This window comes from Danio rerio, chromosome 11 (genome assembly GCF_049306965.1).
Source record: "Danio rerio strain Tuebingen ecotype United States chromosome 11, GRCz12tu, whole genome shotgun sequence".
Taxonomy (NCBI): domain Eukaryota; kingdom Metazoa; phylum Chordata; class Actinopteri; order Cypriniformes; family Danionidae; genus Danio; species Danio rerio.
The window spans coordinates 11720391-11792081 of NC_133186.1; the positions used below are offsets into that span (position 1 = coordinate 11720391).

The 71691-nt window shown below is 36.1% G+C and overlaps 5 protein-coding genes across 10 annotated transcripts; all 5 read left to right on the top strand.

The window, feature by feature from the left end:
• Nucleotides 1-7373: 7373 nt before the first annotated feature.
• Nucleotides 7374-11770, top strand: LOC137496641 (E3 ubiquitin-protein ligase RBBP6-like). 2 transcript variants are annotated; one of them, XM_073916461.1, is made up of 7 exons: nt 7374-7948; nt 8150-8249; nt 8353-8428; nt 8666-8754; nt 8838-8934; nt 9038-9177; nt 9273-11762. In XM_073916461.1, exons 1-7 carry the CDS (start codon nt 7789-7791, stop codon nt 9406-9408), a joined length of 798 nt encoding a protein of 265 aa, XP_073772562.1. In that variant the 5' UTR covers nt 7374-7788; the 3' UTR covers nt 9409-11762. The 2 variants fall into 2 exon arrangements, with proteins under 2 accessions (XP_073772562.1, XP_073772563.1); XM_073916462.1 differs by lacking the exon at nt 8838-8934 and having other exon boundaries at nt 9273-11770.
• Nucleotides 11771-20027: 8257 nt separating this feature from the next.
• Nucleotides 20028-25383, top strand: LOC137496640 (E3 ubiquitin-protein ligase RBBP6-like). 2 transcript variants are annotated; one of them, XM_073916463.1, is made up of 7 exons: nt 20028-21561; nt 21763-21862; nt 21966-22041; nt 22279-22367; nt 22451-22547; nt 22651-22790; nt 22886-25375. In XM_073916463.1, the coding sequence occupies exons 1-7, from the start codon at nt 21402-21404 to the stop codon at nt 23019-23021; spliced, it is 798 nt and encodes a 265-aa protein (XP_073772564.1). In that variant the 5' UTR covers nt 20028-21401; the 3' UTR covers nt 23022-25375. The 2 variants fall into 2 exon arrangements, with proteins under 2 accessions (XP_073772564.1, XP_073772565.1); XM_073916464.1 differs by lacking the exon at nt 22451-22547 and having other exon boundaries at nt 22886-25383.
• An 8261-nt stretch (nt 25384-33644) lies between these two features.
• On the top strand, nt 33645-39004 carry LOC141376690 (E3 ubiquitin-protein ligase RBBP6-like). 2 transcript variants are annotated; one of them, XM_073917213.1, is made up of 7 exons: nt 33645-35182; nt 35384-35483; nt 35587-35662; nt 35900-35988; nt 36072-36168; nt 36272-36411; nt 36507-38996. In XM_073917213.1, the coding sequence occupies exons 1-7, from the start codon at nt 35023-35025 to the stop codon at nt 36640-36642; spliced, it is 798 nt and encodes a 265-aa protein (XP_073773314.1). In that variant the 5' UTR covers nt 33645-35022; the 3' UTR covers nt 36643-38996. The 2 variants fall into 2 exon arrangements, with proteins under 2 accessions (XP_073773314.1, XP_073773315.1); XM_073917214.1 differs by lacking the exon at nt 36072-36168 and having other exon boundaries at nt 36507-39004.
• Nucleotides 39005-47205: 8201 nt separating this feature from the next.
• Nucleotides 47206-50264, top strand: si:dkey-23f9.8. 2 transcript variants are annotated; one of them, XM_068224231.2, is made up of 7 exons: nt 47206-48673; nt 48875-48974; nt 49078-49153; nt 49391-49479; nt 49557-49653; nt 49757-49896; nt 49992-50264. In XM_068224231.2, exons 1-7 carry the CDS (start codon nt 48514-48516, stop codon nt 50164-50166), a joined length of 837 nt encoding a protein of 278 aa, XP_068080332.1. In that variant the 5' UTR covers nt 47206-48513; the 3' UTR covers nt 50167-50264. The 2 variants fall into 2 exon arrangements, with proteins under 2 accessions (XP_068080332.1, XP_073773317.1); XM_073917216.1 differs by lacking the exon at nt 49557-49653.
• Nucleotides 50265-60679: 10415 nt separating this feature from the next.
• si:dkey-23f9.9 lies at nt 60680-63780 on the top strand. 2 transcript variants are annotated; one of them, XM_073917217.1, is made up of 7 exons: nt 61583-62159; nt 62361-62460; nt 62564-62639; nt 62907-62995; nt 63073-63169; nt 63273-63412; nt 63508-63780. In XM_073917217.1, the coding sequence occupies exons 1-7, from the start codon at nt 62000-62002 to the stop codon at nt 63680-63682; spliced, it is 837 nt and encodes a 278-aa protein (XP_073773318.1). In that variant the 5' UTR covers nt 61583-61999; the 3' UTR covers nt 63683-63780. The 2 variants fall into 2 exon arrangements, with proteins under 2 accessions (XP_073773319.1, XP_073773318.1); XM_073917218.1 differs by lacking the exon at nt 63073-63169 and having other exon boundaries at nt 60680-62159.
• The last annotated feature ends 7911 nt before the right edge of the window (nt 63781-71691 follow it).

Here is a 71691-nt window from a genome sequence, read left to right on the forward strand (position 1 = left end):
GTTTGTAACTTTAATAACAAGGTAATTTATTTAATTATTAATAAAATGAAGACTATAGCGGTATTATTTTACATTCTATTCAATTACTCTACCTGTGTTAGACTCATTGGAAAACAATAAAGCTCTGTTCATTTCATTTCTATAAGTTTTATTGTATTTATCTCTGCTTGTAGATTGTTTATTGTATTTTATGCAGATGCACCTAATATAAACAAATCGCCCGTACTGTAATCCATTTTGCTGTCTATTTTATGATTCAATACACCACTGTCACTTTAGTCAAAAGTATACAAAACCGTGGCCAATTTAGTGTTGGAGGTTTCATGGCTAAATTTGCCCAATCTTTATTGATTGCCACCAGTGAGAGCAGTGTGAAGGTTTAATTATTAGAGTAATAGCAGTTTCACTTAAATTATTACAATGCACACAATATTATGGGTGACATATTAGAATTCAAAAGCAGCACATCTTTGTGATATGATAAGAGCCATGGTATCCTGCGTAGTGACAAAATATCACTAAGAAGGACAATCCACATCCACTGTGGATGCAGGAGGAAGCTGTAAGAAAGAGATGTCCAGGCGCTATAGACATGGGATGATAACCGTTTTCAAGGTATACGGTTTGGAAAATTCAAGGTTTTAAAACTGCCAAAATGTTCTGTAAGGTATGTGTACAATTTTTTATTTACATTTTTAGGACAATAGTATCTTCAGCAGAAAAAAAATCCAAAGACACTGTGTAAATTGAAATGTTTTTGAAACTAATGAAGACAGCAGAAGACAATGATTTATTTTATTATTTAGTCTTGACATTTTTACTGCTCCAGAATATTTTAAATCTTTCAAAAATAAAATATATTGTTTTTAAAGGGGAAAAAGTTTTTGTTCTCTACCCAGACATTTAAAAAGAGTATATTTTTGAGCAGTCATCACAATACCATGATATTTTTGTCCAAGGTTATCATACAATTAAAATCTGACATCGGCCCATGCCTAGAGCTAACCCAGATTCTATTGAAAAATAAAGATCAATAAATAAAAGCACAGCTGCTCAACTTGCTGAATTTTAAATGTGTATCTTCTCAACATTTGGGTTTCCACCAAAACTGTTCTCCAAAGGGTCAATATAGGTCAATATATATGGCCAGGCTGCTATAGCCAAACCTTTGATCACTCTTGTCAATGCCAAACCTGTTTCAATGATGACAGCAGTGTAAATCTTGGGCTGTAGGCAATGTGAAACATGTATTGTTGTCTGATGAGTCCACCTTCACTGTATTTTTCACATCTGAGGAGCTATGGTGTGGAGAAGCCCCAAAGAAGCGCACCCAGATTGTTGCATGCCCAGAGTGAAGCATGACTTCCTCCAACTTTTAAAAAAATGTTTTTTTTTTTCTATCTGTGCACATAATTGTGTAGATGAACACGTTCAATAATTTTGTGTGGATGCTCTCAGCGAAAGTTCTGATCAGCAGGCAGGGGCGCCCCCAAGGGGTGGCCAGGGGTGGCCACGGCCACCCCTCGTAAACTCTGGCCACCCCTGTGGCCACCCCAATATAATTTTGCTGTTGACATTACTGATTTAAATGAACTTATAAATTCCCAATATTTAAATAAATAAATAAATAAAATGCAGTCACTAAATTATTGTTGGTGCTACTGATGTAGCTCTCCCCCTCTGGTTCAATGCTGGTGAAAGCAAACTGACGCATGCACGCAGAAAACCATTCCCGCGCACCTCACGCACTCCTGTGTGAATCCCGGTTGGTTGTTTGCATGCACGCCGACAAAATAGGCACCGCTCATGCGCCGTGAAACCGGAGTAACAGCCTTTTGTGCAGAGGTGTTGGCACGCAGCGAGTTTTGAAAGTCGACTAAAGTTTATATAATAATAATAATATGATGATGATGATGATGATGTTACTTTCACTATAAGCATGCCTTTAAAGCAGAAAGGAGGGATAATGAGTCAGGGAGGTAATACTTCATAACATGATTTCTCAGCCATGATCTGGTCTAAGACCACAGATATTCTATAATACATTTTTTGTATTCTTTAGAATTGTCATAATTAATTTTCATGCAAAAGGTTTCTTAAGTGATCTTGGCATATCACTCCAGTTGTTGTTTTCCGGTAATATTTAGGACTGATTTCTGTTATTTATTTAGAATAACAATTGTATATTAATATTAATTGTATTTATTTAGAATAAATATAAATAAATTGTTATATTTATTGAATAACAAATCTAACCATTCAAAAGTGGTGGGGGGTGTATAGTGTGGTTCGCTCAGGGTTTCATTTAAACTAGAAACGCCACTACCCTCCCTGATCGTCGTTGACAGCACGCACACACCTTCAATAGACAGCAATGGCTATTTAATATTTACCTTAAGGTACAGTTTATCAATAGAAGAAACTGCATTAAATGGCTCAAAAAGCAATATGGATAAATAATATTATTAGGTATAGTGAGTGTGTATATAGTAATGCCTTTTGTTCAGTTTGTTCATTTGTTTGGGTAATTAATAAACTCATTATTCTTTCATTCATTTTCTTTTCGGCTTAGTCCCTTTATTAATCCAGGGTCACCACAGCAGAATGAACCGCCAACTTATCCAGTACATTTTTACACAGCGGATGCCCTTCCAGCTGCAACCCATCACTGGGAATAATAAACTCATTAATCTTCATTAATTTTAGACATGGCATATACCGTATGATGTACAATAAAGGCACGTAAAAAAAGATGTTATTTATACAGTATATGAAAAGTGTTTTTAAACTAAACATAGATTTTTATTTGATTTGCACATGTACTAGCTGAATTATTTCAAGGAATAAATTGCAATATTTCAAGTAGAATTAATTAAATGAATAAAACTACATTATTTCATTTACCAGAAACAAAAATATAACATTACACTGAATTCATTATTTTTTTTGTGTGCCACCCCAAGATTTTGTGCGGCCTCTTCTGGCCACCCCTAAGAAAATTTTCTGGGGGCGCCACTGTCAGCAGGTATTGCAGTTGAAACAACTATTACAGACAGCAATGAAACAGCAAGCTGCAACGTGGATTAAAAAATGAATCATATATTGAATAGGAAGTGGGTTTTAAATAGAAAACATTTTCCACAATTTTGTCCTCCCAACTCCTCAAACCAAAGTTACACCCTTATAAAAAAAAAAAAAAAAAAAAAAAAACTTATTAAAAAAAAAAATATATATATATATATATATATATATATATATACATCTGTATATATATATATATATATATATACAGATGTAGATTTACAGATTTATCAATTCCATTTGTAACATTGTTAATACTTTATCTTTTCAATAGTGGTAATTATGGCTTTGCACTTGATTGTTAACTTAAAGGAAACAAAGTAATGAATGTCAAATGATTACTATCAAGTGAGCAGTAAATTGTAAATATATCGTCCCTTAAAAAAAGGCTAAAATGAGATTTTTTTCAATTTCTGTGGTCAATGTATACTTTACATGCAAAGTAAATAACGTTTTTCACTTCAAATATTTTTCCTCTCTACTTAGCAAGCATAATAATTTGGCACACAGAATCATATATTGTTTACAGACATAGACTGCCATTGAGGATTCACTAGGGATGTTTAGTCAAGTAAAATGGTCAGACTCAGGATTACTAAGTATGCTATTTTATTTTATTTGTATATTACATGAACAAATCACCAAAAACACTGGGCAAAAGCAAGCATCTTATTCTGTGTTGCTTACATTGTTTAATTTCTCATAGACTACTAATAATGAATTAAACAATTTAGTCAATGATGGTTTACCATGATAATTTTAAATATTTCGTTTTAATACACGAAGAACAAGTAAAAAGTCTGCGTCTCTCTGTGTCGCTCAGGCTGCACTGCAGTGTCTATTCACAGGCGCGATCCCACTACTGATCAGCACGGGGGCTTTGACCTGCTCCGTCTCCGGCCTGGGTCGGTTCACCCCTCCTTAAACGACCTGGTGGTCCCAAGCTCCCCCAGCAACACCATATCGATACCGAACTTAGCGTGGACACCCGATCAACATAGTCCACTGCAGTCCAGAAGCCCTGAACTCAAGCGATCCGCAGCCTCAGCCTCCCAGTAACTTGGATTACAGGCGCGCGCCACTGAACCCGGCGAGAGCTGAGAGAATCAGAGCTGTGGAGAATCTGATCATCACAGCGACCTCTAGTGGAGGAAAACTGAATGATGAATAAAAACTGACTTCATAGCCTTATGACATTGAATAAAAATAAACAGCAGTATAGTATGGTCACAAATTAAACAATTTGTATGTTATCTTGTCGTAAAATACTATAATGTTTTTGAACCAAAGATCATTATGCTTTTTTGTGAATGCCACAACATTCTGTATTAACTATTAACTGATAAAATGTAATAAATACTGTGGTATATATTTTTTTTTTTACTAAAGTAAAAGTGGTTTATTGTATCATAATACATATAGCTGTAGAAAAAATACAAAATGGGTGATTTGTTTATGATAGATGTGCATCTGCATAAATTATAATAGTCTATGAGCAGAGATAAATTCAATGAAAAACTTGTAGAAATGAAATGAACAGGGCTTTATTGTTTTCTGAGGAGTCTAACAGTCTTTAGCTATAGCATTTTGAAAATCAAATGTAAAATAATACTGTTATAGTCTTCATTTTATAAATATAAAAATAAATTATTTTGTTATTAAAGTTACAAATGTGCAATTTATTAGTCCTGAATGCTTTTAAGTTCCTTTTTTAGTCACAGGCCTCATAACATATGCAAAGGCTAAACTATAATCTAGACTCATTCATTCATTCATTTTCATTTTGGATTAGTCCCTTCATTAATCTGGTGAATTATAACAGAAGGAATCACCAATTTATTCAGCATACGCAGCAGATGCCCTTCCAGCTGCAACCCAATGGGAAACACCCACACACTCTTGTATTCATACCCATACACTACGGGCAGTTTAGCTTATTTAATTCACCTATACTGCATGTCTTGCAAACACGGGGAGAACATGCAAACTTCACACAAAAATGACAACTGACCCAGTTTTGTGAATGATCGCATTGAGATATCGATGCTGAAATATTGTGCAGCTAAGAGATATTTCAGTCAAAAATTTAAATTTAGGATTTTCACAATCATAATTATGCGGTGAACTATCCATTTAAGATTAAGTGTGCAAACAGTGAACCTCTGAAAAAGTACAACTTTAATGGTTTAATCTTCCACTTTAATACCTGCTCCTTATCGTGAATAACTAGAATCATTAACTGAGATAAACAATGATCATTTAACCTTGCTGAGATACTAACTGTGGTGTCAGATGCGGTTGTGACCATCAGTGCTTTCAATATAAGACTTGAGAGAATCTCACACAGTCTGTGGCATGAATTGATAGACTGTTTCATCTTTAGCTGCACATTATTCTGAATTGCACACTAACACTGAGGTGATGAAATAAAGCAGCAACAACACAGATTAAAAACCACAAACTCTTTGGTCTAAAGACTAAACAGTTGCAATATATATTAGAGGGTAAACTAAAATCACTTTGTACTCTCTGACACTAAATAAGTTTTTAGCTTTTATGAATAGAAAATTATGTTTGTGATTATTAATCTGCAACCAACAGATCAGGGTCATTGTACAATATGAGATGTAGATTACATTACACTGATAGAGGCCACATCTGCATCTGACACCATATTTAGTGACTGAAAAGGTATTGACTTAATTAGTGAATGAATGAATAAATGAGATATCACTGAATGAGTGAATGTTAGTCGCTGAACTGCTTTTCTGTTGTCATTTAAAAGCTTTTCATTTCCTGATGTATACTGTGGCCTATTTGACAAGATGTTTTACTGTTAAATGACACATTATAAATAATTTAGTTATGAAAATATTAATTCTATATGTATTATTCATTACATATTTTATAAATTATACATTTGCGTAAAATTGTGTTTATGACTCTTTGTTAATGCAAAAAAACAGCAATTGAACACCTTTTCTCAGTGTACTTTACTGCTTACTCTTGTCTTCTAGATGTGTGTTTTTATTAGTTTTTTTATCCATTGCCATGCAGCTATACAACAGTAAACCTGACTTGACCTTTAAATAAAGCACAAATGTTTGTTTTTTATATTATACAGTGTAATGAACTTTACTGTGTGGTCCCAAAACACTATAGTCTTTACTATAAATAACTATATTATTTTTTTATTTGGGACAAATATTTTTATTCAGTGCCATAAGACCAATAAAAGTCAAATTTACTTCAGCATTAATTTTTCCTCTACTAGAGGTCGCTGTGATGATCAGATTCTCCACAGCTCTGATTCTCTCAGCTCTCGCCGGGTTCAGTGGCGCGCGCCTGTAATCCAAGCTGCTGGGAGGCTGAGGCTGCGGATCGCTTGAGCTCAGGGCTTCTGGGCTGTAGTGGACTATGTCGATCGGGTGTCCGCGCTAAGTTCGGTATCGATATGGTTCTCCTGGGGGAGCTCGGGACCACCAGGTCGTTTAAGAAGGGTGAACCGGCCCAGGTCGGAGACGGAGCAGGTCAAAGCCCCCGTGCCGATCAGTAGTGGGATCGCGCCTGTGAATAGACACTGCAGTTCAGCCTGAGCGACACAGAGAGACGCAGACTTTTCCTCAAGGAGCACTTACACATACAAAAAAGAGGAGAAATACTAAATAATCTCTTCCCTCATTTTTATTGTTCTGACAATTCTAGATTTATAGGGTCATCATAACTGCATTATAACAGGCTTCATCAGGCAGTAAATCTTTTGGACTCTTAAAATGTGTTTTGAAATATCAGAGACAATAAATATCACACACTTCTGATCACTTCTACATTTACTGTAATCCACTGCCACACACACACACACACACACACACACACACACACACACACACACACACACACACACACACACACACACGCACACGCACACACACACACACACACACACACTGAAAATCTTCTGACTCAAATAGACAGTATCTTTATAGAAATGTATAGAAATATTGCTGTATAATAAAGCTTTGAACTAAAATTTGGATTTGGATGATGCAACTTTAATATTGTATTGATTTTAACACATAATGAAGATCAAACACAAACATGAATGGATTTATATTAACATTATAAACGCATCAAGAAATGATGAGCTTAGAGAGTTTTAAATCATTTTTAACGGATATGAACTTTAGTAGAAAATATATTTGAAGGTGCCTTAAAAAAAGTGTTAAAATACTTTAAAAACGGAAAAACAAATCGCCAATAGGTGGCAGCAAGAGACCGCTTTATTCGAGTGAAGCTTTGAGTGATTCATTCAGCCACGAATCACTGATTCATTGACTCGCCCGACTCTTTACAATGGCCAGAATCATTCGTGTACGGAAACGCTGCTGTGTTTTATTCAGAGATGTCCAACTGTTCTGCTGTTTATTTTATTATTATCATAGTAATGATTTCAATATTATTAATGAGAAAATAACGCGGAAGTTTTTTAGCGCCTGCCTCGTCACGTGATCGTCAGCATCCTTGGCAACGGTTCTTATTGTGTTGTTTTGAACTTCGCTCTGTCATTGGCATCTGATCTCGGCGTTCTTCGTGGCAACTTATTCGCAGACTATTGATATTATTGATCGTTGGATACATCGATTGATCGCCTGCTGCTCCCTTCATTCAGGTTTGACCCTTGCTATCACACTGTGGTTTGTATTCAGTATGTCTTGTGTTCATTACAGGTTTCAGAGTCGACTCACCCACGACTCGCTCCAGTTTGAGGGCCTCAACATCACTGTGGGAGAGCTGAAGCGGCAGATCATGAGGCGCGAGAGGCTGAAGTTCTGCCAGCTGAAGATCAGCAAAGCCCAAACTGATGAAGGTGAGATGAGGAAAAGCCACTTAAACTATATTACACTAACATTAGATGTGTTATCAGACAGACTTGTAGAAGCTGTGATGTGTTATCATGACTCTGATGGTGACATATAGTGATGTTTTCAGTGTTTTAAAATGCTAATGGCACTCAAAGTATACCATGGTAAATGATTATTACTATATTTAAACTTTATTTTGGTGTCAGAATACACAGATGATGATGCTCTCATCCCCAAAAACACGTCGGTCATCATCAGACGGGTCCCTGCGGCTGGACTGAAGTCCTCCAACAGAAGATTTGTTGGGTAAGTCATGTGAAATGAGCGCAATCGTCCACTGATAGATGTTATATCAAGAGTTTGAGTCTGTCTGTGGTGTTTTAGTCACACAAGCTCCTTTGTTTTGCAGACATCAAGCTGGACCATCAGCCAAATCCTCTCAAACAGGTGATTCTTCACTCCTCTCACTGGAGCAGCTGTTGAAGGTATTGAACAAATGATTAATTCACCCCCCAGTGCTGCTCTGTATGGAACTGCAGTGTTTGCATTTGAGGCGTCATAATGACATGTAGTGCAGAATATCAATACGCAGTGTTTAGCAAACAACAATACACACAAACACACACACACAAACACACGCAGTTTCTTAGGGAGATTTGAGGGTGTTTATTTAGAGCAAATCAGTAAAATAAAATTCTAATGTGCAAATGCCTGTGAAACAGACTGAGAATCTGGCTGAGGCAAAGGCATCAGAGGAGGACAAGCTAAAAGCGGTGATGTACCAGTCCAGTCTGTGCTACTACTCCAGCAGGTGAGCGTTCAGACACTGACAGGTTTGGTTACGGTTACGGTTTAAATGTTAGAGCTGATTCTCATGGTTCTGATGTTCATCAGTGAGGCCATGACACTGCTTGGGCTTCTTCCACCCAACTATGTCTGCTTCCACTGTGGGATCCCAGGACACCACATTAGGCACTGCCCCTCTAAAGGGGTAACTGGGTTTTCTAAGCTTATGGTTGCTGTGAACATGAGCTCTTGTCTCCATTAGTCAGATTGTTTGCTCTGTCGTTTGACTGTCACTCATGAATTCACAGAGCACCAGCTCTGCTTCGCACAAGCGCATCAGGAGGAGCACAGGGATTCCCCGCAGCTTCCTGTTGGAGGTGGACGACCCAAACCGAAAGGGAGTCATGATGGACGGCAGCGGCAAATACGTCATCCCCATCATAGACGCGTGAGTAAACTGTACTTGGCATTGCAGCATGTTCTAGTGTTTGTGAAAATCTCACATTATGTCTGCTTGTGTGTGTTTGCGCTCGATCTGTTCAGTGAGGCCTATGCTGCTGAGAAGAAAAAGAGGCCGTCAGCTGGTGCAGCATCTTCAGTCCAGGACGCCAGAGGGAAACGTTCCCGCTCCCCATCTTCACCAGAGACGCACGGCGACCAGAAGAGACCACGTCACTGAGAGACCTTCACCCAAGATACCTGGAGCCGACGTGAGCACAGTGTATATATTGTATATAGTTTATGAATAAAACTGAATAAAGATTATAGCAGCATAAACTGTGGACTGGTTGACCTTCACACAATACAGAAACACAAAAGAAAATGATCAACACATTAAGATAGAAATGATGAACTAACATGCTGCGGGAGAACCAGCAGGGCTCGACAATAAGGACTGCCCGATGGCCCGGGGCCAGCGTGCGAGACACTCGGGCCAGTGTACAGGATGTTACTGGCCCGATCGGGCCAGTGCTGCCTTTTTGCCTGCCAGATCGAGCCAGAGCTGCGTGCTGCGACTGTCTGTCAATTGTGTGCAAATACAATCTTACGGTGCTTTGACACATAGACGTTTGTTTCGGAATCTGTCTCGTTTCCCCGTTAGCGCGTTTTTTTTTTTGGCATATGTCCAGCAGTTGCGCTGGCATCCGCGGCCACGCCAAATCAATCAGTCCGAGATCGCCTGAATGAGACTGTCTCTGCCCTATTGAGCGGATCGATTGTAGCGAGAAAACAAAACAATGCAACGAACTAACGACCCAGGCTATATCACAGTGTATTATGATTGTGTTATAGCCATATATACGGCTATATGAAAAGAGAATGATGAGCAGGGCCAGATGTCATTCTTACCGGTAAATGCGAAAGTGAAAGCATGCTGAAATATTACCGAGAGCTGTTTATCCAGCCTGATCTCAGTTCATCCGTTAGGAAAATTGACCAAAGTTATTATAATCATTTTTTTCCATGTTTTAATCTTACAATATGTTGTGTTAGGCCAGTTGTTTTGTTCATTTCTGCACTGACGGCTCGAAAGAAAATCAACTTTGATCTGCTTCGCGATCTGATGCAGTCTCGGTTCATCTGCTATGTCTCTCTATAATTTAAGCCTAAAATACAGAATTATAGTCAACGTTTCTTTAATAGATTGATTAATTCAATAGATAGATATCTATACAAAACCTGACAATTGAAATGAGGTTCTGTATGAAAAAGTCTGACCTCGATTTGTATTTGGTGACGATGTCTGTGGGTTGTTAAAATTAAAGTGCACATTTTCACTTATAAAATATTCTATACACAACTGGTCAAAAGTTTGGGGTCAGTGTGATTTAAATATGTTAAAATAAGCTTCTTCTGCTCACCAAGGCTGAAATTATTTCATCATAAATACAAATTGTGAAATGTTGCACTATAAAATAACTGTTCAAAAGTAGTTTATCATTTAATTTATTCATTTATTCCAGTGATTTTAAAGATGAAAGTTCAGCTTCATCACTCCAGTCACATGATCCTTCAGAAATCACTAACATTAATTATTATTATATTTATTAATGGTAATAGTAATAAAATCAATTATGTCTGGAGTAATGATTTTATTTGAAACTACATACAATAACAAAGCAGTTATTTAAAATTTTGATAAATTTTTAACAATTAAACATTTTTTACATTTATAAATATAGCCTTGATGAACTGAATAATTTTCCCTAAAAAAAGTTTAAAAATTACTGTAAATATATATACATAGTTATTAGCCCACTTTTGTTGTATTTTCTTTTTAAAATATTTCCTAAATGATGTTTAACAGAGCAAAGAAATGTTGATATTTTGTCTGATAATATTTTTTCCTCTGAACAAAATCTTATTTGTTTTATTTTGGCTAGAATAAAAGCATTTTTTATGAAACATTTTAAGGTCAAATTTATTAGCCTTTTAAGCTACTTGTTTTTTAGACTGTCTACAGAACAAAACATCATTATACAATAACTTGCGTAATTATCCTAACCTGCTTAGTTAACCTAATTACCCTAGTTAAGCCTTTAAATGTCACTTTAAGCTGTATAGAAGTGTCTGTAGTGAAGTGAAGTGAAGAATATGTAGTCAAATATTATTTACTGTCATCATGGCAAAGATAAAATGAATCAGTTATCAGAGATGAGTTATTAAAACTATTATGATTAGAAATGTGCTGAGAAAATCTGTTCTCTGTTAAATAGAAATTGGGGAAAAAATAAACAGGTGCTAATAATTTAGGGGGACTAATAATTCTGAAATCAACTGTGTGTGTGTGTGTGTGTGTATACACACACCCACACACACCCACACACACACACACCCAAACACACGCACGCACGATCAAATAGCTATTAACTTCTTCTTTTTTTGGTGGGGCCAGTGAAAATTTTGGCCGGGCAAGTAAAAATCAGAACCACTGGCCCGATCGGGCCAGTAGAAAAAATCCTTAGCGTTGAACCCTGACCAGTGTGCTGTCCTGCTCAGAATCTAAAACTTTTAGTTAAAGTCTATTAAATGTTAATCAGAAAAAAAAAAAAAAACGCTGAACAGCTTTTATAGTATTCAATAGTTTTCCTCATAAAGGGGAAAAGTTCAAGAAACATGGAAGAAAAGGCGGCATGTACATATTTTTAAAAATCCATTGGAATGACAAAGATGTGCATGCTCTAATAAGTCATTTTGGCTGTGTTCATATGGTGTCCTTTGGTGGTTTCTATTGCTGTTGTTGTTTACTGTTCAGCTGACTTAAGCGAATAGATTTCTTTATATATAAGGCCTCACTGTAGGAAGGTCGCTGGTGGGAGTCCCGGCTGGGTCAGATGGCATTTCTGTGTGGAGTTTGCATGCTCTATCCGTGTTCATGTGGGTTTCCTCTGGGTGCTCTAAAGACATGTGCTGTATAGGTGAATGAATAAGCTAAATTAGTCATAGTGTATGTGTGTGAATGAGGGTGTATGGATATTTCCCAGTACTGGGTTGCAGCAGGAAGGGTATCCGCTGTGTAAAACATATGCTGGATAAGTTGGCAGTTCATTCCGCTGTGGCGACCCCAGATTAATAAAGGGACTAAGCTAAAGGAAAATGAATGAATAAATTGATTGATTGATTTTATTTAACAATTTTAACAAAAATATACAAACAAGTCCAGTTTGACATTCATATCTTAAAAACTGTCGAGGATAAAATACACAAAAAGCCACAGGCTGATTTCCATCGTGGTCATCGATATTCTTAAAAAATGAACGAGCAAATCATAAAGTGCAAACATCATCAGCTCAGAAACTCAGCACAACAAAAATCCTCAACTTCAACCGTAAAACAGCCATTTTTTTATTTCCTCTGTAAAAACTTTCAAATTGAATCTCTTTAAAACTCCTCGGCAGTATATTCCAAGCAGCAGTACACAGAAAGACTTTCTACCTGTTTCACTCTTAAATCTACAAGGACAAATACCCCTGCTACTCGCTCTTGTAGAATGACAGTGTACCTCACTAACTAAAACTTAATAAGTAAATATTTTGGGACCATTTTCTTTAAAATCTTAAACACCATCACCAATTTCAGAAAAGTGACTCTTTTTCCAACTTTTAATAAATTAATTTGACTATAATATTCATTATTTAAATGTGTCAGTAGAAGTACTTTGATAACAATTCTGCAACTTATTTTGGGCCGTCTGCAATTTATTTTTTATTTTTGTGGAACTACTGCTGTACCAAAAGACTGCAGCATAGTCAAAGTATGACTGCACTAATGCACTGGCCAATATTTGTAAAGTTTGGAAATCTAAGAGCTCTGTCTATCTTGCTAAAAACTTAATTTTAGAACCTTTGATTGGACTATAACAGCCATCTTCTCACCTGTCAAATTACTATCTGAAATAAAACCTAAATATTTCCCTTCATGTTTGGGTTCATTAATTTGATGCTCTACTTTTACCTCTGATCTGACACATTTTCTCAGTTTCGCAGCTGAACCAAATAAAATAAATTCTGGTTTACACAAGTGTAAGGACAATTTATTAAGGTTAATCCATTAAGAGACTTCCTCAGTTTGTTTACTTTTTTTATTTTCAATAAATTCCTTCCTCTCATGAGACACAATTATTGCTGCATCATCCGCATTTAACAAAAGCTTTTTTGAACAGGCCATTTTCAAATCATTGATGTATATTAAAAAACCAAAAGACCTAAAACACTGCCTTGTGAAACCCCATAAGAAACGGTCGAATAATCTGAAAACACACCATTTAAATCTACTATTTGAAATCTGTTTTCAAGTTAAGACTTCATGCATTTACAGGCCAAAACACCAAAACCCATTGCCTTTACTTTTAAAATCAATATCCTGTGATCGACTGTATTGAAAGCTTTTTGCAGGTCTAGGAAAACCATCCCACTTAACTTCCTTTATCCATATCGCTCTTTATATAATTTGTTAAATAAAAGAAACTGTTGAATCAGTGGAATGATTTTTCCTAAAACCCGATTGAAACTCTACAATACGTCACATTTTAAACAATATTTTTCAATGTGCTAATAAATAACTTTTTCCCTCCCTTTTGACAAAGCACTCAAAATTGATACCAGCCTAGAATTATTAACCTCAAACCTACTACCTTTCTTAAAAAGAGGAATAACTCTTGCTTTTTTCAACTTTACCTTGACAAATAGAAAAATTGATAATATGTGTAACCATCGGAGTGACGCATTTAGGGAGTCTTTGAGGGAACTGCACTGGAATATTATCTAACCCTGTTGCTTTACTATTTTTAAGTGTTATTAATTTCTTAAATATATCCCCCTCCTCTATTTTATTAAACAAAACTTTCTAGATTAAAACTGCATTTGGCATAATACTCTATAACTAATTTATCAATAAAAATGCCATTTTGTACTGGAAGCTTTTTCGCCGTCAATATCAGGTGGTATTAAAAAATAATTAACAATGTCATAGTCAGATATAATTAAAACAAACATGATGAAGCCAGTAAATCTGGTTGTGACCTACCCGTGTGTTACTTTTGTTTCTGATGGGGCCAAAAATTATAATGTGCCATTTATGTTTAAAGTAAAATTATTCTATATATATTTTTTTTAATTTGATATATTTTCAATTAAATTCAATATATTTCTGTCTAAGGCATATTTTTAAAATATAGACATGAAATTAAGATGATTTCTGTATTTTTGTTTACAAATAAACTTTCTGAAGTCTGCTAGTAAACTTTTAATTATTACTTACTATTAATAATGCATAGTCATCATACTCTAAATCTTTATTTCTTCAGTTTTACATTTAGAAAGACAAATCAAAGTTAAAAAAAAAAACTAATGTAAAAGTCTGCGTCTGACTGTGTTGCTCAGGCTGAACTGCAGTGTCTATTCACAGGCGCGATCCCACTATTGATCGGCACGGGAGCTTTGACCTGCTCCGTTTCCGACCTGGGCCGGTTCACCCCTCTTTAAACGACCTGGCGGTCCCGAGCTCACCCAGGAGCACCATATCGATACCGAACTTAGTGCGGACACCCGATCAACATAGTCCACTGCAGCCCAGAAGCCCTGAGCTCAAGCGATCCGCAGACTCAGCCTCCAAGCAGCTTGGATTACAGGCGCGCGCCACTGAACCCGGCGGGAGCTGAAAGAATCAGACCTGTGGAGAATCTGATAATTGCAGCGACCTCTAGTGGAGGAAAACTGAAAGACGAAGTAAAGTTGACTTTTTTGCCTTATGACATTGGATACATATAATTAGCAGTATGATCCCAAATTAAAAAAAAAAAAAAAAAAAAACTATACTATAGTCATTTGTAGTAAATACTGTTTTAAACACCATCGTCATGTTGAGTCTGGATTATAGTTTATCATTTGCTTGGGCTGTGACTGTAAGAGGATTTTAAAAGCATTCAGGTCTTGTAAATTACAGCGTTTGTAACTTTATAAAAAGCTAATTTATTTAATTATTAATAAAATGAAGACTAGCGGTATTATTTTACATTCTATTCAATTACTCTACCTGTGTTAGACTCATTGGAAAACAATAAAGCTCTGTTCATTTCATTTCTATAAGTTTTATTGTATTTATCTCTGCTTGTAGATTGTTTATTGTATTTTATGCAGATGCACCTAATATAAACAAATCGCCCGTACTATAATCCATTTTGCTATATATTTTATGATCCAATACACCACTGTCACTTTAGTCAAAAGTATACAAAACCATGGCCAATTTAGTGTTGGAGGTTTCATGGCTAAATTTGCCCAATCTTTATTGATTGCCACCAGTGAGAGCAGTGTGAAGGTTTAATTATTAGAGTAATAGCAGTTTCACTTAAATTATTACAATGCACACAATATTATGGGTGACCTATTAGAATTCAAAAGCAGCACATCTTTGTGATATGATAAGAGCCATGGTATCCTGCGTAGTGACAAAATATCACTAAGAAGGACAATCCACATCCACTGTGGATGCAGGAGGAAGCTGTAAGAAAGAGATGTCCAGGCGCTATAGGCATGGGATGATAACCGTTTTCAAGGTATAGTACGGTTTGGAAAATTCAAGGTTTTAAAACTGCCAAAATGTTCTGTAAGGTATGTGTACAATTTTTTATTTACATTTTTAGGACAATAGTATCTTCAGCAGAAAAAATATCCAAAGACACTGTGTAAATTGAAATGTTTTTGAAACTAATGAAGACAGAAGACAATGATTTATTTTCATTATTTAGTCTTGACATTTTTACTGCTCCAGAATATTTTAAATCTTTCAAAAATAAAATATATTGTTTATAAAGGGGAAATAGTTTTTGTTTTCTACCCAGACATTTAAAAAGAGTATATTTTTGAGCAGTCATCACAATACCATGATATTTTTGTCCAAGGTTATCATACAATTAAAATCTGACATCGGCCCATGCCTAGAGCTAACCCAGATTCTATTAAAAAATAAAGATCAATAAATAAAAGCACAGCTGCTCAACTTACTAAATTTTAAATGTGTATCTTCTCAACATTTGGGTTTCCACCAAAACTGTTCTCCAAAGGGTCAATATAGGTCAATATATATGGCCAGGCTGCTATAGCCAAACCTTTGATCACTCTTGTCAATGCCAAACCTGTTTCAATGATGACAGCAGTGTAAATCTTGGGCTGTAGGCAATGTGAAACATGTATTGTTGTCTGATGAGTCCACCTTCACTGTATTTTTCACATCTGAGGAGCTATGGTGTGGAGAAGCCCCAAAGAAGCGCACCCAGATTGTTGCATGCCCAGAGTGAAGCATGACTTCCTCCAACTTTTAAAAAAATGTTTTTTTTTTTCTATCTGTGCACATAATTGTGTAGATGAACACGTTCAATAATTTTGTGTGGATGCTCTCAGCGAAAGTTCTGATCAGCAGCAGGTATTGCAGTTGAAACAACTATTACAGACAGCAATGAAACAGCAAGCTGCAACGTGGATTAAAAAATGAATCATATATTGAATAGGAAGTGGGTTTTAAATAGAAAACATTTTCCACAATTTTGTCCTCCCAACTCCTCAAACCAAAGTTACACCCTTATAAAAAAAAAAAAAAAAAAAAAAAACTTATTAAAAAAAAAAAAATATATATATATATATATATATATATATATACATCTGTATATATATATATATATATATATACAGATGTAGATTTACAGATTTATCAATTCCATTTGTAACATTGTTAATACTTTATCTTTTCAATAGTGGTAATTATGGCTTTGCACTTGATTGTTAACTTAAAGGAAACAAAGTAATGAATGTCAAATGATTACTATCAAGTGAGCAGTAAATTGTAAATATATCGTCCCTTAAAAAAAGGCTAAAATGAGATTTTTTTCAATTTCTGTGGTCAATGTATACTTTACATGCAAAGTAAATAACGTTTTTCACTTCAAATATTTTTCCTCTCTACTTAGCAAGCATAATAATTTGGCACACAGAATCATATATTGTTTACAGACATAGACTGCCATTGAGGATTCACTAGGGATGTTTAGTCAAGTAAAATGGTCAGACTCAGGATTACTAAGTATGCTATTTTATTTTATTTGTATATTACATGAACAAATCACCAAAAACACTGGGCAAAAGCAAGCATCTTATTCTGTGTTGCTTACATTGTTTAATTTCTCATAGACTACTAATAATGAATTAAACAATTTAGTCAATGATGGTTTACCATGATAATTTTAAATATTTCGTTTTAATACACGAAGAACAAGTAAAAAGTCTGCGTCTCTCTGTGTCGCTCAGGCTGCACTGCAGTGTCTATTCACAGGCGCGATCCCACTACTGATCAGCACGGGGGCTTTGACCTGCTCCGTCTCCGGCCTGGGTCGGTTCACCCCTCCTTAAACGACCTGGTGGTCCCAAGCTCCCCCAGCAACACCATATCGATACCGAACTTAGCGTGGACACCCGATCAACATAGTCCACTGCAGTCCAGAAGCCCTGAACTCAAGCGATCCGCAGCCTCAGCCTCCCAGTAACTTGGATTACAGGCGCGCGCCACTGAACCCGGCGAGAGCTGAGAGAATCAGAGCTGTGGAGAATCTGATCATCACAGCGACCTCTAGTGGAGGAAAACTGAATGATGAATAAAAACTGACTTCATAGCCTTATGACATTGAATAAAAATAAACAGCAGTATAGTATGGTCACAAATTAAACAATTTGTATGTTATCTTGTCGTAAAATACTATAATGTTTTTGAACCAAAGATCATTATGCTTTTTTGTGAATGCCACAACATTCTGTATTAACTATTAACTGATAAAATGTAATAAATACTGTGGTATATATTTTTTTTTTTACTAAAGTAAAAGTGGTTTATTGTATCATAATACATATAGCTGTAGAAAAAATACAAAATGGGTGATTTGTTTATGATAGATGTGCATCTGCATAAATTATAATAGTCTATGAGCAGAGATAAATTCAATGAAAAACTTGTAGAAATGAAATGAACAGGGCTTTATTGTTTTCTGAGGAGTCTAACAGTCTTTAGCTATAGCATTTTGAAAATCAAATGTAAAATAATACCGTTATAGTCTTCATTTTATAAATATAAAAATAAATTATTTTGTTATTAAAATTACAAATGTGCAATTTATTAGTCCTGAATGCTTTTAAGTTCCTTTTTTAGTCACAGGCCTCATAACATATGCAAAGGCTAAACTATAATCTAGACTCATTCATTCATTCATTTTCATTTTGGATTAGTCCCTTCATTAATCTGGTGAATTATAACAGAAGGAATCACCAATTTATTCAGCATACGCAGCAGATGCCCTTCCAGCTGCAACCCAATGGGAAACACCCACACACTCTTGTATTCATACCCATACACTACGGGCAGTTTAGCTTATCTAATTCACCTATACTGCATGTCTTGCAAACACGGGGAGAACATGCAAACTTCACACAAAAATGACAACTGACCCAGTTTTGTGAATGATCGCATTGAGATATCGATGCTGAAATATTGTGCAGCTAAGAGATATTTCAGTCAAAAATTTAAATTTAGGATTTTCACAATCATAATTATGCGGTGAACTATCCATTTAAGATTAAGTGTGCAAACAGTGAACCTCTGAAAAAGTACAACTTTAATGGTTTAATCTTCCACTTTAATACCTGCTCCTTATCGTGAATAACTAGAATCATTAACTGAGATAAACAATGATCATTTAACCTTGCTGAGATACTGTGGTGTCAGATGCGGTTGTGACCATCAGTGCTTTCAATATAAGACTTGAGAGAATCTGACACAGTCTGTGGCATGAATTGATAGACTGTTTCATCTTTAGCTGCACATTATTCTGAATTGCACACTAACACTGAGGTGATGAAATAAAGCAGCAACAACACAGATTAAAAACCACAAACTCTTTGGTCTAAAGACTAAACAGTTGCAATATATATTAGAGGGTAAACTAAAATCACTTTGTACTCTCTGACACTAAATAAGTTTTTAGCTTTTATGAATAGAAAATTATGTTTGTGATTATTAATCTGCAACCAACAGATCAGGGTCATTGTACAATATGAGATGTAGATTACATTACACTGATAGAGGCCACATCTGCATCTGACACCATATTTAGTGACTGAAAAGGTATTGACTTAATTAGTGAATGAATGAATAAATGAGATATCACTGAATGAGTGAATGTTAGTCGCTGAACTGCTTTTCTGTTGTCATTTAAAAGCTTTTCATTTCCTGATGTATACTGTGGCCTATTTGACAAGATGTTTTACTGTTAAATGACACATTATAAATAATTTAGTTATGAAAATATTAATTCTATATGTATTATTCATTACATATTTTATAAATTATACATTTGCGTAAAATTGTGTTTATGACTCTTTGTTAATGCAAAAAAACAGCAATTGAACACCTTTTCTCAGTGTACTTTACTGCTTACTCTTGTCTTCTAGATGTGTGTTTTTATTAGTTTTTTTATCCATTGCCATGCAGCTATACAACAGTAAACCTGACTTGACCTTTAAATAAAGCACAAATGTTTGTTTTTTATATTATACAGTGTAATGAACTTTACTGTGTGGTCCCAAAACACTATAGTCTTTACTATAAATAACTATATTATTTTTTTATTTGGGACAAATATTTTTATTCAGTGCCATAAGACCAATAAAAGTCAAATTTACTTCAGCATTAATTTTTCCTCTACTAGAGGTCGCTGTGATGATCAGATTCTCCACAGCTCTGATTCTCTCAGCTCTCGCCGGGTTCAGTGGCGCGCGCCTGTAATCCAAGCTGCTGGGAGGCTGAGGCTGCGGATCGCTTGAGCTCAGGGCTTCTGGGCTGTAGTGGACTATGTCGATCGGGTGTCCGCGCTAAGTTCGGTATCGATATGGTTCTCCTGGGGGAGCTCGGGACCACCAGGTCGTTTAAGGAGGGGTGAACCGGCCCAGGTCGGAGACGGAGCAGGTCAAAGCCCCCGTGCCGATCAGTAGTGGGATCGCGCCTGTGAATAGACACTGCAGTGCAGCCTGAGCAACACAGAGAGACGCAGACTTTTCCTCAAGGAGCACTTACACATACAAAAAAGAGGAGAAATACTAAATAATCTCTTCCCTCATTTTTATTGTTCTGACAATTCTAGATTTATAGGGTCATCATAACTGCATTATAACAGGCTTCATCAGGCAGTAAATCTTTTGGACTCTTAAAATGTGTTTTGAAATATCAGAGACAATAAATATCACACACTTCTGATCACTTCTACATTTACTGTAATCCACTGCCACACACACACACACACACACACACACACACACACACACACACACACACACACACACACGCACACGCACACACACACACACACACACACACTGAAAATCTTCTGACTCAAATAGACAGTATCTTTATAGAAATGTATAGAAATATTGCTGTATAATAAAGCTTTGAACTAAAATTTGGATTTGGATGATGCAACTTTAATATTGTATTGATTTTAACACATAATGAAGATCAAACACAAACATGAATGGATTTATATTAACATTATAAACGCATCAAGAAATGATGAGCTTAGAGAGTTTTAAATCATTTTTAACGGATATGAACTTTAGTAGAAAATATATTTGAAGGTGCCTTAAAAAAAGTGTTAAAATACTTTAAAAACGGAAAAACAAATCGCCAATAGGTGGCAGCAAGAGACCGCTTTATTCGAGTGAAGCTTTGAGTGATTCATTCAGCCACGAATCACTGATTCATTGACTCGCCCGACTCTTTACAATGGCCAGAATCATTCGTGTACGGAAACGCTGCTGTGTTTTATTCAGAGATGTCCAACTGTTCTGCTGTTTATTTTATTATTATCATAGTAATGATTTCAATATTATTAATGAGAAAATAACGCGGAAGTTTTTTAGCGCCTGCCTCGTCACGTGATCGTCAGCATCCTTGGCAACGGTTCTTATTGTGTTGTTTTGAACTTCGCTCTGTCATTGGCATCTGATCTCGGCGTTCTTCGTGGCAACTTATTCGCAGACTATTGATATTATTGATCGTTGGATACATCGATTGATCGCCTGCTGCTCCCTTCATTCAGGTTTGACCCTTGCTATCACACTGTGGTTTGTATTCAGTATGTCTTGTGTTCATTACAGGTTTCAGAGTCGACTCACCCACGACTCGCTCCAGTTTGAGGGCCTCAACATCACTGTGGGAGAGCTGAAGCGGCAGATCATGAGGCGCGAGAGGCTGAAGTTCTGCCAGCTGAAGATCAGCAAAGCCCAAACTGATGAAGGTGAGATGAGGAAAAGCCACTTAAACTATATTACACTAACATTAGATGTGTTATCAGACAGACTTGTAGAAGCTGTGATGTGTTATCATGACTCTGATGGTGACATATAGTGATGTTTTCAGTGTTTTAAAATGCTAATGGCACTCAAAGTATACCATGGTAAATGATTATTACTATATTTAAACTTTATTTTGGTGTCAGAATACACAGATGATGATGCTCTCATCCCCAAAAACACGTCGGTCATCATCAGACGGGTCCCTGCGGCTGGACTGAAGTCCTCCAACAGAAGATTTGTTGGGTAAGTCATGTGAAATGAGCGCAATCGTCCACTGATAGATGTTATATCAAGAGTTTGAGTCTGTCTGTGGTGTTTTAGTCACACAAGCTCCTTTGTTTTGCAGACATCAAGCTGGACCATCAGCCAAATCCTCTCAAACAGGTGATTCTTCACTCCTCTCACTGGAGCAGCTGTTGAAGGTATTGAACAAATGATTAATTCACCCCACTGTGCTGCTCTGTATGGAACTGCAGTGTTTGCATTTGAGGCGTCATAATGACATGTAGTGCAGAATATCAATACGCAGTGTTTAGCAAACAACAATACACACAAACACACACACACAAACACACGCAGTTTCTTAGGGAGATTTGAGGGTGTTTATTTAGAGCAAATCAGTAAAATAAAATTCTAATGTGCAAATGCCTGTGAAACAGACTGAGAATCTGGCTGAGGCAAAGGCATCAGAGGAGGACAAGCTAAAAGCGGTGATGTACCAGTCCAGTCTGTGCTACTACTCCAGCAGGTGAGCGTTCAGACACTGACAGGTTTGGTTACGGTTACGGTTTAAATGTTAGAGCTGATTCTCATGGTTCTGATGTTCATCAGTGAGGCCATGACACTGCTTGGGCTTCTTCCACCCAACTATGTCTGCTTCCACTGTGGGATCCCAGGACACCACATTAGGCACTGCCCCTCTAAAGGGGTAACTGGGTTTTCTAAGCTTATGGTTGCTGTGAACATGAGCTCTTGTCTCCATTAGTCAGATTGTTTGCTCTGTCGTTTGACTGTCACTCATGAATTCACAGAGCACCAGCTCTGCTTCGCACAAGCGCATCAGGAGGAGCACAGGGATTCCCCGCAGCTTCCTGTTGGAGGTGGACGACCCAAACCGAAAGGGAGTCATGATGGACGGCAGCGGCAAATACGTCATCCCCATCATAGACGCGTGAGTAAACTGTACTTGGCATTGCAGCATGTTCTAGTGTTTGTGAAAATCTCACATTATGTCTGCTTGTGTGTGTTTGCGCTCGATCTGTTCAGTGAGGCCTATGCTGCTGAGAAGAAAAAGAGGCCGTCAGCTGGTGCAGCATCTTCAGTCCAGGACGCCAGAGGGAAACGTTCCCGCTCCCCATCTTCACCAGAGACGCACGGCGACCAGAAGAGACCACGTCACTGAGAGACCTTCACCCAAGATACCTGGAGCCGACGTGAGCACAGTGTATATATTGTATATAGTTTATGAATAAAACTGAATAAAGATTATAGCAGCATAAACTGTGGACTGGTTGACCTTCACACAATACAGAAACACAAAAGAAAATGATCAACACATTAAGATAGAAATGATGAACTAACATGCTGCGGGAGAACCAGCAGGGCTCGACAATAAGGACTGCCCGATGGCCCGGGGCCAGCGTGCGAGACACTCGGGCCAGTGTACAGGATGTTACTGGCCCGATCGGGCCAGTGCTGCCTTTTTGCCTGCCAGATCGAGCCAGAGCTGCGTGCTGCGACTGTCTGTCAATTGTGTGCAAATACAATCTTACGGTGCTTTGACACATAGACGTTTGTTTCGGAATCTGTCTCGTTTCCCCGTTAGCGCGTTTTTTTTTTTGGCATATGTCCAGCAGTTGCGCTGGCATCCGCGGCCACGCCAAATCAATCAGTCCGAGATCGCCTGAATGAGACTGTCTCTGCCCTATTGAGCGGATCGATTGTAGCGAGAAAACAAAACAATGCAACGAACTAACGACCCAGGCTATATCACAGTGTATTATGATTGTGTTATAGCCATATATACGGCTATATGAAAAGAGAATGATGAGCAGGGCCAGATGTCATTCTTACCGGTAAATGCGAAAGTGAAAGCATGCTGAAATATTACCGAGAGCTGTTTATCCAGCCTGATCTCAGTTCATCCGTTAGGAAAATTGACCAAAGTTATTATAATCATTTTTTTCCATGTTTTAATCTTACAATATGTTGTGTTAGGCCAGTTGTTTTGTTCATTTCTGCACTGACGGCTCGAAAGAAAATCAACTTTGATCTGCTTCGCGATCTGATGCAGTCTCGGTTCATCTGCTATGTCTCTCTATAATTTAAGCCTAAAATACAGAATTATAGTCAACGTTTCTTTAATAGATTGATTAATTCAATAGATAGATATCTATACAAAACCTGACAATTGAAATGAGGTTCTGTATGAAAAAGTCTGACCTCGATTTGTATTTGGTGACGATGTCTGTGGGTTGTTAAAATTAAAGTGCACATTTTCACTTATAAAATATTCTATACACAACTGGTCAAAAGTTTGGGGTCAGTGTGATTTAAATATGTTAAAATAAGCTTCTTCTGCTCACCAAGGCTGAAATTATTTCATCATAAATACAAATTGTGAAATGTTGCACTATAAAATAACTGTTCAAAAGTAGTTTATCATTTAATTTATTCATTTATTCCAGTGATTTTAAAGATGAAAGTTCAGCTTCATCACTCCAGTCACATGATCCTTCAGAAATCACTAACATTAATTATTATTATATTTATTAATGGTAATAGTAATAAAATCAATTATGTCTGGAGTAATGATTTTATTTGAAACTACATACAATAACAAAGCAGTTATTTAAAATTTTGATAAATTTTTAACAATTAAACATTTTTTACATTTATAAATATAGCCTTGATGAACTGAATAATTTTCCCTAAAAAAAGTTTAAAAATTACTGTAAATATATATACATAGTTATTAGCCCACTTTTGTTGTATTTTCTTTTTAAAATATTTCCTAAATGATGTTTAACAGAGCAAAGAAATGTTGATATTTTGTCTGATAATATTTTTTCCTCTGAACAAAATCTTATTTGTTTTATTTTGGCTAGAATAAAAGCATTTTTTATGAAACATTTTAAGGTCAAATTTATTAGCCTTTTAAGCTACTTGTTTTTTAGACTGTCTACAGAACAAAACATCATTATACAATAACTTGCGTAATTATCCTAACCTGCTTAGTTAACCTAATTACCCTAGTTAAGCCTTTAAATGTCACTTTAAGCTGTATAGAAGTGTCTGTAGTGAAGTGAAGTGAAGAATATGTAGTCAAATATTATTTACTGTCATCATGGCAAAGATAAAATGAATCAGTTATCAGAGATGAGTTATTAAAACTATTATGATTAGAAATGTGCTGAGAAAATCTGTTCTCTGTTAAATAGAAATTGGGGAAAAAATAAACAGGTGCTAATAATTTAGGGGGACTAATAATTCTGAAATCAACTGTGTGTGTGTGTGTGTGTGTATACACACACCCACACACACCCACACACACACACACCCAAACACACGCACGCACGATCAAATAGCTATTAACTTCTTCTTTTTTTGGTGGGGCCAGTGAAAATTTTGGCCGGGCAAGTAAAAATCAGAACCACTGGCCCGATCGGGCCAGTAGAAAAAATCCTTAGCGTTGAACCCTGACCAGTGTGCTGTCCTGCTCAGAATCTAAAACTTTTAGTTAAAGTCTATTAAATGTTAATCAGAAAAAAAAAAAAAAACGCTGAACAGCTTTTATAGTATTCAATAGTTTTCCTCATAAAGGGGAAAAGTTCAAGAAACATGGAAGAAAAGGCGGCATGTACATATTTTTAAAAATCCATTGGAATGACAAAGATGTGCATGCTCTAATAAGTCATTTTGGCTGTGTTCATATGGTGTCCTTTGGTGGTTTCTATTGCTGTTGTTGTTTACTGTTCAGCTGACTTAAGCGAATAGATTTCTTTATATATAAGGCCTCACTGTAGGAAGGTCGCTGGTGGGAGTCCCGGCTGGGTCAGATGGCATTTCTGTGTGGAGTTTGCATGCTCTATCCGTGTTCATGTGGGTTTCCTCTGGGTGCTCTAAAGACATGTGCTGTATAGGTGAATGAATAAGCTAAATTAGTCATAGTGTATGTGTGTGAATGAGGGTGTATGGATATTTCCCAGTACTGGGTTGCAGCAGGAAGGGTATCCGCTGTGTAAAACATATGCTGGATAAGTTGGCAGTTCATTCCGCTGTGGCGACCCCAGATTAATAAAGGGACTAAGCTAAAGGAAAATGAATGAATAAATTGATTGATTGATTTTATTTAACAATTTTAACAAAAATATACAGACAAGTCCAGTTTGACATTCATATCTTAAAAACTGTCGAGGATAAAATACACAAAAAGCCACAGGCTGATTTCCATCGTGGTCATCGATATTCTTAAAAAATGAACGAGCAAATCATAAAGTGCAAACATCATCAGCTCAGAAACTCAGCACAACAAAAATCCTCAACTTCAACCGTAAAACAGCCATTTTTTTATTTCCTCTGTAAAAACTTTCAAATTGAATCTCTTTAAAACTCCTCGGCAGTATATTCCAAGCAACAGTACACAGAAAGACTTTCTACCTGTTTCACTCTTAAATCTACAAGGACAAATACCCCTGCTACTCGCTCTTGTAGAATGACAGTGTACCTCACTAACTAAAACTTAATAAGTAAATATTTTGGGACCATTTTCTTTAAAATCTTAAACACCATCACCAATTTCAGAAAAGTGACTCTTTTTCCAACTTTTAATAAATTAATTTGACTATAATATTCATTATTTAAATGTGTCAGTAGAAGTACTTTGATAACAATTCTGCAACTTATTTTGGGCCGTCTGCAATTTATTTTTTATTTTTGTGGAACTACTGCTGTACCAAAAGACTGCAGCATAGTCAAAGTATGACTGCACTAATGCACTGGCCAATATTTGTAAAGTTTGGAAATCTAAGAGCTCTGTCTATCTTGCTAAAAACTTAATTTTAGAACCTTTGATTGGACTATAACAGCCATCTTCTCACCTGTCAAATTACTATCTGAAATAAAACCTAAATATTTCCCTTCATGTTTGGGTTCATTAATTTGATGCTCTACTTTTACCTCTGATCTGACACATTTTCTCAGTTTCGCAGCTGAACCAAATAAAATAAATTCTGGTTTACACAAGTGTAAGGACAATTTATTAAGGTTAATCCATTAAGAGACTTCCTCAGTTTGTTTACTTTTTTTATTTTCAATAAATTCCTTCCTCTCATGAGACACAATTATTGCTGCATCATCCGCATTTAACAAAAGCTTTTTTGAACAGGCCATTTTCAAATCATTGATGTATATTAAAAAACCAAAAGACCTAAAACACTGCCTTGTGAAACCCCATAAGAAACGGTCGAATAATCTGAAAACACACCATTTAAATCTACTATTTGAAATCTGTTTTCAAGTTAAGACTTCATGCATTTACAGGCCAAAACACCAAAACCCATTGCCTTTACTTTTAAAATCAATATCCTGTGATCGACTGTATTGAAAGCTTTTTGCAGGTCTAGGAAAACCATCCCACTTAACTTCCTTTATCCATATCGCTCTTTATATAATTTGTTAAATAAAAGAAACTGTTGAATCAGTGGAATGATTTTTCCTAAAACCCGATTGAAACTCTACAATACGTCACATTTTAAACAATATTTTTCAATGTGCTAATAAATAACTTTTTCCCTCCCTTTTGACAAAGCACTCAAAATTGATACCAGCCTAGAATTATTAACCTCAAACCTACTACCTTTCTTAAAAAGAGGAATAACTCTTGCTTTTTTCAACTTTACCTTGACAAATAGAAAAATTGATAATATGTGTAACCATCGGAGTGACGCATTTAGGGAGTCTTTGAGGGAACTGCACTGGAATATTATCTAACCCTGTTGCTTTACTATTTTTAAGTGTTATTAATTTCTTAAATATATCCCCCTCCTCTATTTTATTAAACAAAACTTTCTAGATTAAAACTGCATTTGGCATAATACTCTATAACTAATTTATCAATAAAAATGCCATTTTGTACTGGAAGCTTTTTCGCCGTCAATATCAGGTGGTATTAAAAAATAATTAACAATGTCATAGTCAGATATAATTAAAACAAACATGATGAAGCCAGTAAATCTGGTTGTGACCTACCCGTGTGTTACTTTTGTTTCTGATGGGGCCAAAAATTATAATGTGCCATTTATGTTTAAAGTAAAATTATTCTATATATATTTTTTTTAATTTGATATATTTTCAATTAAATTCAATATATTTCTGTCTAAGGCATATTTTTAAAATATAGACATGAAATTAAGATGATTTCTGTATTTTTGTTTACAAATAAACTTTCTGAAGTCTGCTAGTAAACTTTTAATTATTACTTACTATTAATAATGCATAGTCATCATACTCTAAATCTTTATTTCTTCAGTTTTACATTTAGAAAGACAAATCAAAGTTAAAAAAAAAAACTAATGTAAAAGTCTGCGTCTGACTGTGTTGCTCAGGCTGAACTGCAGTGTCTATTCACAGGCGCGATCCCACTATTGATCGGCACGGGAGCTTTGACCTGCTCCGTTTCCGACCTGGGCCGGTTCACCCCTCTTTAAACGACCTGGCGGTCCCGAGCTCACCCAGGAGCACCATATCGATACCGAACTTAGTGCGGACACCCGATCAACATAGTCCACTGCAGCCCAGAAGCCCTGAGCTCAAGCGATCCGCAGACTCAGCCTCCAAGCAGCTTGGATTACAGGCGCGCGCCACTGAACCCGGCGGGAGCTGAAAGAATCAGACCTGTGGAGAATCTGATAATTGCAGCGACCTCTAGTGGAGGAAAACTGAAAGACGAAGTAAAGTTGACTTTTTTGCCTTATGACATTGGATACATATAATTAGCAGTATGATCCCAAATTAAAAAAAAAAAAAAAAAAAAACTATACTATAGTCATTTGTAGTAAATACTGTTTTAAACACCATCGTCATGTTGAGTCTGGATTATAGTTTATCATTTGCTTGGGCTGTGACTGTAAGAGGATTTTAAAAGCATTCAGGTCTTGTAAATTACAGCGTTTGTAACTTTATAAAAAGCTAATTTATTTAATTATTAATAAAATGAAGACTAGCGGTATTATTTTACATTCTATTCAATTACTCTACCTGTGTTAGACTCATTGGAAAACAATAAAGCTCTGTTCATTTCATTTCTATAAGTTTTATTGTATTTATCTCTGCTTGTAGATTGTTTATTGTATTTTATGCAGATGCACCTAATATAAACAAATCGCCCGTACTATAATCCATTTTGCTATATATTTTATGATCCAATACACCACTGTCACTTTAGTCAAAAGTATACAAAACCATGGCCAATTTAGTGTTGGAGGTTTCATGGCTAAATTTGCCCAATCTTTATTGATTGCCACCAGTGAGAGCAGTGTGAAGGTTTAATTATTAGAGTAATAGCAGTTTCACTTAAATTATTACAATGCACACAATATTATGGGTGACCTATTAGAATTCAAAAGCAGCACATCTTTGTGATATGATAAGAGCCATGGTATCCTGCGTAGTGACAAAATATCACTAAGAAGGACAATCCACATCCACTGTGGATGCAGGAGGAAGCTGTAAGAAAGAGATGTCCAGGCGCTATAGGCATGGGATGATAACCGTTTTCAAGGTATAGTACGGTTTGGAAAATTCAAGGTTTTAAAACTGCCAAAATGTTCTGTAAGGTATGTGTACAATTTTTTATTTACATTTTTAGGACAATAGTATCTTCAGCAGAAAAAATATCCAAAGACACTGTGTAAATTGAAATGTTTTTGAAACTAATGAAGACAGAAGACAATGATTTATTTTCATTATTTAGTCTTGACATTTTTACTGCTCCAGAATATTTTAAATCTTTCAAAAATAAAATATATTGTTTATAAAGGGGAAATAGTTTTTGTTTTCTACCCAGACATTTAAAAAGAGTATATTTTTGAGCAGTCATCACAATACCATGATATTTTTGTCCAAGGTTATCATACAATTAAAATCTGACATCGGCCCATGCCTAGAGCTAACCCAGATTCTATTAAAAAATAAAGATCAATAAATAAAAGCACAGCTGCTCAACTTACTAAATTTTAAATGTGTATCTTCTCAACATTTGGGTTTCCACCAAAACTGTTCTCCAAAGGGTCAATATAGGTCAATATATATGGCCAGGCTGCTATAGCCAAACCTTTGATCACTCTTGTCAATGCCAAACCTGTTTCAATGATGACAGCAGTGTAAATCTTGGGCTGTAGGCAATGTGAAACATGTATTGTTGTCTGATGAGTCCACCTTCACTGTATTTTTCACATCTGAGGAGCTATGGTGTGGAGAAGCCCCAAAGAAGCGCACCCAGATTGTTGCATGCCCAGAGTGAAGCATGACTTCCTCCAACTTTTAAAAAAATGTTTTTTTTTTTCTATCTGTGCACATAATTGTGTAGATGAACACGTTCAATAATTTTGTGTGGATGCTCTCAGCGAAAGTTCTGATCAGCAGCAGGTATTGCAGTTGAAACAACTATTACAGACAGCAATGAAACAGCAAGCTGCAACGTGGATTAAAAAATGAATCATATATTGAATAGGAAGTGGGTTTTAAATAGAAAACATTTTCCACAATTTTGTCCTCCCAACTCCTCAAACCAAAGTTACACCCTTATAAAAAAAAAAAAAAAAAAAAAAAAAACTTATTAAAAAAAAAAAAAAAATATATATATATATATATATATATACATCTGTATATATATATATATATATATATACAGATGTAGATTTACAGATTTATCAATTCCATTTGTAACATTGTTAATACTTTATCTTTTCAATAGTGGTAATTATGGCTTTGCACTTGATTGTTAACTTAAAGGAAACAAAGTAATGAATGTCAAATGATTACTATCAAGTGAGCAGTAAATTGTAAATATATCGTCCCTTAAAAAAAGGCTAAAATGAGATTTTTTTCAATTTCTGTGGTCAATGTATACTTTACATGCAAAGTAAATAACGTTTTTCACTTCAAATATTTTTCCTCTCTACTTAGCAAGCATAATAATTTGGCACACAGAATCATATATTGTTTACAGACATAGACTGCCATTGAGGATTCACTAGGGATGTTTAGTCAAGTAAAATGGTCAGACTCAGGATTACTAAGTATGCTATTTTATTTTATTTGTATATTACATGAACAAATCACCAAAAACACTGGGCAAAAGCAAGCATCTTATTCTGTGTTGCTTACATTGTTTAATTTCTCATAGACTACTAATAATGAATTAAACAATTTAGTCAATGATGGTTTACCATGATAATTTTAAATATTTCGTTTTAATACACGAAGAACAAGTAAAAAGTCTGCGTCTCTCTGTGTCGCTCAGGCTGCACTGCAGTGTCTATTCACAGGCGCGATCCCACTACTGATCAGCACGGGGGCTTTGACCTGCTCCGTCTCCGGCCTGGGTCGGTTCACCCCTCCTTAAACGACCTGGTGGTCCCAAGCTCCCCCAGCAACACCATATCGATACCGAACTTAGCGTGGACACCCGATCAACATAGTCCACTGCAGTCCAGAAGCCCTGAACTCAAGCGATCCGCAGCCTCAGCCTCCCAGTAACTTGGATTACAGGCGCGCGCCACTGAACCCGGCGAGAGCTGAGAGAATCAGAGCTGTGGAGAATCTGATCATCACAGCGACCTCTAGTGGAGGAAAACTGAATGATGAATAAAAACTGACTTCATAGCCTTATGACATTGAATAAAAATAAACAGCAGTATAGTATGGTCACAAATTAAACAATTTGTATGTTATCTTGTCGTAAAATACTATAATGTTTTTGAACCAAAGATCATTATGCTTTTTTGTGAATGCCACAACATTCTGTATTAACTATTAACTGATAAAATGTAATAAATACTGTGGTATATATTTTTTTTTTTACTAAAGTAAAAGTGGTTTATTGTATCATAATACATATAGCTGTAGAAAAAATACAAAATGGGTGATTTGTTTATGATAGATGTGCATCTGCATAAATTATAATAGTCTATGAGCAGAGATAAATTCAATGAAAAACTTGTAGAAATGAAATGAACAGGGCTTTATTGTTTTCTGAGGAGTCTAACAGTCTTTAGCTATAGCATTTTGAAAATCAAATGTAAAATAATACCGTTATAGTCTTCATTTTATAAATATAAAAATAAATTATTTTGTTATTAAAATTACAAATGTGCAATTTATTAGTCCTGAATGCTTTTAAGTTCCTTTTTTAGTCACAGGCCTCATAACATATGCAAAGGCTAAACTATAATCTAGACTCATTCATTCATTCATTTTCATTTTGGATTAGTCCCTTCATTAATCTGGTGAATTATAACAGAAGGAATCACCAATTTATTCAGCATACGCAGCAGATGCCCTTCCAGCTGCAACCCAATGGGAAACACCCACACACTCTTGTATTCATACCCATACACTACGGGCAGTTTAGCTTATCTAATTCACCTATACTGCATGTCTTGCAAACACGGGGAGAACATGCAAACTTCACACAAAAATGACAACTGACCCAGTTTTGTGAATGATCGCATTGAGATATCGATGCTGAAATATTGTGCAGCTAAGAGATATTTCAGTCAAAAATTTAAATTTAGGATTTTCACAATCATAATTATGCGGTGAACTATCCATTTAAGATTAAGTGTGCAAACAGTGAACCTCTGAAAAAGTACAACTTTAATGGTTTAATCTTCCACTTTAATACCTGCTCCTTATCGTGAATAACTAGAATCATTAACTGAGATAAACAATGATCATTTAACCCTTGCTGAGATACTAACTGTGGTGTCAGATGCGGTTGTGACCATCAGTGCTTTCAATATAAGACTTGAGAGAATCTGACACAGTCTGTGGCATGAATTGATAGACTGTTTCATCTTTAGCTGCACATTATTCTGAATTGCACACTAACACTGAGGTGATGAAATAAAGCAGCAACAACACAGATTAAAAACCACAAACTCTTTGGTCTAAAGACTAAACAGTTGCAATATATATTAGAGGGTAAACTAAAATCACTTTGTACTCTCTGACACTAAATAAGTTTTTAGCTTTTATGAATAGAAAATTATGTTTGTGATTATTAATCTGCAACCAACAGATCAGGGTCATTGTACAATATGAGATGTAGATTACATTACACTGATAGAGGCCACATCTGCATCTGACACCATATTTAGTGACTGAAAAGGTATTGACTTAATTAGTGAATGAATGAATAAATGAGATATCACTGAATGAGTGAATGTTAGTCGCTGAACTGCTTTTCTGTTGTCATTTAAAAGCTTTTCATTTCCTGATGTATACTGTGGCCTATTTGACAAGATGTTTTACTGTTAAATGACACATTATAAATAATTTAGTTATGAAAATATTAATTCTATATGTATTATTCATTACATATTTTATAAATTATACATTTGCGTAAAATTGTGTTTATGACTCTTTGTTAATGCAAAAAAACAGCAATTGAACACCTTTTCTCAGTGTACTTTACTGCTTACTCTTGTCTTCTAGATGTGTGTTTTTATTAGTTTTTTTATCCATTGCCATGCAGCTATACAACAGTAAACCTGACTTGACCTTTAAATAAAGCACAAATGTTTGTTTTTTATATTATACAGTGTAATGAACTTTACTGTGTGGTCCCAAAACACTATAGTCTTTACTATAAATAACTATATTATTTTTTTATTTGGGACAAATATTTTTATTCAGTGCCATAAGACCAATAAAAGTCAAATTTACTTCAGCATTAATTTTTCCTCTACTAGAGGTCGCTGTGATGATCAGATTCTCCACAGCTCTGATTCTCTCAGCTCTCGCCGGGTTCAGTGGCGCGCGCCTGTAATCCAAGCTGCTGGGAGGCTGAGGCTGCGGATCGCTTGAGCTCAGGGCTTCTGGGCTGTAGTGGACTATGTCGATCGGGTGTCCGCGCTAAGTTCGGTATCGATATGGTTCTCCTGGGGGAGCTCGGGACCACCAGGTCGTTTAAGGAGGGGTGAACCGGCCCAGGTCGGAGACGGAGCAGGTCAAAGCCCCCGTGCCGATCAGTAGTGGGATCGCGCCTGTGAATAGACACTGCAGTGCAGCCTGAGCAACACAGAGAGACGCAGACTTTTCCTCAAGGAGCACTTACACATACAAAAAAGAGGAGAAATACTAAATAATCTCTTCCCTCATTTTTATTGTTCTGACAATTCTAGATTTATAGGGTCATCATAACTGCATTATAACAGGCTTCATCAGGCAGTAAATCTTTTGGACTCTTAAAATGTGTTTTGAAATATCAGAGACAATAAATATCACACACTTCTGATCACTTCTACATTTACTGTAATCCACTGCCACACACACACACACACACACACACACACACACACACACACACACACACACACACACACACACGCACACGCACACACACACACACACACACACACTGAAAATCTTCTGACTCAAATAGACAGTATCTTTATAGAAATGTATAGAAATATTGCTGTATAATAAAGCTTTGAACTAAAATTTGGATTTGGATGATGCAACTTTAATATTGTATTGATTTTAACACATAATGAAGATCAAACACAAACATGAATGGATTTATATTAACATTATAAACGCATCAAGAAATGATGAGCTTAGAGAGTTTTAAATCATTTTTAACGGATATGAACTTTAGTAGAAAATATATTTGAAGGTGCCTTAAAAAAAGTGTTAAAATACTTTAAAAACGGAAAAACAAATCGCCAATAGGTGGCAGCAAGAGACCGCTTTATTCGAGTGAAGCTTTGAGTGATTCATTCAGCCACGAATCACTGATTCATTGACTCGCCCGACTCTTTACAATGGCCAGAATCATTCGTGTACGGAAACGCTGCTGTGTTTTATTCAGAGATGTCCAACTGTTCTGCTGTTTATTTTATTATTATCATAGTAATGATTTCAATATTATTAATGAGAAAATAACGCGGAAGTTTTTTAGCGCCTGCCTCGTCACGTGATCGTCAGCATCCTTGGCAACGGTTCTTATTGTGTTGTTTTGAACTTCGCTCTGTCATTGGCATCTGATCTCGGCGTTCTTCGTGGCAACTTATTCGCAGACTATTGATATTATTGATCGTTGGATACATCGATTGATCGCCTGCTGCTCCCTTCATTCAGGTTTGACCCTTGCTATCACACTGTGGTTTGTATTCAGTATGTCTTGTGTTCATTACAGGTTTCAGAGTCGACTCACCCACGACTCGCTCCAGTTTGAGGGCCTCAACATCACTGTGGGAGAGCTGAAGCGGCAGATCATGAGGCGCGAGAGGCTGAAGTTCTGCCAGCTGAAGATCAGCAAAGCCCAAACTGATGAAGGTGAGATGAGGAAAAGCCACTTAAACTATATTACACTAACATTAGATGTGTTATCAGACAGACTTGTAGAAGCTGTGATGTGTTATCATGACTCTGATGGTGACATATAGTGATGTTTTCAGTGTTTTAAAATGCTAATGGCACTCAAAGTATACCATGGTAAATGATTATTACTATATTTAAACTTTATTTTGGTGTCAGAATACACAGATGATGATGCTCTCATCCCCAAAAACACGTCGGTCATCATCAGACGGGTCCCTGCGGCTGGACTGAAGTCCTCCAACAGAAGATTTGTTGGGTAAGTCATGTGAAATGAGCGCAATCGTCCACTGATAGATGTTATATCAAGAGTTTGAGTCTGTCTGTGGTGTTTTAGTCACACAAGCTCCTTTGTTTTGCAGACATCAAGCTGGACCATCAGCCAAATCCTCTCAAACAGGTGATTCTTCACTCCTCTCACTGGAGCAGCTGTTGAAGGTATTGAACAAATGATTAATTCACCCCCCAGTGCTGCTCTGTATGGAACTGCAGTGTTTGCATTTGAGGCGTCATAATGACATGTAGTGCAGAATATCAATACGCAGTGTTTAGCAAACAACAATACACACAAACACACACACACAAACACACGCAGTTTCTTAGGGAGATTTGAGGGTGTTTATTTAGAGCAAATCAGTAAAATAAAATTCTAATGTGCAAATGCCTGTGAAACAGACTGAGAATCTGGCTGAGGCAAAGGCATCAGAGGAGGACAAGCTAAAAGCGGTGATGTACCAGTCCAGTCTGTGCTACTACTCCAGCAGGTGAGCGTTCAGACACTGACAGGTTTGGTTACGGTTACGGTTTAAATGTTAGAGCTGATTCTCATGGTTCTGATGTTCATCAGTGAGGCCATGACACTGCTTGGGCTTCTTCCACCCAACTATGTCTGCTTCCACTGTGGGATCCCAGGACACCACATTAGGCACTGCCCCTCTAAAGGGGTAACTGGGTTTTCTAAGCTTATGGTTGCTGTGAACATGAGCTCTTGTCTCCATTAGTCAGATTGTTTGCTCTGTCGTTTGACTGTCACTCATGAATTCACAGAGCACCAGCTCTGCTTCGCACAAGCGCATCAGGAGGAGCACAGGGATTCCCCGCAGCTTCCTGTTGGAGGTGGACGACCCAAACCGAAAGGGAGTCATGATGGACGGCAGCGGCAAATACGTCATCCCCATCATAGACGCGTGAGTAAACTGTACTTGGCATTGCAGCATGTTCTAGTGTTTGTGAAAATCTCACATTATGTCTGCTTGTGTGTGTTTGCGCTCGATCTGTTCAGTGAGGCCTATGCTGCTGAGAAGAAAAAGAGGCCGTCAGCTGGTGCAGCATCTTCAGTCCAGGACGCCAGAGGGAAACGTTCCCGCTCCCCATCTTCACCAGAGACGCACGGCGACCAGAAGAGACCACGTCACTGAGAGACCTTCACCCAAGATACCTGGAGCCGACGTGAGCACAGTGTATATATTGTATATAGTTTATGAATAAAACTGAATAAAGATTATAGCAGCATAAACTGTGGACTGGTTGACCTTCACACAATACAGAAACACAAAAGAAAATGATCAACACATTAAGATAGAAATGATGAACTAACATGCTGCGGGAGAACCAGCAGGGCTCGACAATAAGGACTGCCCGATGGCCCGGGGCCAGCGTGCGAGACACTCGGGCCAGTGTACAGGATGTTACTGGCCCGATCGGGCCAGTGCTGCCTTTTTGCCTGCCAGATCGAGCCAGAGCTGCGTGCTGCGACTGTCTGTCAATTGTGTGCAAATACAATCTTACGGTGCTTTGACACATAGACGTTTGTTTCGGAATCTGTCTCGTTTCCCCGTTAGCGCGTTTTTTTTTTTGGCATATGTCCAGCAGTTGCGCTGGCATCCGCGGCCACGCCAAATCAATCAGTCCGAGATCGCCTGAATGAGACTGTCTCTGCCCTATTGAGCGGATCGATTGTAGCGAGAAAACAAAACAATGCAACGAACTAACGACCCAGGCTATATCACAGTGTATTATGATTGTGTTATAGCCATATATACGGCTATATGAAAAGAGAATGATGAGCAGGGCCAGATGTCATTCTTACCGGTAAATGCGAAAGTGAAAGCATGCTGAAATATTACCGAGAGCTGTTTATCCAGCCTGATCTCAGTTCATCCGTTAGGAAAATTGACCAAAGTTATTATAATCATTTTTTTCCATGTTTTAATCTTACAATATGTTGTGTTAGGCCAGTTGTTTTGTTCATTTCTGCACTGACGGCTCGAAAGAAAATCAACTTTGATCTGCTTCGCGATCTGATGCAGTCTCGGTTCATCTGCTATGTCTCTCTATAATTTAAGCCTAAAATACAGAATTATAGTCAACGTTTCTTTAATAGATTGATTAATTCAATAGATAGATATCTATACAAAACCTGACAATTGAAATGAGGTTCTGTATGAAAAAGTCTGACCTCGATTTGTATTTGGTGACGATGTCTGTGGGTTGTTAAAATTAAAGTGCACATTTTCACTTATAAAATATTCTATACACAACTGGTCAAAAGTTTGGGGTCAGTGTGATTTAAATATGTTAAAATAAGCTTCTTCTGCTCACCAAGGCTGAAATTATTTCATCATAAATACAAATTGTGAAATGTTGCACTATAAAATAACTGTTCAAAAGTAGTTTATCATTTAATTTATTCATTTATTCCAGTGATTTTAAAGATGAAAGTTCAGCTTCATCACTCCAGTCACATGATCCTTCAGAAATCACTAACATTAATTATTATTATATTTATTAATGGTAATAGTAATAAAATCAATTATGTCTGGAGTAATGATTTTATTTGAAACTACATACAATAACAAAGCAGTTATTTAAAATTTTGATAAATTTTTAACAATTAAACATTTTTTACATTTATAAATATAGCCTTGATGAACTGAATAATTTTCCCTAAAAAAAGTTTAAAAATTACTGTAAATATATATACATAGTTATTAGCCCACTTTTGTTGTATTTTCTTTTTAAAATATTTCCTAAATGATGTTTAACAGAGCAAAGAAATGTTGATATTTTGTCTGATAATATTTTTTCCTCTGAACAAAATCTTATTTGTTTTATTTTGGCTAGAATAAAAGCATTTTTTATGAAACATTTTAAGGTCAAATTTATTAGCCTTTTAAGCTACTTGTTTTTTAGACTGTCTACAGAACAAAACATCATTATACAATAACTTGCGTAATTATCCTAACCTGCTTAGTTAACCTAATTACCCTAGTTAAGCCTTTAAATGTCACTTTAAGCTGTATAGAAGTGTCTGTAGTGAAGTGAAGTGAAGAATATGTAGTCAAATATTATTTACTGTCATCATGGCAAAGATAAAATGAATCAGTTATCAGAGATGAGTTATTAAAACTATTATGATTAGAAATGTGCTGAGAAAATCTGTTCTCTGTTAAATAGAAATTGGGGAAAAAATAAACAGGTGCTAATAATTTAGGGGGACTAATAATTCTGAAATCAACTGTGTGTGTGTGTGTGTGTGTATACACACACCCACACACACCCACACACACACACACCCAAACACACGCACGCACGATCAAATAGCTATTAACTTCTTCTTTTTTTGGTGGGGCCAGTGAAAATTTTGGCCGGGCAAGTAAAAATCAGAACCACTGGCCCGATCGGGCCAGTAGAAAAAATCCTTAGCGTTGAACCCTGACCAGTGTGCTGTCCTGCTCAGAATCTAAAACTTTTAGTTAAAGTCTATTAAATGTTAATCAGAAAAAAAAAAAAAAACGCTGAACAGCTTTTATAGTATTCAATAGTTTTCCTCATAAAGGGGAAAAGTTCAAGAAACATGGAAGAAAAGGCGGCATGTACATATTTTTAAAAATCCATTGGAATGACAAAGATGTGCATGCTCTAATAAGTCATTTTGGCTGTGTTCATATGGTGTCCTTTGGTGGTTTCTATTGCTGTTGTTGTTTACTGTTCAGCTGACTTAAGCGAATAGATTTCTTTATATATAAGGCCTCACTGTAGGAAGGTCGCTGGTGGGAGTCCCGGCTGGGTCAGATGGCATTTCTGTGTGGAGTTTGCATGCTCTATCCGTGTTCATGTGGGTTTCCTCTGGGTGCTCTAAAGACATGTGCTGTATAGGTGAATGAATAAGCTAAATTAGTCATAGTGTATGTGTGTGAATGAGGGTGTATGGATATTTCCCAGTACTGGGTTGCAGCAGGAAGGGTATCCGCTGTGTAAAACATATGCTGGATAAGTTGGCAGTTCATTCCGCTGTGGCGACCCCAGATTAATAAAGGGACTAAGCTAAAGGAAAATGAATGAATAAATTGATTGATTGATTTTATTTAACAATTTTAACAAAAATATACAGACAAGTCCAGTTTGACATTCATATCTTAAAAACTGTCGAGGATAAAATACACAAAAAGCCACAGGCTGATTTCCATCGTGGTCATCGATATTCTTAAAAAATGAACGAGCAAATCATAAAGTGCAAACATCATCAGCTCAGAAACTCAGCACAACAAAAATCCTCAACTTCAACCGTAAAACAGCCATTTTTTTATTTCCTCTGTAAAAACTTTCAAATTGAATCTCTTTAAAACTCCTCGGCAGTATATTCCAAGCAACAGTACACAGAAAGACTTTCTACCTGTTTCACTCTTAAATCTACAAGGACAAATACCCCTGCTACTCGCTCTTGTAGAATGACAGTGTACCTCACTAACTAAAACTTAATAAGTAAATATTTTGGGACCATTTTCTTTAAAATCTTAAACACCATCACCAATTTCAGAAAAGTGACTCTTTTTCCAACTTTTAATAAATTAATTTGACTATAATATTCATTATTTAAATGTGTCAGTAGAAGTACTTTGATAACAATTCTGCAACTTATTTTGGGCCGTCTGCAATTTATTTTTTATTTTTGTGGAACTACTGCTGTACCAAAAGACTGCAGCATAGTCAAAGTATGACTGCACTAATGCACTGGCCAATATTTGTAAAGTTTGGAAATCTAAGAGCTCTGTCTATCTTGCTAAAAACTTAATTTTAGAACCTTTGATTGGACTATAACAGCCATCTTCTCACCTGTCAAATTACTATCTGAAATAAAACCTAAATATTTCCCTTCATGTTTGGGTTCATTAATTTGATGCTCTACTTTTACCTCTGATCTGACACATTTTCTCAGTTTCGCAGCTGAACCAAATAAAATAAATTCTGGTTTACACAAGTGTAAGGACAATTTATTAAGGTTAATCCATTAAGAGACTTCCTCAGTTTGTTTACTTTTTTTATTTTCAATAAATTCCTTCCTCTCATGAGACACAATTATTGCTGCATCATCCGCATTTAACAAAAGCTTTTTTGAACAGGCCATTTTCAAATCATTGATGTATATTAAAAAACCAAAAGACCTAAAACACTGCCTTGTGAAACCCCATAAGAAACGGTCGAATAATCTGAAAACACACCATTTAAATCTACTATTTGAAATCTGTTTTCAAGTTAAGACTTCATGCATTTACAGGCCAAAACACCAAAACCCATTGCCTTTACTTTTAAAATCAATATCCTGTGATCGACTGTATTGAAAGCTTTTTGCAGGTCTAGGAAAACCATCCCACTTAACTTCCTTTATCCATATCGCTCTTTATATAATTTGTTAAATAAAAGAAACTGTTGAATCAGTGGAATGATTTTTCCTAAAACCCGATTGAAACTCTACAATACGTCACATTTTAAACAATATTTTTCAATGTGCTAATAAATAACTTTTTCCCTCCCTTTTGACAAAGCACTCAAAATTGATACCAGCCTAGAATTATTAACCTCAAACCTACTACCTTTCTTAAAAAGAGGAATAACTCTTGCTTTTTTCAACTTTACCTTGACAAATAGAAAAATTGATAATATGTGTAACCATCGGAGTGACGCATTTAGGGAGTCTTTGAGGGAACTGCACTGGAATATTATCTAACCCTGTTGCTTTACTATTTTTAAGTGTTATTAATTTCTTAAATATATCCCCCTCCTCTATTTTATTAAACAAAACTTTCTAGATTAAAACTGCATTTGGCATAATACTCTATAACTAATTTATCAATAAAAATGCCATTTTGTACTGGAAGCTTTTTCGCCGTCAATATCAGGTGGTATTAAAAAATAATTAACAATGTCATAGTCAGATATAATTAAAACAAACATGATGAAGCCAGTAAATCTGGTTGTGACCTACCCGTGTGTTACTTTTGTTTCTGATGGGGCCAAAAATTATAATGTGCCATTTATGTTTAAAGTAAAATTATTCTATATATATATTTTTTAATTTGATATATTTTCAATTAAATTCAATATATTTCTGTCTAAGGCATATTTTTAAAATATAGACATGAAATTAAGATGATTTCTGTATTTTTGTTTACAAATAAACTTTCTGAAGTCTGCTAGTAAACTTTTAATTATTACTTACTATTAATAATGCATAGTCATCATACTCTAAATCTTTATTTCTTCAGTTTTACATTTAGAAAGACAAATCAAAGTTAAAAAAAAAAACTAATGTAAAAGTCTGCGTCTGACTGTGTTGCTCAGGCTGAACTGCAGTGTCTATTCACAGGCGCGATCCCACTATTGATCGGCACGGGAGCTTTGACCTGCTCCGTTTCCGACCTGGGCCGGTTCACCCCTCTTTAAACGACCTGGCGGTCCCGAGCTCACCCAGGAGCACCATATCGATACCGAACTTAGTGCGGACACCCGATCAACATAGTCCACTGCAGCCCAGAAGCCCTGAGCTCAAGCGATCCGCAGACTCAGCCTCCAAGCAGCTTGGATTACAGGCGCGCGCCACTGAACCCGGCGGGAGCTGAAAGAATCAGACCTGTGGAGAATCTGATAATTGCAGCGACCTCTAGTGGAGGAAAACTGAAAGACGAAGTAAAGTTGACTTTTTTGCCTTATGACATTGGATACATATAATTAGCAGTATGATCCCAAATTAAAAAAAAAAAAAAAAAAAAACTATACTATAGTCATTTGTAGTAAATACTGTTTTAAACACCATCGTCATGTTGAGTCTGGATTATAGTTTATCATTTGCTTGGGCTGTGACTGTAAGAGGATTTTAAAAGCATTCAGGTCTTGTAAATTACAGCGTTTGTAACTTTATAAAAAGCTAATTTATTTAATTATTAATAAAATGAAGACTAGCGGTATTATTTTACATTCTATTCAATTACTCTACCTGTGTTAGACTCATTGGAAAACAATAAAGCTCTGTTCATTTCATTTCTATAAGTTTTATTGTATTTATCTCTGCTTGTAGATTGTTTATTGTATTTTATGCAGATGCACCTAATATAAACAAATCGCCCGTACTATAATCCATTTTGCTATATATTTTATGATCCAATACACCACTGTCACTTTAGTCAAAAGTATACAAAACCATGGCCAATTTAGTGTTGGAGGTTTCATGGCTAAATTTGCCCAATCTTTATTGATTGCCACCAGTGAGAGCAGTGTGAAGGTTTAATTATTAGAGTAATAGCAGTTTCACTTAAATTATTACAATGCACACAATATTATGGGTGACCTATTAGAATTCAAAAGCAGCACATCTTTGTGATATGATAAGAGCCATGGTATCCTGCGTAGTGACAAAATATCACTAAGAAGGACAATCCACATCCACTGTGGATGCAGGAGGAAGCTGTAAGAAAGAGATGTCCAGGCGCTATAGGCATGGGATGATAACCGTTTTCAAGGTATAGTACGGTTTGGAAAATTCAAGGTTTTAAAACTGCCAAAATGTTCTGTAAGGTATGTGTACAATTTTTTATTTACATTTTTAGGACAATAGTATCTTCAGCAGAAAAAATATCCAAAGACACTGTGTAAATTGAAATGTTTTTGAAACTAATGAAGACAGAAGACAATGATTTATTTTCATTATTTAGTCTTGACATTTTTACTGCTCCAGAATATTTTAAATCTTTCAAAAATAAAATATATTGTTTATAAAGGGGAAATAGTTTTTGTTTTCTACCCAGACATTTAAAAAGAGTATATTTTTGAGCAGTCATCACAATACCATGATATTTTTGTCCAAGGTTATCATACAATTAAAATCTGACATCGGCCCATGCCTAGAGCTAACCCAGATTCTATTAAAAAATAAAGATCAATAAATAAAAGCACAGCTGCTCAACTTACTAAATTTTAAATGTGTATCTTCTCAACATTTGGGTTTCCACCAAAACTGTTCTCCAAAGGGTCAATATAGGTCAATATATATGGCCAGGCTGCTATAGCCAAACCTTTGATCACTCTTGTCAATGCCAAACCTGTTTCAATGATGACAGCAGTGTAAATCCTGGGCTGTAGACAATGTGAAACATGTATTGTTGTCTGATGAGTCCACCTTCACTGTATTTTTCACATCTGAGGAGCTATGGTGTGGAGAAGCCCCAAAGAAGACCCAGATTGTTGCATGCCCAGAGTGAAGCATGACTTCCTCCAACTTTTAAAAAAATGTTTTTTTTTTATCTGTGCACATAATTGTGTGGATGAACACGTTCAATAATTTTGTGTGGATGCTCTCAGCGAAAGTTCTGATCAGCAGGTATTGCAGTTGAAACAACTATTACAGACAGCAATGAAACAGCAAGCTGCAACGTGGATTAAAAAATGAATCATATATTGAATAGGAAGTGGGTTTTAAATAGAAAACATTTTCCACAATTTTGTCCTCCCAACTCCTCAAACCAAAGTTACACCCTTATAAAAAAAAAAAAAATATATATATATATATATATATATATATATATATATATATATATATATATATATATATATATATATATATATATATATATATATATATATATATATATATATATATATATACAGATGTAGATTTACAGATTTATCAATTCCATTTGTAACATTGTTAATACTTTATCTTTTCAATAGTGGTAATTATGGCTTTGCACTTGATTGTTAACTTAAAGGAAACAAAGTAGTGAATGACAAATGATTACTATCAAGTGAGCAGTAAATTGTAAATATATCGTCCCTTAAAAAAAGGCTAAAATTAGATTTTTTTCAATTTCTGTGGTCAATGTATACTTTACATGCAAAGTAAATAACGTTTTTCACTTCAAATATTTTTCCTCTCTACTTAGCAAGCATAATATTTTGGCACACAGAATCATATATTGTGTACAGACATAGACTGCCATTGAGGATTCACTAGGGATGTTTAGTCAAGTAAAATGGTCAGACTCAGGATTACTAAGTATGCTATTTTATTTTATTTGTATATTACATGAACAAATCACCAAAATGGGCAAAAGAAAGCATCTAATTTTGAGTTGCTTACATTGTTTAATTTCTCATAGACTACTAATAGTAATAATGCATTAAATAATTTAGTCAGTGATGGTTTACCATGATAATTTTAAAAATCTCGTTTTAATACACAAAGAACAATTAAAAAGTCTGCATCTCTCTGTGTCGCTCAGGCTGCACTGCAGTGTCTATTCACAGGCGCGATCCCACTACTGATCAGCACGGGGGCTTTGACCTGCTCCGTCTCCGGCCTGGGTCGGTTCACCCCTCCTTAAACGACCTGGTGCACTAAGTTCGGTATCGATATATGATCCGCAGCCTCAGCCTCCCAGTAACTTGGATTACAGGCGCGCGCCACTGAACCCGGCGAGAGCTGAGAGAATCAGAGCTGAGGAGAATCTGATCATCACAGCGACCTCTAGTGGAGGAAAACTGAATGATGAATAAAAACTGACTTCATAGCCTTATGACATTGAATAAAAATAAACAGCAGTATAGTATGGTCACAAATTAAACAATTTGTATGTTATCTTGTCGTAAAATACTATAATGTTTTTGAACCAAAGATCATTATGCTTTTTTGTGAATGCCACAACATTCTGTATTAACTATTAACTGATAAAATGTAATAAATACTGTGGTATATTTTATTTTTTTACTAAAGTAAAAGTGGTTTATTGTATCATAATACATATAGCTGTAGAAAAAATACAAAATGGGTGATTTGTTTATGATAGATGTGCATCTGCATAAATTATAATAGTCTATGAGCAGAGATAAATTCAATGAAAAAATTGTAGAAATGAAATGAACAGGGCTTTATTGTTTTCTGAGGAGTCTAACAGTCTTTAGGTACAGCATTGTGAAAATCAAATGTAAAATAATACCGTTATAGTCTTCATTTTATTAATATAAAAATAAATTATTTTGTTATTAAAGTTACAAATGTGCAATTTATTAGTCCTGAATGCTTTTAAGTTCCTTTTTTAGTCACAGGCCTCATAACATATGCAAAGGCTAAACTATTATCTTGACTCATTCATTCATTCATTTTCATTTTGGATTAGTCCCTTCATTAATCTGGGGAATTATAACAGAAGGAATCAACAATTTATTCAGCATACGCAGCAGATGCCCTTCCAGCTGCAACCCAATGGGAAACACCCACACACTCTTGCATTCATACCCATACACTACGGGCAGTTTAGCTTATTTAATTCACCTATACCGCATGTCTTGCAAACACGGGGAGAACATGCAAACTTCACACAAAAATGACAACTGACCCAGTTTTGTGAATGATCGCATTGAGATATCGATGCTGAAATATTGTGCAGCTAAGAGATATTTCAGTCAAAAATTTTAATTTAGGATTTTCACAATCATAATTATGCGGTGAACTATCCATTTAAGATTAAGTGTGCAAACAGTGAACCTCTGAAAAAGTACAACTTTAATGGTTTAATCTTCCACTTTAATACCTGCTCCTTATCGTGAATAATTAGAATCATTAACTGAGATAAACAATGATCATTTAACCCTTGCTGAGATACTGTGGTGTCAGATGCGGTTGTGACCATCAGTGCTTTCAATATAAGACTTGAGAGAATCTCACACAGTCTGTGGCATGAATTGATAGACTGTTTCATCTTTAGCTGCACATTATTCTGAATTGCACACTAACACTGAGGTGATGAAATAAAGCAGCAACAACACAGATTAAAAACCACAAACTCTTTGGTCTAAAGACTAAACAGTTGCAATATATATTAGAGGGTAAACTAAAATCACTTTGTACTCTCTGACACTAAATAAGTTTTTAGCTTTTATGAATAGAAAATTATGTTTGTGATTATTAATCTGCAACCAACAGATCAGAGTCATTGTACAATATGAGATGTAGATTACATTACACTGATAGAGGCCACATCTGCATCTGACACCATATTTAGTGACTGAAAAGGTATTGACTTAATTAGTGAATGAATGAATAAATGAGATATCACTGAATGAGTGAATGTTAGTCGCTGAACTGCTTTTCTGTTGTCATTTAAAAGCTTTTCATTTCCTGATGTATACTGTGGCCTATTTGACAAGATGTTTTACTGTTAAATGACACATTATAAATAATTTAGTTATGAAAATATTAATTCTATATGTATTATTCATTACATATTTTATAAATTATACATTTGCGTAAAATTGTGTTTATGACTCTTTGTTAATGCAAAAAAACAGCAATTGAACACCTTTTCTCAGTGTACTTTACTGCTTACTCTTGTCTTCTAGATGTGTGTTTTTATTAGTTTTTTTTTTTATCCATTGTCATGCAGCTATACAACAGTAAACCTGACTTGACCTTTAAACAAAGCACAAATGTTTGTTTTTTATATTATACAGTGTAATGAACTTTACTGTGTGGTCCCAAAACACTATAGTCTTTACTATAAATAACTATATTATTTTTTTATTTGGGACAAATATTTTTATTCAGTGCCATAAGACCAATAAAAGTCAAATTTACTTCAGCATTTATTTTTCCTCTACTAGAGGTCGCTGTGATGATCAGATTCTCCACAGCTCTGATTCTCTCAGTTGTCGCCGGGTTCAGTGGCGCGCGCCTGTAATCCAAGTTACTGGGAGGCTGAGGCTGCGGATCGCTTGAGTTCAGGGCTTCTGGACTGCAGTGGACTATGTCGATCGGGTGTCCACGCTAAGTTCGGTATCGATATGGTGCTGCTGGGGGAGCTTGGGACCACCAGGTCGTTTAAGGAGGGGTGAACCGGCCCAGGACGGAGACGGAGCAGGTCAAAGCCCCCGTGCTGATCAGTAGTGGGATCGCGCCTGTGAATAGACACTGCAGTGCAGCCTGAGCAACACAGAGAGACGCAGACTTTTCTTCAAGGAGCACTTACACATACAAAAAAGAGGAGAAATACTAAATAATCTCTTCCCTCATTTTTATTGTTCTGACAATTCTAGATTTATAGGGTCATCATAACTGCATTATAACAGGCTTCATCAGGCAGTAAATCTTTTGGACTCTTAAAATGTGTTTTGAAATATCAGAGACAATAAATATCACACACTTCTGATCATTTCTACATTTACTGTAATCCACTGCCACACACACACACACACACACACACACACACACACACACACACACACACACACTGAAAATCTTCTGACTCAAATAGACAGTATCTTATAGAAATGTATAGAAATATTGCTGTATAATAAAGCTTTGAACTAAAATTTGGATTTGGATGATGCAACTTTAATATTGTATTGATTTTAACACATAATGAAGATCAAACACAAACATGAATGGATTTATATTAACATTATAAACGCATCAAGAAAATCAAGAAAGAATGAACTTTAGTAGAAAATACATTTGAAGGTGCCTTAAAAAAAGTGTATAAATACTTTAAAAACGGAAAAACAAATCGCCAATAGGTGGCAGCAAGAGACCGCTTTATTCGAGTGATGCTTTGAGTGATTCATTCAGCCACGAATCACTGAATCATTGACTCGCCCGACTCTTTACAATGGCCAGAATCATTCGTGTACGGAAACGCTGCTGTGTTTTATTCAGAGATGTCCAACTGTTCTGCTGTTTATTTTATTATTATCATAGTAATGATTTCAATATTATTAATGAGAAAATAACGCGGAAGTTTTTTAGCGCCTGCCTCGTCACGTGATCGTCAGCATCCTTGGCAACGGTTCTTATTGTGTTGTTTTGAACTTCGCTCTGTCATTGGCATCTGATCTCGGCGTTCTTCGTGGCAACTTATTCGCAGACTATTGATATTATTGATCGTTGGATACATCGATTGATCGCCTGCTGCTCCCTTCATTCAGGTTTGACCCTTGCTATCACACTGTGTTTTGTGTTCAGTATGTCTTGTGTTCATTACAGGTTTCAGAGTCGACTCACCTACGACTCGCTCCAGTTTGAGGGCCTCAACATCACTGTGGGAGAGCTGAAGCGGCAGATCATGAGGCGCGAGAGGCTGAAGTTCTGCCAGCTGAAGATCAGCAAAGCCCAAACTGATGAAGGTGAGATGAGGAAAAGCCACTTAAACTATATTACACTAACATTAGATGTGTTATCAGACAGACTTGTAGAAGCTGTGATGTGTTATCATTACTCTGATGGTGACATATAGTGATGTTTTGAGTGTTTTAAAATGCTAATGGCGCTCAAAGTATACCATGGTAAATGATTATTGCTATATTCAAACTTTATTTTGGTGTCAGAATACACAGATGATGATGCTCTCATCCCCAAAAACACGTCGGTCATCATCAGACGGGTCCCTGCTGCTGGACTGAAGTCCTCCAACAGAAGATTTGTTGGGTAAGTCATGTGAAATGAGCGCAATCATCCTCTGATAGATGTTATATCAAGAGTTTGAGTCTGTCTGTGGTGTTTTAGTCACACAAGCTCCTTTGTTTTGCAGACATCAAGCTGGACCATCAGCCAAATCCTCTCAAACAGGTGATTCTTCACTCCTCTCACTGGAGCAGCTGTTGAAGGTATTGAACAAATGATTAATTCACCCCCCAGTGCTGCTCTGTATGGAACTGCGGTGTTTGCATTTGAGGCGTCATAATGACATGTAGTGCAGAATATCAATACGCAGTGTTTAGCAAACAACAATACACACAAACACACACACACAAACACACGCAGCTTCTTAGGGAGATTTGAAGGTGTTTATTTAGAGCAAATCAGTAAAATAAAATTCTAATGTGCAAATGCCTGTGAAACAGACTGAGAATCTGGCTGAGGCAAAGGCATCAGAGGAGGACAAGCTAAAAGCGATGATGTACCAGTCCAGTCTGTGCTACTACTCCAGCAGGTGAGCGTTCAGACACTGACAGGTTTGGTTACGGGAGAAATGTTAGAGCTGATTCTCATGGTTCTGATGTTCATCAGTGAGGCCATGACACTGCTTGGGCTTCTTCCACCCAACTATGTCTGCTTTCACTGTGGGATCCCAGGACACCACATTAGGCACTGCCCCTCTAAAGGGGTAACTGGGTTTTCTAAGCTTATGGTTGCTGTGAACTTGAGCTCTTGTCTCCATTAGTCAGATTGTTTGCTCTGTCGTTTGACTGTCACTCATGAATTCACAGGGCAGCAGCTCTGCTTCGCACAAGCGCATCAGGAGGAGCACAGGGATTCCCCGCAGCTTCCTGTTGGAGGTGGACGACCCAAACCGAAAGGGAGTCATGATGGACGGCAGCGGCAAATACGTCATTCCCATCATAGACGCGTGAGTAAACTGTACTTGGCATTGCAGCATGTTCTAGTGTTTGTGAAAATCTCACATTATGTCTGCTTGTGTGTGTTTGCGCTCGATCTGTTCAGTGAGGCCTATGCTGCTGAGAAGAAAAAGAGGCCGTCCTTCTCCTGCCAGACCAAGCCGCTGTCCTCCTCTTCCTCAGCTGGTGCAGCATCTTCAGTCCAGGACGCCAGAGGGAAACGTTCCCGCTCCCCATCTTCACCAGAGACGCACGGCGACCAGAAGAGACCACGTCACTGAGAGACCTTCACCCAAGATACCTGGAGCCGACGTGAGCACAGTGTATATATTGTACATAGTTTATGAATAAAACTGAATAAAGATTATAGCAGCATAAACTGTGGACTGGTTGACCTTCACACAATACAGAAACACAAAAGAAAATGATCAACACATTAAGATAGAAATGATGAACTAACATGCTGCGGGAGAACCAGCAGGGCTCGACAATAAGGACTGCCCGATGGCCCGGGGCCAGCGTGCGAGACACTCGGGCCAGTGTACAGGATGTTACTGGCCCGATCGGGCCAGTGCGGCCTTTTTGCCTGCCAGATAGAGCCAGAGCTGCGTGCTGCGACTGTCTGTCAATTGTGTGCAAATACAATCTTACGGTGCTTTGACACATAGACGTTTGATTCGGAATCTGTCTCGTTTCCCCGTTAGCGCGTTTTTTTTTTGGCATATGTCCAGCAGTTGCGCTGGCATCCGCGGCCACGCCAAATCAATCAGTCCGAGATCGCCTGAATGAGACTGTCTCTGCCCTATTGAGCGGATCGATTGTAGCGAGAAAACAAAACAATGCAACGAACTAACGACCCAGGCTATATCACAGTGTATTATGATTGTGTTATAGCCATATATACGGCTATATGAAAAGAGAATGATGAGCAGGGCCAGATGTCATTCTTACCGGTAAATGCGAAAGTGAAAGCATGCTGAAATATTACCGAGAGCTGTTTATCCAGCCTGATCTCAGTTCATCCGTTAGGAAAATTGACCGAAGTTATTATAATCATTTTTTTCCATGTTTTAATCTTACAATATGTTGTGTTAGGCCAGTTGTTTTGTTCATTTCTGCACTGACGGCTCGAAAGAAAATCAACTTTGATCTGCTTCGCGATCTGATGCAGTCTCGGTTCATCTGCTATGTCTCTCTATAATTTAAGCCTAAAATACAGAATTATAGTCAACGTTTCTTTAATAGATTGATTAATTCAATAGATAGATATCTATACAAAACCTGACAATTGAAATGAGGCTCTGTATGAAAAAGTCTGACCTCGATTTGTATTTGGTGACGATGTCTGTGAGCTGTTAAAATTAAAGTGCACATTTTCACTTATAAAATATTCTATACACAACTGGTCAAAAGTTTGGGGTCAGTGTGATTTAAATATGTTAAAATAAGCTTCTTCTGCTCACCAAGGCTGAAATTATTTCATCATAAATACAAATTGTGAAAGGTTGCACTATAAAATAACTGTTCAAAAGTAGTTTATCATTTAATTTATTCATTTATTCCAGTGATTTTAAAGATGAAAGTTCAGCTTCATCACTCCAGTCACATGATCCTTCAGAAATCACTAACATTAATTATTATTATATTTATTAATGGTAATAGTAATAAAATCAATTATGTCTGGCGTAATGATTTTATTTGAAACTACATACAATAACAAAGCAGTTATTTAAAATTTTGATAAATTTTTAACAATTAAACATTTTTTACATTTATAAATATAGCCTTGATGAACTGAATAATTTTCCCTAAAAAAAGTTTTAAAATTACTGTAAATATATATACATAGTTATTAGCCCACTTTTGTTGTATTTTCTTTTTAAAATATTTCCTAAATGATGTTTAACAGAGCAAAGAAATGTTGATATTTTGTCTGATAATATTTTTTCCTCTGAACAAAATCTTATTTGTTTTATTTTGGCTAGAATAAAAGCATTTTTTATGAAACATTTTAAGGTCAAATTTATTAGCCTCTTAAGCTAATTGTTTTTAGACTGTCTACAGAACAAAACATCATTATACAATAACTTGCGTAATTATCCTAACCTGCTTAGTTAACCTAATTACCCTAGTTAAGCCTTTAAATGTCACTTTAAGCTGTATAGAAGTGTCTGTAGTGAAGTGAAGTGAAGAATATGTAGTCAAATATTATTTACTGTCATCATGGCAAAGATAAAATGAATCAGTTATCAGAGATGAGTTATTAAAACTATTATGATTAGAAATGTGCTGAGAAAATCTGTTCTCTGTTAAATAGAAATTGGGGAAAAAATAAACAGGTGCTAATAATTTAGGGGGACTAATAATTCTGAAATCAACTGTGTGTGTGTGTGTATACCCACACACACACACACACCCACACACACACACACCCAAACACACGCACGCACGATCAAATAGCTATTAACTTCTTCTTTTTTTGGTGGGGCCAGTGAAAATTTTGGCCGGGCAAGTAAAAATCAGAACCACTGGCCCGATCGGGCCAGTATAAAAAATCCTTAGCGTTGAACCCTGACCAGTGTGCTGTCCTGCTCAGAATCTAAAACTTTTAGTTAAAGTCTATTAAATGTTAATCAGAAAAAAAAAAAAAACGCTGAACAGCTTTTATAGTATTCAATAGTTTTCCTCATAAAGGGGAAAAGTTCAAGAAACATGGAAGAAAAGGCGGCATGTACATATTTTTAAAAATCCATTGGAATGACAAAGATGTGCATGCTCTAATAAGTCATTTTGGCTGTGTTCATATGGTGTCCTTTGGTGGTTTCTATTGCTGTTGTTGTTTACTGTTCAGCTGACTTAAGCAAATAGATTTCTTTATATATAAGGCCTCACTGTAGGAAGGTCGCTGGTGGGAGTCCCGGCTGGGTCAGATGGCATTTCTGTGTGGAGTTTGCATGCTCTCTCCGTGTTCATGTGGGTTTCCTCTGGGTGCTCCAAAGACATGTGCTGTATAGGTGAATGAATAAGCTAAATTAGTCATAGTGTATGTGTGTGAATGAGGGTGTATGGATATTTCCCAGTACTGGGTTGCAGCAGGAAGGGTATCCGCTGTGTAAAACATATGCTGGATAAGTTGGCAGTTCATTCCGCTGTGGCGACCCCAGATTAATAAAGGGACTAAGCTAAAGGAAAATGAATAAATAAATTGATTGATTGATTTTATTTAACAATTTTAACAAAAATATACAAACAAGTCCAGTTTGACATTCATATCTTAAAAACTGTCGAGGATAAAATACACAAAAAGCCACAGGCTGATTTCCATCGTGGTCATCGATATTCTTAAAAAATGAACGAGCAAATCATAAAGTGCAAACATCATCAGCTCAGAAACTCAGCACAACAAAAATCCTCAACTTCAACCGTAAAACAGCCATTTTTTTATTTCCTCTCTAAAAACTTTCAAATTGAATCTCTTTAAAACTCCTCGGCAGTATATTCCAAGCAGCAGTACACAGAAAGACTTTCTACCTGTTTCACTCTTAAATCTACAAGGACAAATACCCCTGCTACTCGCTCTTGTAGAATGACAGTGTACCTCACTAACTAAAACTTGATAAGTAAATATTTTGGGACCATTTTCTTTAAAATCTTAAACACCATCACCAATTTCAGAAAAGTGACTCTTTTTCCAACTTTTAATAAATTAATTTGACTATAATATTCATTATTTAAATGTGTCAGTAGAAGTACTTTGATAACAATTCTGCAACTTATTTTGGGCCGTCTGCAATTTATTTTTCATTTTTGTGGAACTACTGCTGTACCAAAAGACTGCAGCATAGTCAAAGTATGACTGCGCTAATGCACTGGCCAATATTTGTAAAGTTTGGAAATCTAAGAGCTCTGTCTGTCTTGCTAAAAACTTAATTTTAGAATCTTTGATTGGACTATAACAGCCATCTTCTCACCTGTCAAATTACTGTCTGAGATGCAACCTAAATATTTCCCTTCATGTTTGGGTGCATTAATTTGATGCTCTACTTTTATCTCTGATCTGGCACATTTTCTCAGTTTCGCAGCTGAACCAAATAAAATAAATTCTGGTTTACACAACTGTAAGGACAATTTATTAAGGTTAATCCATTAAGAGACTTCCTCAGTTTGTTTACTTTTTTCATTTTCAATAAATTCCTTCCTCTCATGAGACACAATTATTGCTGCATCATCCGCATTTAACAAAAGCTTTTTTGAACAGGCCATTTTCAAATCATTGATGTATATTAAAAAAGCAAAGGACCTAAAACACTGCCTTGTGAAACCCCATAAGAAACGGTCGAATAATCTGAAAACACACCATTTAAATCTACTATTTGACATCTGTTTTCAAGGTAAGACTTCATGCATTTACAGGCCAAAACACCAAAACCCATTGCCTTTACTTTTAAAATCAATATCCTGTGATCGACTGTATTGAAAGCTTTTTGCAGGTCTAAGAAAACCATCCCACTTAACTTCCTTTATCCATATCTCTCTTTATATAATTTGTTAAATAAAAGAAACTGTTGAATCAGTGGAATGATTTTTCCTAAAACCCGACTGAAACTCTACAATACGTCACATTTTAAACAATATTTTTCAATGTGCTAATAAATAACTTTTTCCCTCCCTTTTGACAAAGAAAAATTGATAATATGTGTAACCATCGGAGTGACGCATTTAGGGAGGGAACTGCACTGGAATATTATCTAACCCTGTTGCTTTACTATTTTTAAGTGTTATTAATTTCTTAAATATATCCCCCTCCTCTATTTTATTAAACAAAACTTTCTAGATTAAAACTGCATTTGGCATAATACTCTATAACTAATTTATTAATAAAAATGCCGTTTTGTACTGGAAGCTTTTTCGCCGTCAATATCAGGTGGTATTAAAAAATATTTCGCAATGTCATAGTCAGATATAATTAAAACAAACATGATGAAGCCAGTAAATCTGGTTGTGACCTACCCGTGTGTTACTTTTGTTTCTGATGGGGTCAAAAATTATAATGTGCCATTTATGTTTAAAGTAAAATTATTCTATATATATATATTTTTTTTAATATTTTTTCAATTAAATTCAATATATTTCTGTCTAAGGCATATTTTTAAAATATAGACATGAAATTGAGATGATTTTTGTATTTTTGTTTACAAATAAACTTTCTGAAGTCTGCTAGTAAACTTTTAATTATTACTTACTATTAATAATGCATAGTCATCATACATCTCTAAATCTTTATTTCTTCAGTTTTACATTTAGAAAGACAAATCAAAGTTTAAAAAAAACTTATGTAAAAGTCTGCGTCTCTCTGTGTCGCTCAGGCTGAACTGAAGTGTCTATTCACAGGCGCGATCCCACTACTGATCGGCACGGGAGCTTTGACCTGCTCCGTTTCCGACCTGGGCCGGTTCACCCCTCCTTAAACGACCTGGCGGTCCCGAGCTCACCCAGGAGCACCATATCGATACCGAACTTAGTGCGGACACCCGATCAACATAGTCCACTGCAGCCCAGAAGCCCTAAGCTCAAGCGATCCGCAGCCTCAATCAGCCTCCCAGCAGCTTGGATTACAGGCGCGCGCCACTGAACCCGGCGACAACTGAGGAAATCAAAGCTGTGGAGAATCTGATAATTGCAGCGACCTCTAGTGGAGGAAAACTGAAAGACGAAGTAAAGTTGACTTTTTTGCCTTATGACATTGGATAAATATAATTAGCAGTATGATCCCAAATTAAACAAACAAACAAACAAAAAAAAACTATACTATAGTCATTTGTAGTAAATACTGTTTTAAACACCATCGTCATGTTGAGTCTGGATTATAGTTTATCATTTGCTTGTGTTTCTGAGGGCTGTGACTGTAAGAGGATTTTAAAAGCATTCAGGTCTTGTAAATTACAGCGTTTGTAACTTTAATAAAAAGCTAATTTATTTAATTATTAATAAAATGAAGACTATAGCGGTATTATTTTACATTCTGTTCAATTACTCTACCTGTGTTAGACTCATTGGAAAACAATAAAGCTCTGTTCATTTCATTTCTATAAGTTTTATTGTATTTATCTCTGCTTGTAGATTGTTTATTGTATTTTATGCAGATGCACCTAATATAAACAAATCGCCCGTACTGTAATCCATTTTGCTATATATTTTATGATCCAATACACCACTGTCACTTTAGTCAAAAGTATACAAAACCATGGCCAATTTAGTGTTGGAGGTTTCATGGCTAAATTTGCCCAATCTTTATTGATTGCCACCAGTGAGAGCAGTGTGAAGGTTTAATTATTAGAGTAATAGCAGTTTCACTTAAATTATTACAATGCACACAATATTATGGGTGACATATTAGAATTCAAAAGCAGCACATCTTTGTGATATGATAAGAGCCATGGTATCCTGCGTAGTGACAAAATATCACTAAGAAGGACAATCCACATCCACTGTGGATGCAGGAGAAAGCTGTAAGAAAGAGATGTCCAGGCGCTATAGGCATGGGATGATAACCGTTTTCAAGGTATAGTACGGTTTGGAAAATTCAAGGTTTTAAAACTGCCAAAATGTTCTGTAAGGTGTGTACAATTTTTTATTTACATTTTTAGGACAATAGTATCTTCAGCAGAAAAAATATCCAAAGACACTGTGTAAATTGAAATGTTTTTGAAACTAATGAAGACAGATGACAATGATTTATTTTCATTATTTAGTCTTGACATTTTTACTGCTCCAGAATATTTTAAATCTTTCAAAAATAAAATATATTGTTTTTAAAGAGGAAAAAGTTTTTGTTTTCTACCCAGACATTTAAAAAGAGTATATTTTTGAGCAGTCATCACAATACCATGATATTTTTGTCCAAGGTTATCATACAATTAAAATCTGACATCGGCCCATGCCTAGAGCTAACCCAGATTCTATTAAAAAATAAAGATCAATAAATAAAAGCACAGCTGCTCAACTTGCTGAATTTTAAATGTGTATCTTCTCAACTTTTTGGGTTTCCACCAAAACTGTTCTCCAAAGGGTCAATATAGGTCAGTATATATGGCCAGGCTGCTATAGCCAAACCTTTGATCACTCTTGTCAATGCCAAACCTGTTTCAATGATGACAGCAGTGTAAATCTTGGGCTGTAGACAATGTGAAACATGTATTGTTGTCTGATGAGTCCACCTTCACTGTATTTTTCACATCTGAGGAGCTATGGTGTGGAGAAGCCCCAAAGAAGCGCACCCAGATTGTTGCATGCCCAGAGTGAAGCATGACTTCCTCCAACTTTTAAAAAAATGTTTTTTTTTTTTTTATCTGTGCACATAATTGTGTAGATGAACACGTTCAATAATTTTGTGTGGATGCTCTCAGCGAAAGTTCTGATCAGCAGGTATTGCAGTTGAAACAACTATTACAGACAGCAATGAAACAGCAAGCTGCAACGTGGATTAAAAAATGAATCATATATTGAATAGGAAGTGGGTTTTAAATAGAAAACATTTTCCACAATTTTGTCCTCCCAACTCCTCAAACCAAAGTTACACCCTTATAAAAAAAAATATATATATATATATATATATATATATATATATATATATATATATATATATATATATATATATATATATATATATATATATACAGATGTAGATTTACAGATTTATCAATTCCATTTGTAACATTTTTAATACTTTATCTTTTCAATAGTGGTAATTATGGCTTTGCACTTGATTGTTAACTTAAAGGAAACAAAGTAGTGAATGACAAATGATTACTATCAAGTGAGCAGTAAATTGTAAATATATCGTCCCTTAAAAAAAGGCTAAAATTAGATTTTTTTCAATTTCTGTGGTCAATGTATACTTTACATGCAAAGTAAATAACGTTTTTCCCTTCAAATATTTTTCCTCTCTACTTAGCAAGCATAATAATTTTGCAACACAGAATCATGTATTGTGTACAGACATAGACTGCCATTGAGGATTCACTAGGGATGTTTAGTCAAGTAAAATGGTCAGACTCAGGATTACTAAGTATGCTATTTTATTTTATCTGTATATTACATGAACAAATCACCAAAATGGGCAAAAGCAAGCATCTAATTTTGAGTTGCTTACATTGTTTAATTTCTCATAGACTACTAATAGTAATAATGCATTAAATAATTTAGTCAGTGATGGTTTACCATGATAATTTTAAATATCTCGTTTTAATACACGAAGAACAATTAAAAAGTCTGCGTCTCTCTGTGTCGCTCAGGCTGCACTGCAGTGTCTATTCACAGGCGCGAACCCACTACTGATCAGCACGGGGGCTTTGACCTGCTCCGTCTCCGGCCTGGGTCGGTTCACCCCTCCTTAAACGACCTGGTGGTCCCAAGCTCCCCCAGCAGCACCATATCGATACCGAACTTAGCGTGGACACCCGATCAACATAGTCCACTGCAGTCCAGAAGCCCTGAACTCAAGCGATCCGCAGCTTCAGCCTCCCAGTAACTTGGATTACAGGCGCGCGCCACTGAACCCGGCGAGAGCTGAGAGAATCAGAGCTGTGGAGAATCTGATCATCATAGCGACCTCTAGTAGAGGAAACTGAATGATGAATAAAAACTGACTTCATAGCCTTATGACATTGAATAAAAATAAACAGCAGTATAGTATGGTCACAAATTAAACAATTTGTATGTTATCTTGTCGTAAAATACTGTAATGTTTTTGAACCAAAGATCATTATGCTTTTTTGTGAATGCCACAACATTCTGTATTAACTATTAACTGATAAAATGTAATAAATACTGTGGTATATTTTATTTTTTTACTGAAGTAAAAGTGGTTTATTGTATCATAATACATATAGCTGTAGAAAAAATACAAAATGGGTGATTTGTTTATGATAGATGTGCATCTGCATAAATTATAATAGTCTATGAGCAGAGATAAATTCAATGAAAAAATTGTAGAAATGAAATGAACAGGGCTTTATTGTTTTGTGAGGAGTCTAACAGTCTTTAGGTACAGCATTTTGAAAATCAAATGTAAAATAATACCGTTATAGTCTTCATTTTATAAATATAAAAATAAATTATTTTGTTATTAAAATTACAAATGTGCAATTTATTAGTCCTGAATGCTTTTAAGTTCCTATTTTAGTCACAGGCCTCATAACATATGCAAAGGCTAAACTATTATCTAGACTCATTCATTCATTCATTTTCATTTTGGATTAGTCCCTTCATTAATCTGGTGAATTATAACAGAAGGAATCAACAATTTATTCAGCATACGCAGCAGATGCCCTTCCAGCTGCAACCCAATGGGAAACACCCACACACTCTTGCATTCATACCCATACACTACGGGCAGTTTAGCTTATTTAATTCACCTATACCGCATGTCTTGCAAACACGGGGAGAACATGCAAACTTCACACAAAAATGACAACTGACCCAGTTTTGTGAATGATCGCATTGAGATATCGATGCTGAAATATTGTGCAGCTAAGAGATATTTCAGTCAAAAATTTAAATTTAGGATTTTCAGAATCATAATTATGCGGTGAACTATCCATTTAAGATTAAGTGTGCAAACAGTGAACCTCTGAAAAAGTACAAATTTAATGGTTTAATCTTCCACTTTAATACCTGCTCCTTATCGTGAATAACTAGAATCATTAACTGAGATAAACAATGATCATTTAACCTTGCTGAGATACTAACTGTGGTGTCAGATGCGGTTGTGACCATCAGTGCTTTCAATATAAGACTTGAGAGAATCTCACACAGTCTGTGGCATGAATTGATAGACTGTTTCATCTTTAGCTGCACATTATTCTGAATTGCACACTAACACTGAGGTGATGAAATAAAGCAGCAACAACACAGATTAAAAACCACAAACTCTTTGGTCTAAAGACTAAACAGTTGCAATATATATTAGAGGGTAAACTAAAATCACTTTGTACTCTCTGACACTAAATAAGTTTTTAGCTTTTATGAATAGAAAATTATGTTTGTGATTATTAATCTGCAACCAACAGATCAGGGTCATTGTACAACATGAGATGTAGATTACATTACACTGATAGAGGCCACATCTGCATCTGACACCATTTAGTGACTGAAAAGGTATTGACTTAATTAGTGAATGAATGAATAAATGAGATATCACTGAATGAGTGAATGTTAGTCGCTGAACTGCTTTTCTGTTGTCATTTAAAAGCTTTTCATTTCCTGATGTATACTGTGGCCTATTTGACAAGATGTTTTACTGTTAAATGACACATTATAAATAATTTAGTTATGAAAATATTAATTCTATATGTATTATTCATTACATATTTTATAAATTATACATTTGCGTAAAATTGTGTTTATGACTCTTTGTTAATGCAAAAAAACAGCAATTGAACACCTTTTCTCAGTGTACTTTACTGCTTACTCTTGTCTTCTAGATGTGTGTTTTTATTAGTTTTTTTTTTATCCATTGCCATGCAGCTATACAACAGTAAACCTGACTTGACCTTTAAATAAAGCACAAATGTTTGTTTTTTATATTATACAGTGTAATGAACTTTACTGTGTGGTCCCAAAACACTATAGTCTTTACTATAAATAACTATATTATTTTTTTATTTGGGACAAATATTTTTATTCAGTGCCATAAGACCAATAAAAGTCAAATTTACTTCAGCATTCATTTTTCCTCTACTAGAGGTCGCTGTGATGATCAGATTCTCCACAGCTCTGATTCTCTCAGCTCTCGCCGGGTTCAGTGGCGCGCGCCTGTAATCCAAGTTACTGGGAGGCTGAGGCTGCGGATCGCTTGAGCTCAGGGCTTCTGGACTGCAGTGGACAATGTTGATCGGGTGTCCGCGCTAAGTTCGGTATCGATATGGTGCTGCTGGGGGAGCTCGGGACCACCAGGTCGTTTAAGGAGGGGTGAACCGGCCCAGGACGGAGACGGAGCAGGTCAAAGCCCCCGTGCCGATCAGTAGTGGGATCGCACCTGTGAATAGACACTGCAGTGCAGCCTGAGCGACACAGAGAGACGCAGACTTTTCTTCAAGGAGCACTTACACATACAAAAAAGAGGAGAAATACTAAATAATCTCTTCCCTCATTTTTATTGTTCTGACAATTCTAGATTTATAGGGTCATCATAACTGCATTATAACAGGCTTCATCAGGCAGTAAATCTTTTGGACTCTTAAAATGTGTTTTGAAATATCAGAGACAATAAATATCACACACTTCTGATCACTTCTACATTTACTGTAATCCACTGCCACACACACACACACACACACACACACACACACACACACACACTGAAAATCTTCTGACTCAAATAGACAGTATCTTATAGAAATGTATAGAAATATTGCTGTATAATAAAGCTTTGAACTAAAATTTGGATTTGGATGATGCAACTTTAATATTGTATTGATTTTAACACATAATGAAGATCAAACACAAACATGAATGGATTTAACATTATAAACGCATCAAGAAATGATGAGCTTAGAGAGTTTTAAATCATTTTTAACGGATATGAACTTTAGTAGAAAATACATTTGAAGGTGCCTTAAAAAAAGTGTTAAAATACTTTAAAAACGGAAAAACAAATCGCCAATAGGTGGCAGCAAGAAACCGCTTTATTCGAGTGAAGCTTTGAGTGATTCATTCAGCCACGAATCACTGATTCATTGACTCGCCCGACTTTTTACAAAGGCCAGAATCATTCGTGTACGGAAACGCAGCTGTGTTTTATTCAGAGATGTCCAACTGTTCTGCTGTTTATTTTATTATTATCATAGTAATGATTTCAATATTATTAATGAGAAAATAACGCGGAAGTTTTTTAGCGCCTGCCTCGTCACGTGATCGTCAGCATCCTTAGCAACGGTTCTTTTTGTGTTGTTTTGAACTCCGCTCTGTCATTGGCATCTGATCTCGGCGTTCTTCGTGGCAACTTATTCGCAGACTATTGATATTATTGATTGTTGGATACATCGATTGATCGTCTGCTTCTCCCATCATTCAGGTTTGAATCTTGTTATCACACTGTGTTTTGTGTTCAGTATGTCTTGTGTTCATTACAGGTTTCAGAGTCGACTCACCCACGACTCGCTCCAGTTTGAGGGCCTCAACATCACTGTGGGAGAGCTGAAGCGGCAGATCATGAGGCGCGAGAGGCTGAAGTTCTGCCAGCTGAAGATCAGCAAAGCCCAAACTGATGAAGGTGAGATGAGGAAAAGCCACTTAAACTATACTACACTAACATTAGATGTGTTATCAGACAGACTTGTAGAAGCTGTGATGTGTTATCATGACTCTGATGGTGACATATAGTGATGTTTTCAGTGTTTTAAAATGCTAATGGCGCTCAAAGTATACCATGGTAAATGATTATTGCTATATTCAAACTTTATTTTGCTGTCAGAATACACAGATGATGATGCTCTCATCCCCAAAAACACGTCGGTCATCATCAGACGGGTCCCTGCGGCTGGACTGAAGTCCTCCAACAGAAGATTTGTTGGGTAAGTCATGTGAAATGAGCGCAATCATCCTCTGATAGATGTTGAATCAAGAGTTTGAGTCTGTCTGTGGTGTTTTAGTCACACAAGCTCCTTTGTTTTGCAGACATCAAGCTGGACCATCAGCCAAATCTTCTCAAACAGGTGATTCTTCACTCCTCTCACTGGAGCAGCTGTTGAAGGTATTGAACAAATGATTAATTCACCCCACTGTGCTGCTCTGTATTGAACTGCGGTGTTTGCATTTGAGGCGTCATAATGACATGTAGTGCAGAATATCAATACACAGTGTTTAGCAAACAACAATACACACAAACACACACACACACACACACACACACACACACACACACACACACACACACACAGCTTCTTAGGGAGATTTGAGGGTGTTTATTTAGAGCAAATCAGTGAAATTAAATTCTAATGTGCAAATGCCTGTGAAACAGACTGAGAATCTGGCTGAGGCAAAGGCATCAGAGGAGGACAAGCTAAAAGCGGTGATGTACCAGTCCAGTCTGTGCTACTACTCCAGCAGGTGAGCGTTCAGACACTGACAGGTTTGGTTATGGGAGAAATGTTAGAGCTGATTCTCATGGTTCTGATGTTCATCAGTGAGGCCATGACACTGCTTGGGCTTCTTCCACCCAACTATGTCTGCTTTCACTGTGGGATCCCAGGACACCACATTAGGCACTGCCCCTCTAAAGGGGTAACTGGGTTTTCTAAGCTTATGGTTGCTGTGAACTTGAGCTCTTGTCTCCATCAGTCAGATTGTTTGCTCTGTCGTTTGACTGTCACTCATGAATTCACAGGGCAGCAGCTCTGCTCCGCACAAGCGCATCAGGAGGAGCACAGGGATTCCACGCAGCTTCCTGTTGGAGGTGGACGACCCAAACCGAAAGGGAGTCATGATGGACGGCAGCGGCAAATACGTCATTCCCATCATAGATGCGTGAGTTAACTGTACTTGGCATTACAGCATGTTCCAGTGTTTGTGAAAATCTCACTTTATGTCTGCTTGTGTGTGTTTGCGCTCGATCTGTTCAGTGAGGCCTATGCTGCTGAGAAGAAAAAGAGGCCGTCCTTCTCCTGCCAGACCAAGCCGCTGTCCTCCTCTTCCTCAGCTGGTGCAGCATCTTCAGTCCAGGACGCCAGAGGGAAACGTTCCCGCTCCCCATCTTCACCAGAGATGCACGGCGACCAGAAGAGACCACGTCACTGAGAGACCTTCACCCAAGAGACCTGGAGCCGACGTGAGCACAGTGTATATATTGTACATAGTTTATGAATAAAACTGAATAAAGATTATAGCAGCATAAACTGTGGACTGGTTGACCTTCACACAATACAGAAACACAAAAGAAAATGATCAACACATTAAGATAGAAATGATGAACTAACATGCTGCGGGAGAACCAGCAGGGCTCGACAATAAGGACTGCCCGATGGCCCGGGGCCAGCGTGCGAGACACTCGGGCCAGTGTACAGGATGTTACTGGCCCGATCGGGCCAGTGCTGCCTTTTTGCCTGCCAGATCGAGCCAGAGCTGCGTGCTGCGACTGTCTGTCAATTGTGTGCAAATACAATCTTACGGTGCTTTGACACATAGACGTTTGTTTCGGAATCTGTCTCGTTTCCCCGTTAGCGCGTTTTTTTTGGCATATATCCAGCAGTTGCGCTGGCATCCGCGGCCACGCCAAATCAATCAGTCCGAGATCGCCTGAATGAGACTGTCTCTGCCCTATTGAGCGGATCGATTGTAGCGAGAAAACAAAACAATGCAACGAACTAACGACCCAGGCTATATCACAGTGTATTATGATTGTGTTATAGCCATATATACGGCTATATGAAAAGAGAATGATGAGCAGGGCCAGATGTCATTCTTACCGGTAAATGCGAAAGTGAAAGCATGCTGAAATATTACCGAGAGCTGTTTATCCAGCCTGATCTCAGTTTATCTGTTAGTAAAATTGACCGAAGTTATTATAATCATTTTTTTCCATGTTTTAATCTTACAATATGTTGTGTTAGGCCAGTTGTTTTGTTCATTTCTGCACTGACGGCTCGAAAGAAAATCAACTTTGATCTGCTTCGCGATCTGATGCAGTCTCGGTTCATCTGCTATGTCTCTCTATAATTTAAGCCTAAAATACAGAATTATAGTCAACGTTTCTTTAATAGATTGATTAATTCAATAGATAGATATCTATACAAAACCTGACAATTGAAATGAGGTTCTGTATGAAAAAGTCTGACCTCGATTTGTATTTGGTGACGATGTCTGTGAGCTGTTAAAATTAAAGTGCACATTTTCACTTATAAAATATTCTATACACAACTGGTCAAAAGTTTGGGGTCAGTGTGATTTAAATATGTTAAAATAAGCTTCTTCTGCTCACCAAGGCTGAAATTATTTCATCATAAATACAAATTGTGAAAGGTTGCACTATAAAATAACTGTTCAAATGTAGTTTATCATTTAATTTATTCATTTATTCCAGTGATTTTAAAGATGAAAGTTCAGCTTCATCACTCCAGTCACATGATCCTTCAGAAATCACTAACATTAATTATTATTATATTTATTAATGGTAATAGTAATAAAATCAATTATGTCTGGAGTAATGATTTTATTTGAAACTACATACAATAACAAAGCAGTTATTTAAAATTTTGATAAATTTTTACATTTATAAATATAGCCTTGATGAACTGAATAATTTTCCCTAAAAAACAGTTTAAAAATTACTGTAAATATATATACATAGTTATTAGCCCACTTTTGTTGTTTTTTCTTTTTAAAATATTTCCTAAATGATGTTTAACAGAGCAAAGAAATGTTGATATTTTGTCTGATAATATTTTTTCCTCTGAACAAAATCTTATTTGTTTTATTTTGGCTAGAATAAAAGCAATTTTCTATGAAACATTTTAAGGTCAAATTTATTAGCCTCTTAAGCTAATTGTTTTTTAGACTGTCTACAGAACAAAACATCATTATACAATAACTTCCTAACCTGCCTAGTTAACCTAATTCCCCTAGTTAAGCCTTTAAATGTCACTTTAAGCTGTATAGAAGTGTCTGTAGTGAAGTGAAGTGAAGAATATGTAGTCAAATATTATTTAATGTCATCATGGCAAAGATAAAATGAATCAGTTATCAGAGATGAGTTATTAAAACTATTATGATTAGAAATGTGCTGAGAAAATCTGTTCTCTGTTAAATAGAAATTGGGAAAAAAATAAACAGGTGCTAATAATTTAGGGGGACTAATAATTCTGAAATCAACTGTGTGTGTGTGTGTGTATACCCACACACACACACACACCCACACACACACACACCCAAACACACGCACGCACGATCAAATAGCTATTAACTTCTTCTTTTTTTGGTGGGGCCAGTGAAAATTTTGGCCGGGCAAGTAAAAATCAGAACCACTGGCCCGATCGGGCCAGTAGAAAAAATCCTTAGCGTTGAACCCTGACCAGTGTGCTGTCCTGCTCAGAATCTAAAACTTTTAGTTAAAGTCTATTAAATGTTAATCAGAAAAAAAAAAACGCTGAACAGCTTTTATAGTATTCAATAGTTTTCCTCATAAAGGGGAAAAGTTCAAGAAACATGGAAGAAAAGGCGGCATGTACATATTTTTAAAAATCCATTGGAATGACAAAGATGTGCATGCTCTAATAAGTCATTTTGGCTGTGTTCATATGGTGTCTTTTGGTGGTTTCTATTGCTGTTGTTGTTTACTGTTCAGCTGACTTAAGCAAATAGATTTCTTTATATATAAGGCCTCACTGTAGGAAGGTCGCTGGTGGGAGTCCCGGCTGGGTCAGATGGCATTTCTGTGTGGAGTTTGCATGCTCTCTCCGTGTTCATGTGGGTTTCCTCTGGGTGCTCTAAAGACATGTGCTGTATAGGTGAATGAATAAGCTAAATTAGTCATAGTGTATGTGTGTGAATGAGGGTGTATGGATATTTCCCAGTACTGGGTTGCAGCTGGAAGGGTATCCGCTGTGTAAAACATATGCTGGATAAGTTGGCAGTTCATTCCGCTGTGGCGACCCCAGATTAATAAAGGGACTAAGCTAAAGGAAAATGACTGAATAAATTGATTGATTGATTTTATTTAACAATTTTAACAAAAATATACAAACAAGTCCAGTTTGACATTCATATCTTAAAAACTGTCGAGGATAAAATACACAAAAAGCCACAGGCTGATTTCCATCGTGGTCATCGATATTCTTAAAAAATGAACGAGCAAATCATAAAGTGCAAACATCATCAGGTCAGAAACTCAGCACAACAAAAATCCTCAACTTCAACCGTAAAACAGCCATTTTTTTATTTCCTCTCTAAAAACTTTCAAATTGAATCTCTTTAAAACTCCTCGGCAGTATATTCCAAGCAACAGTACACAGAAAGACTTTCTACCTGTTTCACTCTTAAATCTACAACCTGCTACTCGCTCTTGTAGAATGACAGTGTACCTCACTAACTAAAACTTAATAAGTAAATATTTTGGGACCGTTTTCTTTAAAATCTTAAACACCATCACCAATTTCAGAAAAGTGACTCTTTTTCCAACTTTTAATAAATTAATTTGACTATAATATTCATTATTTAAATGTGTCAGTAGAAGTACTTTGATAACAATTCTGCAACTTATTTTGGGCCGTCTGCAATTTATTTTCCATTTTTGTGGAACTACTGCTGTACCAAAAGACTGCAGCATAGTCAAAGTATGACTGCACTAATGCACTAGCCAATATTTGTAAAGTTTGGAAATCTAAGAGCTCTGTCTGTCTTGCTAAAAACTTAATTTTAGAATCTTTGATTGGACTATAACAGCCATCTTCTCACCTGTCAAATTACTGTCTGAAATGCAATCTAAATATTTCCCTTCATGTTTGGGTGCATTAATTTGATCCTCTACTTTTACCTCTGATCTGACACATTTTCTCAGTTTCGCAGCTGAACTAAATAAAATAAATTCTGGTTTACACAAGTGTAAGGACAATTTATTAAGGTTAATCCATTTAGAGACTTCCTCAGTTTGTTTACTTTTTTCATTTTCAATAAATTCCTTCCTCTCATGAGACACAATTATTGCTGCATCATCCGCATTTAACAAAAGCTTTTTTGAACAGGCCATTTTCAAATCATTGATGTATATTAAAAAAGCAAAGGACCTAAAACACTGCCTTGTGAAACCCCATAAGAAACGGTCGAATAATCTGAAAACACACCATTTAAATCTACTATTTGACATCTGTTTTCAAGTTAAGACTTCATGCATTTACAGGCCAAAACACCAAAACCCATTGCCTATACTTTTAAAATCAATATCCTGTGATCGACTGTATTGAAAGCTTTTTGCAGGTCTAAGAAAACCCTCCCACTTAACTTCCTTTATCCATATCGCTCTTTATATAATTTGTTAAATAAAAGAAACTGTTGAATCAGTGGAATGATTTTCCTAAAACCCGATTGAAACTCTACAATACGTCACATTTTAAACAATATTTTTCAATGTGCTAATAAATAACTTTTTCCCTCCCTTTTGACAAAGCACTCAAAATTGATACCAGCCTAGAATTATTAACCTCAAACCTACTACCTCTCTTAAAAATAGGAATGACTCTTGCTTTTTTCAACTTTACCTTGACAAATAGAAAAATTGATAATATGTGTAACCATCGGAGTGACGCATTTAGGGAGTCTTTGAGGGAACTGCACTGGAATATTATCTAACCCTGTTGCTTTACTATTTTTAAGTGTTATTAATTTCTTAAATATATCCCCCTCCTCTATTTTATTAAACAAAACTTTCTAGATTAAAACTGCATTTGGCATAATACTCTATAACTAATTTATCAATAAAAATGCCATTTTGTACTGGAAGCTTTTTCGCCGTCAATATCAGGTGGTATTAAAAAATAATTAACAATGTCATAGTCAGATATAATTAAAACAAACATGATGAAGCCAGTAAATCTGGTTGTGACCTACCCGTGTGTTACTTTTGTTTCTGATGGGGTCAAAAATTATAATGTGCCATTTATGTTTAAAGTAAAATTATTCTATATATATATTTTTTAATTTGACATATTTTCAATTAAATTCAATATATTTCTGTCTAAGGCATATTTTTAAAATATAGACATGAAATTGAGATGATTTTTGTATTTTTGTTTACAAATAAACTTTCTGAAGTCTGCTAGTAAACTTTTAATTATTACTTACTATTAATAATGCATAGTCATCATACATCTCTGAAAACCCCTGGTTCAGACTAGACGAGCTAGCTGTCTGTGCGCTGCGCTAATAACTTGGCATTTGCTCTTTTCGGTGCTGCCAGATGCATTTATAGTGCATAAAAAATAAAAAAGGTAATTCGGTAAAGCGCGCGATGCGCGCAGAAATAAGCGCACTATATGCATATGTCGAATTAAGTTCTCTTTTTCTTTAATCAAGACTTTTCCATTCGAGGAATTACAGTTATTAATAGCTTAGTCCTTATAAACGATCAGTTTATAAAATACACAATTTACGGATCAAGCCTAATGAAGAATAAGAAGAATATGCAACGCATTATGATCCTTGAATGATCAGAGCGCATTTATATAAACTATATATTTTATATAATCCATAAATATTAAAAAACATTATACATTTAAAGTAATGGAACATTATATGTTATAAAATCTAAACTATTATTTAGGCTACAGGCTGTTCACCGCGTGCGTCAAAGAAAAGACGACACAATCTCTATAAAAACTAGTTGTTTATTTACAATATCTAAAGGGATATAAAACATCTAACATGCATCTCCATTCTCAGCGAGTTTCTGTGTTCTGCATCCTTCACAGACCGAGGTCTCATTCCGAGGTAATCTGTAAATATTCTCATTTGGTTCTGGCACATTCTACATGACTACAGTTATAATACAGGTTATGGAACTATTTCACTTTAATTTCATATTATTATTTTATTAAACAAACAAACCAGTTTTTGTTTTGGCTCTGCATGCAGCGTATTGGATCTTTGAAGCATTGCACTTCAAATGTTATTCCTTCTTTTTATTTTTATTGTATTTTTAATATTTTTAATTATACAACACAAAATTGGTTCTAAACAGATACATTTTCCTATAGGCTATGATGAAGTGTACATTTTTGTTCACACAGGTCCTATACAAAACTGTGTGGATGGATGATTTGTTTCTCCGTGAAAATCACTCATTTAATAAGCAAAACAGGCCAAAATGTTGTTTAGCTTGCGTCAAACTGGATGGACAATTTACAAACATATTGAATACAAAGGCTGGTTATTTTATGCAATGAGGGACCTATTACAAATTAAAGAAAATTATTTGCATATTAAAACGAAAATATATAATACAACAACAGATCCTACCTCAGAAATGACTTTAGATAATGTAAATAAGCATCAAGTTTTTTTTTTGAGATTGTGTGTCTAATTCAGTAGTGTAGTGCGTTCGCGTGGGTTTCCTCCGGGTGCTCCGGTTTTCCCCACAGTAAAAAGACATGCGGTACAGGTGAATTGGGTAGGCTAAATTGTCCATACTGTATAAGTGTGTGTGTATGTGTGGATGTTTCCCAGAGATGGGTTGTGGCTGGAAGGGCATCCGCTGCATAAAAACTTGCTAAATAAGTTGGCGGTTCATTCCGCTGTGGCGACCCCAGATTAATAAAGGGACCAAGCCGACAAGAAAATGAATGAATAATGTGCAATACTAATTTAAAATACGTATCACTAAGCTTATATGTGAAATAGCAGGGCCCGCTGTAGCACTTTCTCAAGAAGAGCAAATGTCAAATTAGTAGCGCAACGCACATGTAGCGAGCTCATCTGTTTGTCGGAACTACTAGACACAATTTTTTTATCAACTAAAATGTGTTTAATTGGTTAATTTGAAATTTATTTCATTATTCCAGCAATAATTGTTGAGTAAAAGAATGCGCTAGAAATATGTATTGCGGCTCCCTTTATTGTACAGGCTTATTGCACTTAAACTTTTTTAGGTTCGGCTCTCGAATTAGTAAGGTTATGAGTAAATGTTATTTAAAATATTTAAAGCCTGCCATCTAGCCTACAATAACAGCAAATTTAATAATAAAAAAAAATAATAAGACAGGCCTACTTTGGCGTTGCAATAAAATAGTATTAATTATCAAATAAATAATTACAATATATAATTAAAATAGGAAGAAATAAATGAAAACAAATGGTACCCTTTGTTTTTATAGCAGGGCCCAAAGTGTTCTTATTCTGGTTCTGGTAACAACTATTAAAAAGAAAAAAAACACACCAAACAATAAAAACACTAGTAACTGATAATAATAATAATAATTATTATTATTATTATAATTATCATCATTATTATTATTATTATTATTATTATTATTATTATTATAAAGCCCTTGCTCTGAAACAGTCATGCAAACCAGGTGCTGCTCGGAAATGGCTTTCTTTGCTCTGCATCAGGTGCACAGCAGCAAGAAGTTTGGCAGTGAACTATGACCTTATTTTAATGACAAATGTCTAAAAATACTGCTGATTTACGTTTTTATTTAGTTTATACATACGCAATGAATGTAAGCCTGCTAACTGTGTGTGGTTCAAATGATAGAATATGTAAACTTTGTTTATATATATAATTAAATAATAATAATTAAAAGCCTGCGTGTAAGGCTTTTATTTTGAGGGTGACGTCACGAGCGCAGATTTGGTTAACCAATTAGAGGAAAGTGGGCGTTTCAGCACCGCCTACATGTGTAAAATGAATTTTAAAGTCGTTTATCCGTTTTCCTACCCTAAACCAAAAAACGAAAATCCAGCCAAAATCTCGTTTTTTTCGTTTTCTCGTGAGCAAAAGAAAAACGGAAAAACGGCCGTTTTCTCCATTTCCTTTATTCCGTTTGAAAATGGGAAACAAATGAACAAAACGTACACACGGACCATATTTTGACTCATTATTTCGTTTTGGTTTTGTGTTTGTTTTAATATTTCGTTTTAAGTTAATAAGCAGAATAACAGATGAGTTTCCGTTTTTTCTGCCTACAGAATAAACAGAAAAACGAAATATTCATCGTTTTTCTGATGTTTCGTTTTCCGTAATAAAAGGAATAATCAAATGAACGGATGATACACGGACCCCCCAGGGTCCGTGTACGTTTTGTTCATTTGTTTTCCAT

What these genes read in the sequence shown, in the direction of transcription:
- si:dkey-23f9.8 (XM_068224231.2), top strand. Translation starts at nt 48,514, where the DNA reads ATGTCTTGTGTTCATTACAGGTTTCAGAGTCGACTCACCTACGACTCG. An exon ending in CAAAGCCCAAACTGATGAAG is followed by an intron (nt 48,674 to 48,874) that starts GTGAGATGAGGA and finishes TTTTGGTGTCAG; the next exon opens with AATACACAGATGATGATGCT. An exon ending in CACTGGAGCAGCTGTTGAAG is followed by an intron (nt 49,154 to 49,390) that starts GTATTGAACAAA and finishes CCTGTGAAACAG; the next exon opens with ACTGAGAATCTGGCTGAGGC.
- LOC137496641 (XM_073916461.1), top strand. Translation starts at nt 7,789, where the DNA reads ATGTCTTGTGTTCATTACAGGTTTCAGAGTCGACTCACCCACGACTCG. An exon ending in TCCAACAGAAGATTTGTTGG is followed by an intron (nt 8,250 to 8,352) that starts GTAAGTCATGTG and finishes TTTGTTTTGCAG; the next exon opens with ACATCAAGCTGGACCATCAG. An exon ending in GGCACTGCCCCTCTAAAGGG is followed by an intron (nt 8,935 to 9,037) that starts GTAACTGGGTTT and finishes ATGAATTCACAG; the next exon opens with AGCACCAGCTCTGCTTCGCA.
- LOC137496640 (XM_073916463.1), top strand. Translation starts at nt 21,402, where the DNA reads ATGTCTTGTGTTCATTACAGGTTTCAGAGTCGACTCACCCACGACTCG. An exon ending in CTGTGCTACTACTCCAGCAG is followed by an intron (nt 22,368 to 22,450) that starts GTGAGCGTTCAG and finishes GATGTTCATCAG; the next exon opens with TGAGGCCATGACACTGCTTG. An exon ending in GTCATCCCCATCATAGACGC is followed by an intron (nt 22,791 to 22,885) that starts GTGAGTAAACTG and finishes CGATCTGTTCAG; the next exon opens with TGAGGCCTATGCTGCTGAGA.
- LOC141376690 (XM_073917213.1), top strand. Translation starts at nt 35,023, where the DNA reads ATGTCTTGTGTTCATTACAGGTTTCAGAGTCGACTCACCCACGACTCG. An exon ending in TCCAACAGAAGATTTGTTGG is followed by an intron (nt 35,484 to 35,586) that starts GTAAGTCATGTG and finishes TTTGTTTTGCAG; the next exon opens with ACATCAAGCTGGACCATCAG. An exon ending in CACTGGAGCAGCTGTTGAAG is followed by an intron (nt 35,663 to 35,899) that starts GTATTGAACAAA and finishes CCTGTGAAACAG; the next exon opens with ACTGAGAATCTGGCTGAGGC.
- si:dkey-23f9.9 (XM_073917217.1), top strand. Translation starts at nt 62,000, where the DNA reads ATGTCTTGTGTTCATTACAGGTTTCAGAGTCGACTCACCCACGACTCG. An exon ending in TCCAACAGAAGATTTGTTGG is followed by an intron (nt 62,461 to 62,563) that starts GTAAGTCATGTG and finishes TTTGTTTTGCAG; the next exon opens with ACATCAAGCTGGACCATCAG. An exon ending in GTCATTCCCATCATAGATGC is followed by an intron (nt 63,413 to 63,507) that starts GTGAGTTAACTG and finishes CGATCTGTTCAG; the next exon opens with TGAGGCCTATGCTGCTGAGA.